The 71,933-nt window shown below is 44.5% G+C and overlaps 2 long non-coding RNA genes across 2 annotated transcripts in view; both read right to left on the bottom strand.

Annotated features, from left to right (window-relative positions):
• LOC148125941 (uncharacterized) overlaps nt 1-7,740 on the bottom strand; it is a 10,066-nt gene extending 2,326 nt beyond the window's left edge. The window contains exons 1-2 of the long non-coding RNA XR_015743385.1: nt 7,614-7,740; nt 2,902-2,954 (exon numbers count right to left, since the gene is read on the bottom strand). This is a non-coding gene — a long non-coding RNA (uncharacterized LOC148125941). The remainder of the gene's footprint in view (nt 1-2,901; nt 2,955-7,613) is intronic.
• An 18,931-nt stretch (nt 7,741-26,671) lies between these two features.
• Nucleotides 26,672-57,576, bottom strand: LOC148125940 (uncharacterized). The gene is made up of 3 exons (XR_015743655.1): nt 56,359-57,576; nt 30,534-30,584; nt 26,672-28,800 (listed from the first exon to the last, which is right to left on the bottom strand). It is a non-coding gene; the product is annotated as an uncharacterized LOC148125940 (long non-coding RNA).
• Between the last annotated feature and the right edge of the window lie 14,357 nt (nt 57,577-71,933).

Below are 71,933 nucleotides of genomic sequence, written 5' to 3'. Positions count from 1 at the left end.
CCCACTCTGTTATTCTATATTCTTAAGCGTGCCATGCGATGGTTTTGCACTGGTCTTTTCTCTCTTTTAAATATGCTTTTACAGGTTCGTCCTCCGCTTACAACCATTTGTTTAGTGACCGTTCGAAGTTACAACGCAGCAAAAAGTGACTGATGGCCGTTTTTCAATCGTTGCAGCATCCCCAGGGTCATGAAATTAAAATTCAGCCGCTTGGCAACTGACTCGTAGTTATGACGGTCTTGGGGGTCACACGATCCCCTTTCGCGACCCTCTGATAAGCAAAGTCAATGCCGGAAGCCAGATTCGCAAAAGTCGCAAAATGGAGCAAAACTCACTTCACAAATGTGTCATTTAACAACAACAATTTGAGGCTCAATTTTGGGCTGAAATAATGAGGTCTAACCTGCAGTTGGTGTTCACATAACATACTACAGGTAGACCTGGACTTACAACAGTCCATTTAGTGACCGTTTTAAAGTTCCAACGTACCTTATGCGACCTGCTGATGTGCGAAGCCAATGGGGAAGTCAGATTCACTTAATAACAACCTTGTGTCACTAACGGAGCAAATGCAGAGAAAGCTTGTAAAGTTTCGGAATGGCGTCAGTGTTCCAGAGTTCATTCCATTCCAGCCAGTAACTCCCAAGACAAACATAATCTCAAAGTACTTTTATTAGAATAGAAACTTGGTACCCCTGTGGAATCCAAAACTAAAGTGTCCCCCCGGACTTCCCACAAACAGATAACAGATAATCAGAGTTGGAAGGGACCTTGTAGGTCATCTAGTCCAACCCCCCGCACAAGCAGGAAACCCTACACCATTTCTGACAAATGGCAGTCCAATCTCTTCTTGAAAGTCTCAAGTGATGGTGCTCCCACAACCTCCGAGGGCAACTTCCGTTCCATGGGTTGATTGTTCTCCCTGTCAGAAAGTTTCTCCTTATTTCCAGGTTGAATTTCTCCTTGTTCAGTTTCCATCCATGATTCCTTGTCTGGCCTTCAGGTGCTTTGGAAAATAGCTTGACCCCTTCCTCCTCTCTGTGGCAGCCCCTCAAATACTGGAAGATGCTCTCCTGCCTCCCCTGGTCCTCCTCTTTCCTAGACTAGCCAGTCCCAGTTCCTGCAACCGTTCATTGTATGTTTCAGCCTCCAGTCCCCTAATCATCCTGGTTGCTCTTCTCTGTACTTTTTCTAGAGTCTCAACATCTTTTTTATAATGTGGTGAGCAAAACTGGATGCAGTACTCTAGGTGTGGCCTTACTAAGGATTTATAGAGTGGTATTAGTACTTCCCTTGATCTTGATTGTATCCCTCTGTTAATACAATTTAGGATTGCATTAGCTTTTTTGACGGCTGCTGCACACTGCTGGCTCCTATTTAGCTGGTTGTCCACTAAGACTCCAAGATCCCTCTCCCAGTTCCTGCATATTGACCCTGGTTTCACCTAGTCTATATGTGTACTTTTGGTTTTTCTTGCCTAAGTGTAGGACTTTATTTTTCTTTACATTGAATTCCATTTTATAAGATATGGCCCAGTGTTCTTGTCTGTCAAGATCCATCTGGATCTTGAGCCTATCTTCTTGGGTGTTGGCTATTCCTGCCAGCTTAGTATCATCTTAGTAAATTTGATAAGTTCCCCTTCTATTCCCTCATCTATGTCGTTAATGAAGATATTGAAGAGTCCTGGGTCTAAGACGGAACCTTGTGGCACCCCACTGCTTCCTTCCCTCCATGTAGACTTAGACCCATTAAGGACGACTCGTTGAGTACGGTTTGCTAGCCAGTTGCGAGTCCATCTAGTGATGGTGCTATCTATTCCACTTTTTTCTAGCGTACTAAGAAGTAGGTTGTGGTCTACTTTGTCAAATGCTTTGCTGAAATCTAAATACATGTATATTATGTCCACAGTATTTTTCTGGTCTACTAACTCAGTCACTGTGTTGAAGAATGAAATAAGATTGGTTTGGCACGATCTGTTCTTAACAAACCGGTGCTGACTGCTAGTTATTACTTTACTTGTTTCTAGATGTTGGCAGATTGGTTTTTTATATCATCTTTTCCAGTACCTTCCCGGGTATTAATCTTAGGCTGATTGGTCTATAGTTTCCTGGTTCTGTTTTTTTTTTCCTTTTTTGAAGATGGGAACCACATCAGCTCTTTTCCGGTCCTCTGGTAGTTCCCTGGTGCTCCAGGATTTTTGAAAGATATGGTGCAGTGGTTCTGAGATGACCTCTGCCAGCTCCTTTAAAACTCTGGGATGTAATCCATCAGGTCCCGGTGATTTGTTTTCATCAAGATCAGACAGGTGTTCTCTTACTATTTTTTTTTTGCTTATTTTAACTTTTATTTCTGGTCTGTTTTTTACAGTTATGTTTTTGGTAGTGTGGAAAGGGAACTTCACGAAGACAGTAGTGTCACAAAAACAGGAAAAGCCCAAGGGGAACATCAGGTCAGCCATAAAACAAACTTACATAGGAAAAGGAATCAAATAAAAAAGGTATTAAAGAATCCCTATAGACAAAAGCCTAAGTAATTAAGAAAACTACATAAATAAGAAAAGGAAACAAAAAGATAATTTAGAAAACCCTTACAAACACAGGACATACCAAATAAGCAAAACAAACAGACAAAAGACACAAAATATAAATTACAAAAGGGACAGACAGGAGATTGCCACAGAACGAACATGAAAAACTATCTTAAAGCTAAAAGAGATTAGAGAAAACCGATAATACAATCTAGCCACCCCGCGGAGTTTGCCTTCCGCACACCGCGGAGTTTGCCCTTCGGCGGGAATAAAGACAAACTCAAACAGGATTTGAAACATTAAGCACAAATACAAACGTTCACACAAAATCAACTTACAAAGGGAGAAAAGGGTATAAAAAACCAGGGACTTACCATAAGAAGCTAGTTAGCCCAGGAACGCAGACTTCTCGCTGTTCCCCGCCTTCCTGAAAAATAAAAAGATCCAGCTTTCAAGCAGTTGTCCGTATCCTGCCGCCGGAGCAGGAGGTTTTCATCTTTGGTTTCATGCATTTCTGTAGAAATATAGTAGTCCTTTACATACAGTACAACTCCACCTCCTCTTTTATGGGGTCTGGTGTTTTTTTTTTTGAATAGTTTGTATCCTTCTACCAGTATGTTCCAGTCATGGGTTTCATCCCACCAAGTTTCTGTTATTCCAACTATATCATATTTATCTTCATGTATTCTTAGTTCGAGTTCACCCTGTTTGTTCCCCAGACTTTGTGCATTTGTATATAGGCACTCGAGATCTTTATGTCTGACACTGTTTTTCCTGTCTCCATAACCTGTGTTGTGCCTGCCTGCCCCTATTTTCTTGCCACCTGTTTGATTAATGCACTTGGTATGGCACTCACTATTAAATGCTTGGTTTTGGTTGGCATCAAGGTTGATAATCTTACCTGCACAAACATCTATTTTGCATGCACTGGTATCCTTATTAGTTTTAGGTTGCTGGGGACAGAAATGTTCTGAATCCACTAATTCTCTGTCCCCGCTGTTCAGTTTAAATATTTATCCAGGAAATCTGTGAATTTAATGCCAAGTAACTCAGTCCCTTTCTTTGATGGATGCAAACCATCTCTTTTGTACAGTTTTTCATTGGACCAGCTCCAGACATCATGACTAATAAAACCAAAGTATCCAAGTTTGAAAAGAGTACTGTGAAAGACAGCTGTAAAACAAGTATTACACTGAACTAAGCCGGTCATTTTGAAATAAAATAAAATCACAATCTCAAGCACACTTACCCTAAATGTATTATTGGTATTCTTGGTTTATAGTTATATGATTCACGCGCCGTTAGGTACGCGGGCCGCTATCTTGCCCCTTTTTGCTCACCCTCTGCTTCCTTCACAAGCAGCCAGCAGCTCCTCCCACAACCTCTGAGAATTTGAAATGCAATAGAAGCAAATCAAACTGCCTCTCTCCTTTTTACTCACCCTCTGCTTCCTTCACAATCAGCCAGCAGCTCCTCCCACAACCTCTGGGAATTTGAAGTGCAAGGACCCAACCTACAAACCATCCCCCTTTTCCCCACGTTATACATCGCATGAACCAATCCCCCTTCAGTCCCAATTCTTCCTGCGCCATTCACAGTGACCTTGAATTACTAAAGAATTTATTTTGTCTACTGAGAGCTACTAGAACAATATCAGCCACCTCCAATCCTCCGCAGCTTGTGTGGCAGCTTTTAATAATGATTCCAAAGCTGAACAGAGCAAAATTCAGTTAACAACTGTCTCGCTTAGTAAGAGAAATTTTGGGCTCAACCGTGATTGAGGACTACCTGTATAATTGGTTCGTTGAATGACAGTGGAGGTTTTTTTTAACAACCACTGCTAAAAGGGTCCTAAAATTAGGAGAGGTTTTGTGGTGACCTGTTTAATGACCACCAGTACAGTACACAACTGTACTGACAGGGCAAAATTATGGTCATAGTTTGAGAACTATTCGTACTGACTTGGAAATGAGGGTTAAGTTGGCCCACTTCAGTGATGTGGGATGTCTGCAGATCGTGATCAAATAAAGTCAAGATAATGGCCTCAACCAGACAATTGAAACGCTGCCTGTTTTTTTTCACTGTATCCTGTAGATTTTCCCCCTCTGGAACAGTCAAGCAGAAATACACTTGATCTAAAATTCAAGAGTTGCCTTGATCCATGAGATGGCCAGGAAATAAATGTGATTAACACCCCAGAATAAACAATTGTGGGTAAGAAAGATGACAAAATCTGGATAGTGGATGTGGCAGTGCCTGGAGACTGCAGAAGAGAAGAGAAAGAATTGGAGAAAAATCACAAAAGGCACAAACTTGCAAAGAGAACGATTGTGTCAAAAGTGCTTTTTCAAAAGGCAACTGGTTTTGGCTTTGTTTTGTTTGCCCTTGGAAACGTTTTGCTTCTCATTCAAAAATTCTTCTCATTCTTGGATGAGAAGTGAAACATTTTCAAGCAAAAAAAAACAAAGGAAGTCCAGCTGCTTTTTGGAAAAAACATACGGACTACACAACTCGATCAGGGCAAAGCAATAGACGCAATCTACATAGACTTCTGTGAAGCCTTTGATTCAGTGGTATACGACAAACTACTCCTAAAACTAAAATCTTATGGTATCTCTGGACACCTGCATTACTGGATAGAAGCATTCCTGTCAAACCGACAACAAATGGTCAAAATTGGGAGCGTCCTATCAAATTCTGTACCTGTCAACAGTGGTGTCCCCCAAGGCAGCGTTCTAGGACCAACTCTCTTTATACTCTACATAAATGGCCTCTGTGATCATTTTAAGAGCAACTGCGTTCTCTTCGCTGATGATGTAAAGCTGTTCAATACCACAGACAATACTGCTACCTTTTAAAAAGACCTCAACTATGCATCAGAATGGTCAAACAAATGGCAACTTCAAATCTCAACAAATAAATTCTCTGTCCTACATATTGGCAAAAAAAATCAGAAAATAATATACAGAAAATAAAATAGTCAAGACCTTGTTGATGATCCAAACTCTGTCAAGGATATTGGAGTCTAATGATCTAAGTGCTAGAGCCTACTGTAACTACATAGCCAAAAAGGCATTAAGAGTTGTTAATTTAATCTTACGTAGCTTTTTCTCTGGTAATATTACACAACGAGAGCATACAAAACATTTGCTAGACCAATACTCGAATACAGCTCATCAGTCTGGAACCCACATCATGTATCTGATATTAGCACAGTTGAGAAAGTCCAGAAATATTTCACAAAAAGAGTTCTCCACTCCTCTACTCGTTGCAGAATACCTTATGCCAACAGACTTGAAATTCTAGACCTAGAAAATCTAGAACTACGCCACCTTCGGTCCGATCTAAATATGGTATATAAAATCATACATTGCAATGTCCTACCTATCAATGAATACTTCAGCTTCAACCATAACAATACAAGAGCACACAACAGATATAAACTCAAGGTTACTCGCACCAAACTTGATTGCAGGAAATACGACTTCAGCAACAGAGTGGTCAATGTCTGGAATACTCTACCTGACTCTGTGGTTTCTTCCCCAAACCCCAAAAACTTTAACCTTAGACTGTCTACTATTGACCTCACCCCTTTCCTAAGAGGTTTGTTGGTGGCGTGCATTCTTTTATTTTTTATTTTTCTTATATGTACCCATGTATTCATAACTATGTTTTTTACTTATACCTATTATCTTGTAAGCAATTGACAAATAAAAATAAATAAATAAAAATAAAAAAAAGATTGAGTGGATGATTGAGTAGAACGACTGTGGCAAAAGAAAGCAAAGGTAGCACTAATAGGTTCTGTGGGTGCAATCCCAGAACAATTGGAGCATCCCTTGAACAGCATTGACAAAAATCCCCATCGGTCAATTGCGAAAGGCAGCTGGACTCGGAACATCTTATATCCTGCAACGAGACCTTTTGACGGTCACTTTAAAAAAAAAACATAACTTTTACCCTTTAGGTAAAGGTAAACATACGTGCTAGTCGTTTCTGGCTTTAGGGGGCGCTGCTCATCTCCATTACAAAGCCGAAGAAGAGCCAGCACTATCCAAAGACGTCTCCGTGGTCATGTGGCCAGCAGGACTAAACACCCGAAGGCGCATGGAGCGCTGTTTCCTTCCCACCAAAGGGCTCCCTATTTTTCTACTTACATTTTTAACATGCTTTCGAACTGCTAGGTTGGCAGAAGCTGGGACAAGTCACGGGAGCTCACTCCATCACGCGGCGCTAGGGATTCAAACCACTGAACTGCCGATCTTTCCGATCGACAAGCTCAGCGTCTTAGCCACTGAGCCACCGCGTCCCTATTCCAGAACCATAGAGGTGCTCTAATGATAAAAGATGATATGACATGGAAACGTCCTGGAAAGCCAAAGGCCACTAGGGTCAAACAGAGCATGTGATGCAAAATTGCGTTGAGACAACTGTGAAAATACTAATGAACCTACTCCTAGAAGGACTGTTGATAGGAGGCTGGATAGCAACACCTTATCTGCTCCAGCCTCAATTTTTATGTGCTCATTATAAGAATCTCACCAGAATTTAATGTGAGCCGCCAGAGTTGTTGCCGTCATCCATCACAAACTAATCTGCACACCTCAGTTGTGTAGGGAAGGAACCAAGGTCATCCCGTAATTCATGTTAGAGCAAAAGTAGACAAACTCGTCGGTATTTGTGATCCGTTTCTTTTAATTAAAAAAAAAAAGAATAAAACAAGATACAGGTAGTCCTTGACTTACAACCGTTCATTTAATGACCATTCAAAGTTACAATGGCACTGAAAAAAAAGTGAATTTATGACCCTTTTACACATTTACGACCGTTCTGGCATCCCCGTGGTCGCGGGATCAAAATCCAGACCTTTGACAACTGGCTCGTATTTATGACGGTTGCACTGTCCTGGAGTCATCCCGTTCTGGCAAGCCAAGTCCATGGGGAAGCCAGATTCACTTAACAACCGGGTGACCAGCTTAACAACGGCAGTGATTCACTTCACAGCTGAAGCAAGAAAGGTCTTAAAATGGGGCAAAGTCTATTGAAGAAATGTCTCAGCAGCAGAAATTTTGGGCTCAAAGATTACCTGTATTCGTCCTGTTTTTATTGACAGAAGGAGGTAGGGAGTCAGGATCAACATGCATCAGAGCACTATCAGACACACAAAAAAAGAAACCAGCAGATAAGACGTGTTCCGGATACAGGTAGTCCTCCACTTACAACGGTTCATTTAGTTACTGCGTCAGAATGCTTGCAGCGTGACTGCTATTATGAGACAACTTAGGAGCAAAACACAGCACACAGACACTTAGACATTTAACAGTGGTTTATCTACAACGGTTATACACAGAAATATATGTGGTAGGCAAATACCTTAGAAGTAATCAATCTTCTTAACTCTACGTAGAGAATTCTGCAATGAATAATGGACACAAGGAGAGAGAACAACACCCTCTAATGGCTTCCTTATATAAACACCTCTTAAAGGGATAGAACCCATCTCTAGTCTTAAAGGGTCAGTGCTAATGCCGATTCATCTTCATTGCATCAACCTAATATTGTATCAGCTTCACTGCTGGTCGGCTCTTAATCCCAAGGCCTTAATAGACTGTTCTGTCATGCCCCTGTTGGAATCTGATTCCGAGGGGGAGGCCGAGCAGGTGACAGGGAATGGGAGGGTGGCTTCCTTGGCTGTGGAGGTAACTGGGGAAGGGCAAAGCCTGGCTGGGCATTCAGAGGAAGACCCAGGCCCACCCCCTCTTCTTCCTAAGGCATGCAGGGAGAAACGGAGAAGGGAGCAACGTGGGCTACAGGGGAGAAAAGGGCCCTGATTCCCTTCATTAGCTGCAGCAGGGAAAACAGGATGTGGAAGCAAAGTGTGCATTATCTTTGTTTGTCAAGTCCTATCTGGGTTCTGGCATCCTCCCAACTGTGTGTGTTTTGTTATCTTTTGGAAATCTGCAATCCCTTATCCTGCCCTGTCTCGTTAATAGCTGCAGTGTGGTTTGTGTTGGTTTTTATTTATAATTTATATGTACTTTGGGTTCGGACTGAATTTCTTTCCTTTAAAAACTGTTCTTGGGACAGTTTTTCTCCAGCTGATGGTAACTGGAGATTGGGGGCCAAGTTGGAGGTATTAAAGGGACTTTACCCACTTTTGTGACTTGGTTGCTTTTGTACCACGCCCCTTTGGGTCATTACACTGTTCAAAGTTACAACGGCACTGCAAAAAGTGACTTACGACCGTTTTTCACTGTTACGACCTTTCCAGCATTCCCACAGTCACAGAAGCTTGGCAAGTAGTTCATATTTATGATGGTTACAATGTCCTGGGGTCATTGTGATCCCCTTTTGCGACCTCCTGACAAGGAAAGTCAATGGGGGGAAGCCCGATTCACTTAACAACCGGGTTACCCAACTTATCAACTGCAGTGATTCACTTAAAGCTGAAGCAAGAATGGTCGTAAACACGGGACAAAATTCACTTAACAAATGTCTCACTTCTCAACAGAAGTTTTGGGCTCAATTGTGGTCGTAGGTTGAGGACTACTTGTACGTACAGATCCTTCCCCACCGACACCAACCATAGAAAAACCATTCGTTTATCAAATGTTAGAAGTTGTAAGGGCGCTGGGAAAAAAACTCTCTTGCAACCGGTTCTCACAGTTATGACCGTTGTAGCCTTCCCATAGTCACACGATCAAAATTGAGGCGCTTAGCAATTGGGATGCGTGAGGACCCAAAGGGGCGTGGCACAACAGCCACTCGATTCACTTAACAACTGATTTGTTTAACAACAGGGGGCAAGGAAGGTCATAACACTGGGTGCAACTCCTTTGCTTAGCAAGGGAAATTGTCTTCCTGACTGCGGCCGTTAAGTTGAGGACTAGTTTGCAATCCTCACCATTTGCTCGTTGTTGTTTTTTTTCTTTTCGTCCCTGGTCTTGACGGAGATGTCCTGAACAGCCCCCACCATCTTCAAAAAAAGCAACTTTTGCCCTCTTCGTCTTTATCATCCAAAAGAGCTTTGAGTTTGTCATGCTTAAGCTTGGAGGGACCTCTGGTGACCGGGAGCGAGGCAACACGAAGTTTATGTCTAAGAGCAAAATAGTAACGACACCTATAAAGACGAAGAGCAGAGGAGTCACTAGTGGCAACACAGATTACCTAATTCTAACTACCTGACTCTGTGGTTTCTTCCCCAAACCCCAAAAACTTTAACCTTGGACTGTCTACTGTTGACCTCACCCCTTTCCTAAGAGGTCTGTAGGGGGCCTGCATAAGCACACAAACGTGCCTACCGTCCCTGTCCAATGGTTTCTTTTTATTTTTTATTTTTCTTATATGCATCCATGTATTCATAACTATGTTTTTTACTTATACCTATTATCTTGTAAGCAATTGACAATAAATAAATAAATAATAAAATAAATTCCCTTTTGGAACACGTTGCCACAGAGGTACAGGTAATCCTCAACTTATGACCATAATAGCATTGAGCAATAGCACTTGGATTAATATACCGTTTCCCGGTGCTTTCACAGGCCCTCTTTGAGCAGTTGCAGAGTCAGCCTCTTGCCCCCAACCATCCGGGTCCTCATTTTACCGACCTCGTAAGGATGGAAGGCTGAGTCAACTTTGAGCTGGTCAGGATCGAACTCCTGGCTGTGGGCAGAACCAGCCGGAAATCCTGCATTCTAACTGCCACCACAGAAGAAAGGGAGGGAGGGAAAGAGGGAGGGAGGGAGGGAGGGAGGGAGGAAGAAAGGAAGGAAGGAAGGAAGGAAGGAAGGAAGGAAGGAAGGAAGGAAGGAAGAGAGAGAAGGAAGGAAGGGAAGGAAGGAGGAGAAGGAAGGAAGGAACGGAAGGAAGGGAAGGAAGAGAGAGAAGGAAAGAAGGAAGGAAGGAAGGGAAGGAAGAGAGAGAAGGAAGGGAAGGAAGGAGGAGAAGGAAGGAAGGAAGGGAAGGAAGGGAAGGAAGAGAGAGAAGGAAGGAAGGAAGGAAGGAAGGAAGGAAGGAAGGAAGGAAGGAAGGAAGGAAGGAAGGAAGGAAGAGCAATAGCACTTAGACTGATATACAACTTCACAGTTCTTTCCAGCCCTCTCTAAGTGGTTTACAGAGTCACCCTGTTGACCCCAACTATCTGGGTCCTCATTTTACCAACCTCGGAAGGACGGAAGGCTGAGTCAACCTTGAAACCGGTGAGGATCAAACTCCTGGCCATTGGCAGAGTTAACCTGCAATATTCCATTCTAACCACTGGGTCACCATGGCTCTTAATATAGCCATAAGTCATAAGGCATGATGGTCTTAAAACGGGTAAGTCACTTTTCTGACCTGATTTTAAGATCTTTTTGGGGGGTGGTCGTTAAGCAGGCATCACAGGTATAAACTAGCCACTGCAGTTGTTCCAGTTTTCATCAAAAAACTTCCAGATTTTGGCAAAACCGGGCCCATGAATAAAACATCGATTTGCTTAACTTAAACTGGAAGTAAGTGTTATTAAAATATTACCGTAATAATCAGCATTAAAAAAAAAAACAATAGAGGTAAGTTCTCAACTTATAAACGTGGTCATGTTGAGGACTACCTGTATGTTAAGGTGGAAAATCTCTTTTTAAAGCTTTTTTTCTGCAGAATCGAGAACATTTGTAACTTAGATCCCATAAACATAAACATAAACAGTTAAAAACTGTTCTTGGGGGAGTTTTTTCTCCAGCCAATGATAACTGGAGATTGGGGGCCAAGTTGGAGGAATTAAAGGGACTTTACCTACTTTTGTGACTTTGTTGCTTTTGTGCCACGCCCCTTTGGGTCGTCACAGCAGCCCACGAAAGAAAATGAATTCAGAATAACCAAGTTGGAAGGGACCTTGGAGGTGGTCTAGTCCAACCCCCTTGTTTGAGCAGGAGACTCAAGTCTACACCATTCCAGACAACTGATGGTCCGATCTCTTCTTGAAATCCTTAATAGCTGCAGCGTTCACAAAATGGACTGTTCACCACCACCCAAAAAAAGGAAAGATAGTAAAATTGGGCACCCTGCCTTGGTGACCTGGTTAATGACCGGTGTGACTTACAACCATAGTTCCGGGCTCCGTTATGATGGTAAGTCCAGGTCTTCCCAAACTAATGGAAACTAATCAAGGACAGAAGCAACCTAGGAGGAGAAATTTCCTGACAGCTGGAACAATTAATCAGTGCAATGGCTTCTTTAAGAAGAGACTGGATAGCCATTTACCTGGAATGATATAGGGTCCTCTGACTGAGCAGGGGGTTGGACTAGAAGACCTCCAAGGGTCCCTTCCAACTCTGTTATTCTGTTCTGTTACTACCTGTATCTTTCCACGTGATAATTTCAAACGTTTGAATCAGGCTTTGAATGACTTCCTACCTTTTTTTTTGCAAGCCCAACATTAACATCAGGGGAAACAGGAGACGGGCTAAAAGAGGAGAAATAGACTTAAGAGAATTGTCTGAATGCAAACCCCGTGGAGAAGGCAGCAAAAAAAGATAAAAAAAAATAGAAATCTGATAGCGGCTTTTCCGACTAATAAATTTTATTTGGATGCATGGTCTTTTATAATATTGTTCGAGGTCAAGGGATAAGTGGAATATTAATACTACCTTTAAAATGAATAAGGAATTGGTGAAACATGTTCTCGGAAAGGTACGCCTACTAATGAGAGTTTTATTCAATGACTTTGATGGTATCTATACCTTATGCCACCAGACTTGAAATTCTAGACCTAGAAAACCTAGAACTACACCGCCTTCGGTCCAATCTAAGTATAGTACATAGAATTATATACTGCAATGTCCTACCTGTCGATGAATACTTCAGCTTCAACCATAACAACACAAGAGCAAACAATAGATACAAACTCAAGGTTAATCGCACCAAACTTGATGGCAGGAAATACGACTTCAGCCACAGAGGGGTCAATGTCTGGAATCCTCTACCTGACTCTGTGATTTCTTCCCCAAACCCCCAAAACTTTAACCTTAGACTGTCTACTATTGACCTCACCCCTTTCCTAAGAGGTCTGTAGGGGGCTATGCATAAGCGCACCAACGTGCCTACCGTCCCTGTCCTATTGTTTCTTTTTATTTTCCTTATATGTATCCATTTTATGTATTCATAATTATGTTTATACCTATACCTGTTATCTTATAATTGCTTGACAAAATAAAATAAATAAATAAAATAAATAAATACCCATTCAGTCATGTCCAACTTTTGGCAATTCTATGGGCCGCATCTCCCGCAACCAAACAAGACAGACACAGACTCCAAAAGATAGTTAGGACTGCAGGAAAAAACAACAATTGCAACCAGCCTGCCTTCCATTGAGGGTCAGAAGGAGGGCAGAAAAAATATCTACAGATCCCTGACATCCTGGACATAAATTTCTTCCCTCTGGATGCTGCTATAGGGCATTGCATGCCAAAACAACCAGACCCAAAGAAAGTTCTTTCCCCCATGTTATCCCTCTGCTAAACAATTAATTTCCACGGTCAAACTACCTAGTAGGGCTGAATTACTATTATCCTTCTCATCTTTCCTAATATCTACTTCCTTAGCTTCTTATGACTATAACTTTGTTGTTTGTATCTCGTGATGTATGTTAATGGCTTTTATTTAGCAACCGATTATGATTTGTTCGCTTTCGTATCCTATGAGTATCACTGAGTGTTGTATCTGATGATTTTACGATGATTGCGTTTTATGATTATGATTTTACCACTTGTTGCACGTATGTGCTTATGCACCGGAGACAAATTCTTTGTGCGTCCAAATCACACTTGGCAATAAAGGATTTCATTCTAAATGCGGGATTTTCTTCTTCTGATCTTGCACTGCTACTTTGAGTTGTTCTATGGTGCCAGGGTTTCAAGTAAAACATTTCTTGTGAGCAAAAACTCCGAGGCAGGTAGATTCCTCAAAGAATAACTTTATTGGAAGTATCATATTGGCATGCATCTGGTGAAAACCGACTCTGAAGGGTCCCATGGTTTTCATCTAATTAAAAGTGGAAGTTTCCCTCACCCCAATTCCAAACAATCAGCCACGTGGCGCAATCAATGCAGCATCCGTTGGTCAGGTGACATCGTTCGTCCTTCCTCCGGCCAGGTGTGAGAATGTCCTTGGTTCTCAAGAGAAAGTATTCTGTTTTGACCACATTGCCCCAACTATCTCTAATCCCCCCTCCCTATCCTTCAGCTCCAATGTGGCAGCACTGAAGCTCCAAGATGGCTCCAGCCAGGCCAGCTTGTGTCAGCTTTGATGGTTTCCAGCCACCATGTTCTTTGGTGGCTTGGTTTTCTTTTACTGCCAATTCTTTCCCAATATAATTGCTTTCTCCGGGGAATTCTCCAGCATGACAGGACCAAAGTAAATAAGATGCTGTCCTGCCCTTGGTGGAGACTGACTCCGAGGGAGAGGAGGAACAGCCGACAGGGAGTGGAAGTGTGGCTCCGGAGGTTGTGGAGGAGGCTGGGGAAGGGCAGAGGCCGGCTGCAGAGATGGTACTCAGCAGATTCTGACCAGTTCTGGAGAACCGGTAGCGAAAATTTTGAGTAGTTCAGAGAACCAGCAAATCCCACCTCCGACTGGAGATTTTACAGTATCCTTCCCCTGCCACGCCCACCAAGCCACACCCACAGAACCGGTTGTAAAAATTTTTGAATCCCACCATTGGTCAGCTGGGCAGTCAGAGGAGAGCCCAGGCCCATCCCCTCTCCATCCTAGGGCACGCAGGGAGGAGAGGATAAGGGAGAGATGTGGTCTACTGGGGAGGAGAGGGCCTTGATTCTCTTCATGGGCTGCAGCTGTGACAACTGGATAAGAGGACAGACATGCGTACGGGCCAGTGCTGGAAACAAAGCATGGAAATATCTCTAGTTTATGGTTCCTCTCTTAAGTTTGGCATCCTTCCCAGTGTGTGTTCTGATATCTGTGGACATCTTCAAGCCCTTATCTTGCCTGGTTTGTGTTGTTTTTTACTCTTTGTCATTTATAGGCATTTTAAGTTTAAACGGCATTTCCTCCTTCTTGTAACTACTTGTGTGGGAGTTTTTTGTTTCCAGTCAAGAATATTTGGAACTTGGAAGCAAAGTGTAGGATAAAAGAGGCTTTACCTGTTTTTTTGTGACTGTGTTTATTCTGTATGCCACCCTGGGTCATCATGGATGCAGTTTTGTGACGTTTGCCTTCCAGTATTGTGTCTGGTGTTATGTGCTCCAGGAATTGCTTGTTGGTCACCTTTGCTACCCAAGAAATATGCAGGAGCCTTCTCCAGCACCACAGTTCAAATGAGTCCAATTTTTTCCTGTTTTGCTTTTTTAACATCTAACTTTCACAACTACAGGTAGTCCCCGACTTTCAACAGTTCGTTTAGTGAGCGAAGTTACGACGGCACTGGAAAAAGTGACTGATGACCATTTTTCACACTTATGACTGTTGGAGCATGTGGTTGACATTCCGATGTTTGACAACGGGCTCATATTTATGACCGTTGCAGTGTCCCGGAGTCATGCAATCCCTTTGTGTGACCTTCTGAAAACCAAATCAATGGGAACGCCAGATTCACTTAACAACGGTGTCACTAGTTTAACAACCGCAGTGATTCACTTGGCGAATGTGGCAAGAAAAGTTGTAAAATGGGGCAAAACTCACTTAACCAATTTCTCACTCAACAACATCAATTTGGAGCTCAATTGTGATCGTAACTCGAGGACTACCTGTATAGATAGCTACAGGGAACACAATAGAGCAAACTGACTTACATTTGGTTGCCATTAATCCAAGAGGATCAGTGCAACAGGGAAGTGCATTTATTTTACAGTATTTTACAGAAAGGAGAGAAATGCTTGGGAAGAAAAGCAGTTTGGGGCAGCATTCATGCATTAAAAAAAAAAAGATCGAAGTTTTCTTCTAAGTTTTCTTTTTTTAAGGGAAGCTGGCTTGTCACAAAAAGTAACGGATTCCAATATCTTTATTTACAACGCTGTTTCTTTTCTTTTTTCTTTTCTCAAAAGGTTCTTTATTTTTATTTTAAAAAAACCAAAACAAATCCATCTTTCATGCATACAGTGTGTCAACTGGGTACATACATCTTGTGCACATATTGATATTTGTATACATTTTTACTAAGTTTACATTCATATTACAACTTATTCAACATTATATAATCATTATAACAATATAATTTGATGTCTTAGTTACTTACATGCAACACTGTTTTTTAATGCTGAGGATTTTGAGACGTGTGGCTTTTCAGAATTCCCATGGACGGCTGGGGAATTTTGGGAGTTGAAATCCACACATGTTAAATTCCCCAAGGTTGAGAAACACTGATTCATACGAATAACTTGGAGCCTTGGAGCCCAGAAGCAGCTAGAAAATAAACATTATGGGCAACCAAAGTTCAGCAAGTTGTGGGCATCATTCGAAGACTTGAAAGACCAAGTTTGGGACAGATCGTCATTGAGAAATTTTACTTATGAAGTCATTAACAGTCAAAAGAACCAATTAGTTGTCCTCAAAGGGAGCAGAGATAAACTAGATCTACATCAGCCTCCTGACAGCTGAGATTTTCTTAGTTGGAAAATCCACAAATGACTTTTTAGTCAAGCATAATAGGATCTCTCCTATCTTTGTAATTAAATGATTTTAATTAAATAAGGGCCGCATCTTCCTGACTGGGGTCAATGGTCTTCTTGATTCTCATGGAAAGGAATTGTCTTGTGGGAAATCTCTCTGCAGTTAGCTAGATTCACGGCTTATTTTCACAGGAAGAGGACTAGGTTTGGTGTTGGTTTTTGACAGATTAGCGATCAAAAAGCAAAATTCAACTTCCTTTTTTTTTGCATATGTCCAAATCTCGGGGCGCCCCCTTTGAAAGCCTGTATTCCTCTTCTGAGCTGAGTATTCCAGTGCAACGTGAACATCTAATACAGTGTTTCTCGTAGGCATAATTGCATCCTTCTGTGATTATGGAGGAACAGAGCCAGATCAGTCTGTGTTAGTCACAAATCACAAAGGCGTCTGCTTTTAAACATATTTGCTCGCTTGAAAAGCTGCTTCCAGGCGCCTTCTGATTGTACACTTCTGTAATTTAATTCCTCTCTAGGAATTCCTCTCTTCTTCTCTAGGTAAGTCCAATCAATTAGAATAGAGCTGGAAGGGACCTTGGAGGTCTTCTAGCCCAACCCCCTGCTCGATCAGGAGACCCTCTAAAAAGGATGCAAATGACCAGCTTTTCTGCAAGGCGTGCAAATCCTTCCATTCCCCCACCATCCGGTCAGAGCTGAAGAAGCTTCTTGGATGAGAAGCGAAACGTCTTCAAAGAAAAAGCAGAAAGTCCAGTTGACGCTCGAAAAAAACAACCTTTCAGATCTCAAGTCTGTTTGGAGTCAAAAGGCACTTTTACTGAAAAGATGCTGGTTACAGGAGAGTCAAGGTTACGAGGCGCTGAAAAAGGTGACTGATGAGAGTGTTTCAGAGTTACAACTTTTGCCAGCATCCCCATGGTCATGTGTTCGAAATTCAGATACTTGGCCACTGGTTCATACTTATGTATATCCCTGTTTCTTTACCTGCCGAAGGAGATCCACCTACCTCCTAGCCATCAAACGTGATGGCGTCTTTTGAGACCCAATCTCTCTCTTCCCCTTCTCTTTGAAGGCAGCCATTCGGGTCACCTCATTTGGACTTCACGCATTCCAACCTGGCATAATTTCCCCCTAGAGTGACACCTGTGTTTCTCCATTATCATCCTTTGCTGAACGTGCCACCGTCAGCTAACAGCTGCGAGAAGAAACTTACATGCCCAAAGATGGAAGGATGCAGGTAAGTGTGTCAACTCATAAAATATTTCCCTGGTCTTTTTAGAGTTGCGAACGGAAAGGGAGGGGGGACAGAACAGTGTGGCAGCTTGCAAACCGAAAGTGCATTCCAGAAATGTTTTCAAAGATAGTAACTAGGCGACCGAAGTTTCTGCTGCGTACAAAATTCTAACTGGAGAGCATGATTGATGACTCTGGGCTATGGATGTGTCCCATTGGAGAATATGAATTAGCATACACCCAGGGGGTGGGGGGAAATCCAGGCTCAAGGGTGACAAGGAATGGTGTGTCTCAGGGTCGGCTATACCCAGGCAGTACTGGACATGTTAACTCCCAATAAATCTTCTTTAAGCTTTGAAAATCTGGCTCGAGACTCATAATTTAAATGGGGGTAACTTTCAGAGCCCCGACAGCCAGGTCACATGATCCCCTGTGGTGACCTTCTGACAAAGTCAATGGGGAAGCCAGATTCACTGACCGGGTTACTAACTTATCAACTGCAGTGATTCGCTTAACAACGGGGGCAAGAAATGTTGCATTTCTCACTTCACAAATTCTCCCTTAACAACATAGATTTGGTGCTCAATTGGGGTCGTAAGTCAAGGACTACCTGTACAGCCAACTGCCTGTTTGTTCCCCATCTCCCTTCTGCAATTGATGACAGAACGCTGGCAAGGCACCAAGTCGAAGCTAGTGGTTTTCACAAGCTGCAAAGCAGTCAGTTGTAACTTGAGACACTAAGGTTTTAAACAGATTAATCAGAGTTGGAAGGGACCTTGTAGGTCATCCAGTCCAACCCCCTGCCCAAGCAGGAGACCCTACACCATTTCTGACAGAGGGGAGTCCAGTCTCTTCTTGAAAGCCTCCAGGGATGACGCTCCCACAACTTCTGTTCCATGGGTTGATTGTTCTCACAGTCAGAAAGTTTCTCCTTATTTCCAGGTTAAATCTCTCCTTGTTCAGTTTCCATCCATTATTCCTTGTCTGGTCTTCGGGCGCTTTGGAGAAAAGCTTGACCCGCTTCCTCCTCCTCTCTGTGGCAGCTCCTCAAATATTGGAAGGCTGCTCTCCTGTCTCCCCTGGTCCTTCTCTTCCCTAGACTAGCCAAACCCAGTTCCTGCAACCGTTCTTCATATGTTTTTGCCTCCAGTCCCCTAATCTTCCTGGTTGCTCTTCTCTGTACTTTTTCTAGAGTCTCAACATCTTTTTTTTATAGTGTGGTGATCAAAACTGGATGCAGTACTCTAAGTGTGGCTTTACTCAAGCTTTATGTGGTCTTACTAGGGCTTTATAGAGTGGTATTAGTACCTCACTTGAGGTAGAGAAAGGAGTGCGACAAGATAGCATTCTCTCTCATTTCTTGAATAACCTGTGTGCTGAAATGATTGTGAGGAAGCTAGATCTTAGAAAAAATAAAAATCCGGGTTGGAGGAAGAAATGTCAATGATCTTTGATATACTGACAATACAACTCTCTTCTCAGAAACCAAACAAGGCCTGAAACATCTGATCAAAAAAATCAAAGAAGTAGTGAGAACGTTGGTCTCTTTCTGAGCATCAAAAAGGCCAAGTTCGTGACCACTGCGAGGAATGTAAATATCAAAATAAAAATGGGTGGTGAAGAGGTAGAATGCACGGGAAAAATCCACTTTCCTAGACTACAGATTGCTCAAAGCAGTGAATGCAACCAAGAAACAAAACGTTGGATTGCACAAGGTCACACAGCAATGAAGAAGTGAATGGAAAAACAAGGACATCAGGCTAGCAACAAAATGTAGGTTAGTCCACTCTATTGCGTTCTCCAAGAGCCACCTACAGTTCTGAAAATTGAATTCTAAAAAAGCAAAACAGGAAGAAAATTGACTCGTTTGAGCTGTGGTGCTGGAGAAGGCTCCTGCGCATTCCTTGGATAGCAAAGGTGACCAGCAAGCAAATCCTGGGGCGTATAACACCCGACATGTTGCTGGAAGTCAAAAATCACAAAACCGTGTCTCACTTTCTTTGGCCATGTCACGAGGGGATGTTCACTGGAGAAAGCGATTATGCTGGGATGAGTTAGCGGTAAAAGGAAATCGGGCTGGCGAAGAACACGGTGGCTGGACACCATCAATGCTGACGGCAGTCAGAGCATAGAAAAATTCAAAGTAGTATTGCAAGATTGGAAGAGACGTGGACCAGAGAATCGCCAAGTCAGACACGACTGAATGGAAAACATCAACAATATTTTATTCTTTTTGTTAGTTTTTATTGTTATTTTAAATATGGTTTTACATTCTCTAAGCCGCCTCGAGTCGCCAGGGGCGAACAGGCAACAATATAAATTCAGTAAATAAACAAACAACCAAACACCCTAAATCAAGGATTATCCTGTATTGTTTCCCCGCTGTTTTTCATGTTCACTTCCCCCTGTCCCACTTCTTTCCTTTTCCTCCAGGCTTGTTTTTATATAATTCGTTCGTTTTGCTGGGCTTGTAAGCTGGCTCAGCTGTGTCTCTCAGCAGCGTGTATCCTCTCTATCTATAAATCAGGTTGTCCATGAACATCAACAGGATTATAGCATGTTGCAGCCGACTTGAGATTTATGCTTAATCGTGCATTCAAAACTCATGTTTTTCTAAGCAGATGCTCACCAGATACTTTCTGTTCTCAACTCAATCTTTTTTCCCCCTCCGGTATTCCCTCTTGGTCTCACTTGCCTGCTCATGCCACTTGACACAATAAATAAACCCACGGAGTATATATCCCCCTGAATTTTATTCATTTCCTCACATCTGCTCACATCACCAAACAGAATATATATTTTATCTATTTCCTGGAATCTTTTTGGTCTACCCACGATTCATCGCCGGTTCTTTCGTTATCTCCTTCCCTGGAGTAGAACAAAATCAATTGGCTGACTTTGGGCCGGACATTTTCTCTCAGTCTCAGGAAAGAAACAATGGCAAACTAACTTTGGAAATCTTGCCAAGAAAACAGCAGGATTTTTCTTTTTTTTTTTCCTTTTTTTTTTGAAAATTTTTTTGATTTTTAAAACCAACATAAACAAACAAAGACATAAAAACATAAAGCATCTTTTTTGAAAGCAGCCTGATCCCGGGTTACATCTCTTCGTACAGACACAAATTCAAATTCATGCTCATTGTTATATACCATTCCATATCTTATTACCATTCTACATTTTCAATATAGCTTCTCCCCTCTTTTAACTTTCTTAATTTTATTTATTTCATCTCAATTCAGATCATTATACTTATATCCTTTGTCTGTTCTGTTTCAGCTAAAACAGCAGGGTTTTTCTGTGCAGATGCCAGGAGCCACGCGTGACCTGAAGGTGAAAAATCCGGGGTAAATTAGATAGTGTCCGAGGGCAGGAATATTTTTCTGCACCCCTGGTAGTTTCCACCAGCATCAATAGCACTCTTCAGGTTGGCTGTGATCGGAGTCAAAAGAACCCACAGAGAAACAGAAGAGGCACAAGAGGGGAGTAACACATTTATACCGTGCAATCAGAAGGAAGAATTCCATAATTGGTTGCAAATGAGACTCGAAAACGCCTATGGAGCAGCGCTTCTCCTCCTGGCAACACTAAGAGAGATGGACTGTGCTGGCTAGGGAATTCTGGAAGTTGAAGTCCCCTCCTTTTAAATTTGCTCAGGTTGAGAAACACCGAGCCTATAGTTTTAAACCTCATAGTATCAAAAGTGGACGTTACCTTAGAGGTTGTCTAGGCCAACCTTCTACTCGCGGCAGGATCCCCTCAAAAGCTCACCAACCTGCTTGAAGCCTTCCAGAATAAGAATAAATCACCATTTCAGGTCGCAGCCTGTTCCGCTGGCCAGTGAGGAAGTTTCTCGTGGTGCTTGGTCTAATAGTCGTGTAGTTTTAATCCTTTGGTTCTGTGCTCCTACCCATGAGAACAACAGATAGTAAGTTCCTATTCTTCTGAGTCAGCTCTATTTTCTTTTCCTTCCTTCCTTCCTTCCCTTCCTCCCTCCCTCCAATCTATTGATCGATCCATCTATCAGAATGGGATATGGATAAGAATACAGAATAGCTTTATTTGACCAAGTGTCTGGTGCAGAAGCTCTCAAAGTACATGTAAAGAAACAGAGTAATAACTATTAATGAAGTTATTAATAATAACTATTAATAAAGGAGATAGTAGAGAATATATTCTCTCTCTCCTATCTATTTTCTATCACCTTAGATCTATCTATCTTCAGATGGCTATTTCAATTCCTTTTTGTGGAAGTGCAGAGTGAAAAATCATCCATTGGGAATATGATGCATGAATTTGGTTTGGGTTGTCCTGTCAAATGTACAGAATTGTCTGGGCACATCCCAAGAATTGTCTAAAAGTTTAACCAAAGGCAGAAGTCAGAAAAAAGTGCTACCTACAAGACTCTTCCTGATTCACTGCCACCTTTCTCTCCAACCATTCCACATTAATTTGCAATGGCAACCAGAAAACATCAAAACTGGGGAAAGTTACAGGCAGGGCACTGTATCTAATAATCTGATAAATTACTCCCGTTGGAGAAGTTCTGCTTTAAACAATGTGGGCCCAAAAACGAAGAGGTAACAAGCCAGCTAGTGGTGAAGGCACCAGGGCTAGAAACTGGGAGACGGTGAGTTGTAGTCCTGCCTTAGGCATGACTCAACTGGGTGACTTTGGGCCAGGAGACTGGGAGTTCTAGTCCTGCTTTAGGCATGAGATGACTTTGAGCCTCTCTCTCAGCCCAACCCACCTTAAAGGGTTATTGTGGAGAAAATAAGAGGAATACATGTACACTACCTTGAATTATTTATAAAAATACACGTAGGATTAAAAAAAAACTAAACTGATAAAAGAAAAAGGCTGAAATATCTTCTAGTGCGTGGGTGTCAAACTTGATTGTGTCATGTGACGTATTGTAATTATTTTTTGCCTTTGAGGAGCCAGGAGGGGCAGAGCCTTTGCATGATGTATCCGGGCCGCCAGTTGGACACCCTTGATCTAGTGCATCAGCTCTCAAAAGGAAAGTCAGCCTTGATCCCCTCTTGAGAAAGAGCATGATGTAATTAAAATATCTCATCCAGTCATCTATGTCTTGAAAATAATTAGTTAGCAGAGGTCACGGTGCATCTGCCAGAAATATTTTTTAGAGGACTGAAGGTGAGAGGGTCCTTTTCTGCATTTCTTTTGTGCTTTGATGTTTTCATCTGTACCTTCAAAGGATGCACTTGCTAATGTCTTCTAGTCCAACATAATTTTCAAAGATTCTTGAAAACTTGAAACACCTCAAGTGTTTCTTCCAGACTCTCTGTCTTACATCAATATCTGTTGTGAAATGAAAATTGCTGCAAATTTTACTCTGGGCTGAATTTGATTCCCAGACTTCCAGTGATGGTATAAAGTTGATTGAGGAGCTGCGTACCAGGCAAATTTGCATTCCAGAGAACATATCCAGAAGCCCTTTAAATAAAGATGAATACGAGATAACTGCATCTCTAATTGGCTGGGGATACATCTAAGAAATGGGTTAATCCGGTAATTTAACCAATTCAATTCTAGAGTTAAGTGTGACGTGAAAGTCCAATTATTGTAGGGGGCAAATTTATCCTTTTATACAAGTTTTTATGCATCCTTCCAGAATCTGGCCATTTCTTGCCCCCTTGAAAAGTAATTTTTTCTAAGCCAAACTGCATTGACAAATCATACAGAGTTCAGAATGGATGAGATGGAATGCTTCTTTTTAATATAGCAATAGCACTTAGACTTATATACCACTTCATAATGCTTTACAGTCCTCTCTAAGAAGTTTACAGAGTCGGCCTCTTGCCGCCAACAATCTGGGTCTTCATTTTACCGCGGTGGGAAGGATGGAAGGCTGAGTCAACCTTGAGCCTGGTGGGATTTGAACTGCAAATTGCAGGCAGCCGGCAAACAGCAGATGTAACCTGCAGTACTAAACTCTAACCATTGCACCACCAGAGCTCATATGTTTAAAAACAAACTGGGAAATGGGTTTGAATCCTCAGGCATACAAACCAGCTAGGGGACTTTGAGCCCCTCCATCTCCTCCTAACCCTCTTCACAGGGTTGTTGTGGAGAAAAATGGTGGAGGTGAGACCATGATGTAGATCAAGAGTCCCCAACCTTGGCAACTTTTAAGACTTGAGGACTTTTAACTCCCCGGCTGAGGAATTCTGGGAGTTGACGTCCAAAAGTCTTAAATTTTCCAAGGTTGGAAACCTGGAGGTCACACAAAATAAAGGCAGGGTATAGAGATGGACCTGGACAGAAAGATTAACTTGAGACAGCAGTTGAAACATGTTGCCTGAAGGGCTTTATTAGAAGCATCGCACTGAAGAGAAATCATTTTTCCTCTCCACTCAGGGCCGGTGAGACCACAGCTGACCTACTGTGTACAAGTCTTAGCCCCAGGTTTTCAGGAGGATATTGACAAGTTAGAATAGGTTCAGGGAAGGGTAAGAAACATGAAATTTCAGGATATGCCTTTGAAGGCCAGCTAAAAAAAAAAAAAGGCCAGTTCATACAAGTAGTCCTTGACTTGCAAGTTTGTTTACTGACGGTTCAAAGGTGTAACAGCACTGAAGAATGTGACTTATGACCATTTTTCAGATACCTCTGCAACATCCCCATGGTCATGTGATCAAAATTCAGGTGCTTGGCAACTGGTACATATTTACAACGGTTGCTGGGCCCCCTGTCATGCGACCTTCTGATAAACAAAATCAATGGGGAAGCCAAGATTCACTTAACAACTGGGTTACTAATTTAGCAACCACAGTGATTCATTTAACAACTGTGGCAAAGTCGTAAAATGAGGCAAAAGTCACTTAACGAATGTCTCACTTGACAACATAAATTTTAGGGTCAACTGTGGTCATAAGTCAAGGACTACCTGTATTTCTGACCATGCCCTTCTGAATGATTCTTAAACTGCTCGGCCCAATTTCCCATTAATGTCATTACTCCATAAGAAGACATTTTTCACAAGCAGACCCAAACCGAATCCTCAACACCTATACAAGCAAACGAGGGTGACTGGGAGGGAGGGGAAGGAGATACTGTCAGGTTCCAATGTAATATGAGGAAAAAAAACCCTCAAAAAGACAGTTCTGAATTGTAGTTGTTTTTTCCTCGCACACAAACACCGGCATGACTGACATCTATCAACTGGAAATTCGAAGTCAGGACTAACCTCCCAGTAACTGTCCCACCATTTAAAATTGTTCCCTAGCCGCACCCATCCATCCACCCACACACGCGCCCCACCCTCCATTCTTCCCTGAGTCAGTGGACATTAAGCAGGGAAGCCAGCAGAGTTCCATTGCCAGCCAGACTCCGTGCACATGTGCGCAAGTGTCCGCTTTTGTTTCAGCCGTGTGGCCGCCTAACAGCTGTTCAGTGTTGATGTCTGGTGTGGGCTATCCAAGTCGGCTGGCTGTCAAGGGTCCAACATGCATCCCCATTCAAATCATAAGTCTCTAGCCGCATCCCTGAGAACAGGGGTCTCAAACTCGCGGCCCGCATGATGATATCCTGTGGCCCCCACCGTGATATGAAAGTATAATATTAGTGCGGCCCACAGGGGGAACGGACCTCTGAAGGAAGTCCCGCCCGCCGTTCCTCGTCGTGGCTTCTTCTCCGCCCTGAACTTTAACCAGTCCAAGTACAGGTCCAGACTTACTGATGACCATCTTCAAGCCATACTGAGGGTCTCAAGTGGCCTCCTCTCTCAAGCCAAATGTGGCTCAGATATGTGAGAGGAAGCGTTGTCAAGTCTCTGGCAGCAAGGACTAAGCTGGAGAAGCCACGTTCTGAGGAACCGTTCATGACCTTCATTCAATGTTGTTCCACTCATGTGTTCAGGACTGTTCATGTATTGGAGAAATCATTAACTGTTGATGACATTTGAGGATATTTTTTTTAACAACGTTTTTTTTGTGGAATCCCTTATGCGGCCCAGCCTCACCCAGCCTCTGCCTCCAGCGGCCCCCAGGTAAATTGAGTTTGAGACCCCTGCCTCAGAATTTAAAAAAATGATTTATTAGGAGTGGCCATGTTGGCTTTAGCTGGGTGCAGCCGACACTAAAATACACCATTCATTTCCCCCTTGACCCTGGTCTTCCTCCCACTCCCTGGATGTATATTCTCCAATGGGACACATCCATAGTCAAGACACGCTCTCCAGTAATAATTTTTCACGCCAACAGCTTCGGCTGCCAAGGCGATTATCTGAAGCATTTAAGGAATGCACTGCTTTCCCCCCACTCCCTTTCTGCTGGCAACTAAAAAGTCCAAAGGAGTATTTTTTAGTTGACATGGGCTCTGTGGTCTGATGGGTTTAGCGTCATGGTGGCCATGTTGTTCTTGATTCCCCGCGGAAAAAGGAATCCCACCTTCTCTGTTCCCCACCAGAATGGCAGCCTCAGGCACACCAGGGCTGACAAATACCACTTTTAAAATAAAAATAAAACATCTATCCATTTGCCCTTCGAGCAGAGGCAAGCTTTCCAATCCAAACAGAAGAGAAAGGGAATCATCCTACAGACCCTTAGCACCAAGCTTCCCAGAGGATTCTCCCAAAGGATCCACCCCAAAGGAAGATTCACCCCCTTAAAGGCACTCCCCTCCTTTGGGGTGGATCCTCCCCTGTGGGAGGGCAGGTGGTTCTCTTCGGCAGCGGGGTCTGTCTCACCGCTGTTGTTGGAGACGGCGCTGGCGAGAGGCGCCAGTACTGGCGGGAAACATGGAAGCTACGGCTTCCCCACCCGAGAAGCGGCTGAAACGTTGCCGGTGGAGGAATGTGCAGCACTCCAAGTGCAGCAATGCACTGGCAGAAGGAAAAGCAACAGCAGCGGAGGAAGCAACAGTGGCGGGTGCGATGAAAAGTGCCCCACCGCCACTGAGGCCAACATCCACGCCGCCACCGCCACCTGCCCGCTGACCCGGCCTGCACCCAGCACCATACCTGGGTCTGCAGCAAAGGCGCTTGGCAGGGGTAGGGAGCGCTCCGCCATGATCGGCCATTAGGAGTGGCTGGTAGCGAGGCGTGGCTGCCCACGGGGCGCTCTAGGTGAGGGTGGGGGGGAGAAATTAAGTCACCCCCGAAAAGACGGCCTAGCCGTTTTTCGGGGGTCAAAAGAAAATAAGGCTTGGCCTTATTTTTTGAGAAACACGGTATTTATGTAAATATTGATTTTTTTATATAAAAAGAGTAACTTTTACCACAAATCAGGCAAAGCAGGCAGGCAGATTGAGTTGCTCACGGATTCACTTAGAGATCTACCTTTCTGCAATCTGCTACCTGAGTCTGCCCTGAAAAATAGAAGCTTCAATCCTAAGGAAGGCTCAGCTCTGCTTTTAGATTAGCTAGAAAGCAAGAAATCCAACGATTTCCTGCTTTCTAGCTAATCTAAATTTCTCTGCACAGCAGAACAGCTGATGGTCGGGGGGAAAAACTGAAAAAAAAAAAACTTACCAAACGCAGGCAAGTTGGATGGTGCGTATGCCAGGTAAGGAGTGAGTGGGTGGGGAGAGGCCAGCCAGTGGCGCGATTTGCCAGTTCTCCGAAGTGCGCAGAATCTTAACAACTGGTTCTATAGAACCAGTCTGACCAGGTAGAATCCCACCCCTGGATGGACCAAATATACACTGGAAATATAAGTGCAAGTGATACAAATCACTTTGGTTGGCAGAAGAATAAATGTCTGGGGAGGACTGTATTCGATCCTGTCCATTTCCCATTGTCCAGCAGCCATGCATGCAATGTCAGGCTCCTGTAATATAAATTCTGAGAAGCTGTTCTCCAAAAGACTATCATAAACATTTTCCTTTTCCCTTCTGGGAACTCAGTAACTCTTTTATCTTTGGACGGAGAGGGGATGACTCCATGCACGTGGTGGGCAAGCACACATGTCCGCAGCTCCATTTGCACAAGCAGCAGGCACACGCTCCCACCACTTGTGCAAATGGAGCGCACATGCATGCCCGCTGCTCATGCAAGTGGAGATGAACATGTATGCTCACCTCTTCCACAGTCCGGTTCCAAAAAGTTCAGTAGGTTGAGGAAGGGAGTGCTTAAACCCAATAGGCTCAAGTGGGTGGGGGGTTGCTGGCAAAGAACACGCTATGTGAATGTGGGAGACGCAGAGTCTGACCATTTGTTGGTCTGTCTATTACTACCAGTAGAATACACCTAAAGGCGATTGTTTCTGGCCAACAATAAAGCCAAAAAGGTAGCCTCATTTTGGCAGTTTAAAGTTTGACTTGGACACAAAATAAAATAAAAACCCTGCCAGAATCTGGCACCATATTAATCTGAACAAGATCTCACTTAACTCAGTCAGGGTCTACTATAGCTGGTTTTATTGCCTGCCAGTTTTTCAGCTACCCGGTCAGCCCTTCATCTTCAACTTTAACCCAAAGAATTCAAACAAAGTCAAACAACTTCACATTATGCCCTAGGTAGGCATCCCATATAATGGATAAATGTAACCCAGGTTAGGATCATTTCTGAGATGTATGGCGTGTCTTGCGAACACCATCCCTAAGTTTGTGAAAGGTTACCCTCCTGTGTGCATTATTTAGGGGTGATATAGGACTGTTTTATTTGCTCCCACTAATAGCTGAATGAAAATGATTGCTGATACTCTGGCTCCCTCAAGTGGGACTATTCCAACAGTAGCTTTGGAAAATGGTTTCCGTGAGTTAATTCCCAGAGCAATTTCAGCTTTTCCAAATCTCCAAGTGGCATTGACCAGAGGAAAAGAGGAATTCAGTAAATTGTGTGTTCTAATCTGAGGGGTCTTTAGATGAGAGGCAACCACTCATGGGGTTATTTTCAATTACGCTAAACATATCGGTAAAGTTGTTCTGTATGTTGACCACTTCCATATGTTGACCGCTTTCCTTCAGTCCCTTGGGTGGTCAACTTTTAGAGGTTTTACTGAATGTACCAAATATAAACTAAGTGAATTACTAGAATAAAAGCCACCAAAGTACATAAATGGCAAGGAGGTGGAGAGGGTTGGTAGTTTTAAATTTCTGCACACTTATATTTCGGAGGACCTCTCATGGACTACGAATGCTAACGTGCTTGTGAAGAAGGCACAGAAGAGGCTGCACTTCCTGAGAATGCTCAGGAAGATAAACCTATCTCAGTCTCTATTTCTGTCCTACTACTGCAGCACCATTGAGAGTGTCCTGACATACGGCATATGCTTGATATGGGAACAGATTTTGTCTGTAGTGGACAAAAAAGCCCTACAGAGAATCATTAAAATTGCCCAGAATATCACCGGCTCCAATTACCAGCCCCGAACGACATCTTCGCATCTCGCTGTTTGAACAAGTTGCACAACATTCTCAGAGACTCCTCCCATCCTGCTCACAATTTTGGTGAACTGTTGCCTTCTGCCAGAAGATACAGAACAATTAAAACTCGGACCGCAGGTTTTCCGAACACTTAACAATGAACTTAAGGACCACCATTAGTAAGCTGTTGGACAGTATTACTTAGTCTATTGTGTGGATGCTTGTGTGTTTTTAGAGGGTGGGGAACCTTACCAGGTGTGTGTGTGTTTGGGGATTGTCATGTGTGTTTCGGTGCTAGGTCTGATCTCTAGGTGTTACGTGAATTTTGTTGTATGTGTATACTGTGTATACTTGTAGGATGACAATAACGTATTCTATTCTATTCTGAAACTGAACCTACATTTTTTCCAGAAAAAAATTGGAACTGATGTTGTATATGCTAATAGCAACAAGAATAACAAGGATTCTGGGAAATTATTCTCCAAAGGATATCATAACCATTTTCCTTTTTCCCTTCTGGGAACCAGGAACTTACTACTCTGACTTTGCATGCAGACCTTATTTCCTCACAGACAGGAAATGGACATCACTTTAAATGGCCTCGGTGCAACATGGGATGCTTCTCTCAGGGGAATGACATATACAGATGAGTTAAGATGTATAGTTCAGGTTTGCAATGCTGAGAACACCAGGATCCCATATTTCAGGGGTCACCGATCATGCCCTCAAATGACATGGAGTAATCTGTGGACGCTTCCAATTTGTATAAATTGATGGTGCTTTGATCTGGCCCTAAGGAGTGTCTCCCAGCTTTGCTACATGCTTTAAACTTGGATGACTGACTAGCTGAGGGTGATTTGGAGCAAAGAAATGGCATAAAGGGAAAAGTTAAATATCCTTGCACTCGGTTTTCCCTGATTTCAGTCGTTCTGTCTGCCTTTTACAGTGTTCACCCTGACAAATGACTTGTGCAAATTGTTGGAGATGCCGTTTGAATGTTGCCTTAATTGTCCTTTAATGCAGTATTTCTCAACCTTGGCAACTTTAAGATGAGAGAACTTCAACTGCCAGAATTCTCTAGCCAACAGACTGGCTGGGGAATTTTAAGAGTTAGACTCCAAACGTGCTGGCAGGGTGATTTTGGGAAGCAGTTTATACTCATCTATGATTTAAAATTACAAAAACATGATTGGCCACTAGATGTCAGCAGCTGCATTGCTATTCAAAAGAACTCCCCTTACTTTGAAACAGTGATTTCAATTAACCTCGAATACATGGCAGAAATCTGCAAGGAAGAAAATTGTTCATTCTCCAATCGGCTTTTTTCAATCTAGCACCCTCTAGAGGGGCTAGGACCAGAAGGGTCAATTGCTCGTCTGATTGTGCCCTACAACAGGAGTTTTTAAATTGTATTTGATGAGAACTTGATGGATTCCATGAGAAACTAAGAGAAAAAAGCCCTTAAGTTCACTTAAGCACAGCCAATTTTCTAGCACTTGAGCTCTGCCTCTAATTCAGGCTTCCAGGGATTTTTTTAAACACTTCTGCAGCCTGAAAAAGTCTGAAAACACCTGCCCTAGAAGAATTCCTAAGAGGAACTCTTAGGCATCAATGCCACAACTAGAAGCACCAGAAAGGCCTTGTTCCTGTTTGTACCTATCAATCAATCATCTGTAGCATAAACTGCATATGAAAATCCTTGCTGGTTCATTACTTTCATGTTTGACCAGGCTGTGCTATATGAAGCAAGCCATGGGACCTAGGAAGAGTTGGGCTAATGGGTAAAATGGAACAAAATTAGCAATTCTTTGGAAAGGATATGTTCACATTACCTTCTCTCTTCTGTGTGCTTTTTTCTTCCTGTTGTGGATTTCTGGAAAACCCTGTAAGGAAGAGAGGATGGAGGGCAATTAGTTAATAGGAACAGGTTCCTTTCCCCCCCCCAGCCCCATTATAGATATGGATTCTAGATAGATCCGGCATCTCCTCTTATCAAAGGCCACTTAGACAGCTAGCAGAATGGACCACATGTAAGTCTACTAAATGAATAAATTTTATCTAGATCATTTTTCAGGACTCAAGAGCTCACCCTGGTCTTCTCAGATGGGTACACAAAGAAATGGCCACAAGCTTTTCAGAAATTTATAGATTTAGAGAGATCATGAAGTCCTTGTGCCTTGCTCTCATCGGTGCTCCCTTTTTCATTTTTTAATAATGTCATTTATACAAACGACTTATATAAAAGAAAATATATTAATACTTCCTTAATACTATATAGTTTGTCATAACTGTAGAACTGTTTTGATCCCCTTAGACCAGGGCTGTCAAACTCACAGCCCGGATGCATCACACGCTGGCTATGCCCATGCCTGGTTTAGCAAAGGAGAAAAAAGTCCCAATATATCATGTGATGCCACTGTGGCAATGAGTTTGACACCCTGCCTTAAGACACTCTCTTTTTAATCACTATCTTTTTAGTTTTCTCAACTTTACACATTTCTGTTTTTCCAATAATTGGAGCTCAAGTGATAACAATAGGGTGGTGCAGCCGGAGAGGAGTTGAGATGTAGGAGTTTGAGGATTCTGCATAGTATCTTAGTTGTTCTTAATCCTGTATTCTTCTGGAGAGAAAGCTGTAATGTTGTTCCTAGGATCTGTTGGAGTCACTTTCCCAGCTTAGGAGTCACTGCTCCAAATGCTCCCTACCTCCATTGGGATCATTTTGGCCTTTATTTCAACATCTGCTCTAATTCCTCCTTCAGGCCTTGATAATTTTCCAGCTTCTCAGGCTGCTTCATGATGTTGCTGTCACTTGGCTCTGCTGTATCCATGACCACCGTTGCCTTCTGTTCTTGTCAACTATCATGTCTGGTTGATTAGCCAGTACCTGCACGTCCTTCTGGATTTGAAAGTCCCACGAGATCTTTAAGTCTTCATAATTAGTGGTCTCCATAATTCTGTGGAATCTGCTATCTGAACTTCAAAGGATGTAGTACACATATGCTTATACAAAATGCCAGGTACTTGATTGTGGAGCTCAGTGTATGCTGTTTCTGCCTACACCTTACATCCTGCCTAACACAGTAGACCCCTGCATCTATGGACCTGGGGCTAAGTGCCTGTTTTGGTGCTGTTACAACCAGTGTTTCAGTGCTCTTTAGTTCAGCCTTTTCCAGCCCCTAGTACAATTTTCCAATGTCTGCCACCTCAGCTGTCTGTCAATGGTATACCCCATGCACCATCTTGTCTTGCCACGGCAGTTCCTTTGCTTGATCTTCCTCGTCCGCTGCTGCCTCAAGCATTCTCTCCACAACACAACTTTAGGTGCCATCATAGCTATCTATTCCTGGATGTTCTGGGTTTCATCAAGCACAATAGCTTTGATACCCCACCTTCCTCTCTTTCCAGATGGTACAGTTTCTGGATGTTAGGCGGAAACCTCCATATATTGTGAGGTGGTTCTGGGTCTTCACATTGGTGGTTTCTATGTCCTTCATTGGCTGTGGTAGCTGATAATGGGCACACAGGTTGATGGTGTGGATCTTGTTCTTCCCATTGAGCAGGGTAGCTAATGACTGGAAGGATGAATAGAACAGAACAGAACAGAACAGAACAAACAGAAGAGAAGAGAAGAGAAATTCTTTATTGTCCAAGTGTGATTGGACACACAAGGAATTTGTCTTGGTGTAAATACTCAGTATGCATAAAAGATACATTTGTTAATCAAGAATCATAACGTACAACACTTAATAATAGTCATAGGGTACAATCAGCAATCAAATCATACTAGGAAACAGTCAATATAAATAGTAAGGATACAAGCAACAAAGTTACAGTCCTACAATCACAATCAATATGTGTTGTGTGGTTCTTGTTCTTCCATTAGATCTGACTCTTCAGGACCAGTCTGTTCCTTTGGTAGGCCTTTCACACGCTTTGTGACATTTGTTAGCCCTTGCTTCCTCACAGTAGTTCCCAATCAACCGTGAGATACCAAGGTACTTGGAGTCCTCAACTTACAATTTGTTTAGTGACTGTTTGAAATTACAACGGCATTGAAATGACCATTTTTCACACTTATGACCATTGTAGCATCCCCACAGTCGTGTTTGCATTCAAATGCTTGACAAGTGACTCACATTTATGACAGCTGCAATATCCCAGACTCATGTGATCCCCTTTTGCGACCTTCTGATAAAACAAAATCAATGGGGAAGACAGATTTACTTAACTACATTAACAACTGCAGTGATTCACTTGACAAATGTGGCAAAAAAAGTTGTAAGATAGGGCAAAACTCACTTAAATTTCTCAATGTAAATTTTGGGCTCAGTTGTGGTCATAAGTTAAGGACTACCTGTAGCTGATCTATCTCTACTATGTGGCCCCATTGGTACAGTACTTCCACCTCATCAATCTTAATTACCTGCCACAGCTGTTGGCAGGTGTGGCCTGAATCTTCTGCCTTTCCTCCTCAGCCTACTATCCCTAAGTGCCTTTTCAAGAGACAACTGGACTTTCTGGTTTTTCTTTGAGGATGTTTCTCCTCTCATCCAAGAAGCTTCTTTAGCTCTGACTGGATGGTAGGGAATAGAAGCATTGGAAGAAATATCCTTCTGGGTTCAGTTCCAAGTGGGGAAGACAGACTCTAGAAACATGGTGACTGCTTGGAAAGATGGTTTATTGATAAACAGGATCATATGCCTTGGGTGAAGAAAAAGGGAAGAGATGCTGAGAATCCCTGGGTTTTATACCCTCTGTTGGGATTTGCATTTGAGCTTGTATTCTGATTGGTTGTCAGACTGGGCCATGCAAGGGCAACTTGTAGGCTGTCCTAAGTCCCAGGCTTGGTTAAGCCTTGCTGGATGATAATGTAATGAAAGGGCTTTGGGCAATTCCTATTATGGCTCTACCTGGAGATCTTTGTTATGTAAAACAGGCTGGCCCAGGCCATTACTATTTTACATAACAAAGACCTTCTCCAGGTACAGTCATAATAGGAATTGCTCAAAGCAAAAGTGTGTGTTGGGGGGGGGGGGGTTGAGTTTCTGCCTCTCCGAGTTTCCTTGTAGGGGAAATATTCTGCCTTTTTGGTATATCCTAAAATATTTCATCTTCCTAGGAGAGGGGTGGGTTTTAACTTCCAACAGAAATTTCTCTAATCAGAGCAGAAGAAGCTTCTTGGATGAGAAGTGAAAAGCAGAAAGTTCAGTTGCCTCTTGGGAAAAAAACACCTTTGGGATAATTATGACGTGAATGACAAGTAGACCTTCAGCTACTAAAACGGCCCAAAACGATCTTTGGCCTGCAAACTTCCTGCCTATTTCTCTCAGTCGGAGCCTTCCAAACGTTTGTCGCTCTGTAAGGAATATGAACAGTCCCCAAATTTGATATATAAATAAAAATTGTGCGGGCCACCCTGGCGAAGGGCTTCTGAACCGATTCTGAGGAGCCAGATTCGGCCACAGGCCAAACGCCCCGCTTTCTCGTTTGCCGCGTCGTGCGAAGCGGCCAACACGCCAACTCGAAGAAGAAACGTGCGCATCCCGGGCAGCCGGAGACGCTCTTTCCGTCTCTATTTTTCCCTCATTTCAGCTGCTGCCTCGAAGGAACGGCTCTGTCAGCGGGCAACGAAACCCATCAGAGACGAGTCCGCTCGGCCACACGCCTACCCAACACCCGCCGAGGCGCCATTTCTGCTCGCTGTGGTTCAGGCGGGAAAACGAGGCGGTTCGCGCAGCTGTTGCTGGGTGAAATCTGCCGCCCCGGACCAATAGGATCCTCTCTAGGTGACGTCATGCGCCCCCAATGGCTGTCCTTGCAAACCTTCCAGCCAATCCCACAGGGGGAGGCAATTTCCCTCAGAGAGAGGCCCCGGGAAGGGGAAAGAGAAGTCGGGTAGAATTTCAAAAGGAGCCGCCATCGAGGGATGCCCTCTCCCACAACCGCCCTCAGCGCCTTTGTACCGCGGGCTTAGCCGTTGTTGTGTTTTTTTTAATTCCCCCGGGCTGGAGTCATAAATAAAGTCCCTGGCGAAAGAGAGGCCGCGCCGGGAAACGGTGGGGGAGGGCGTGCGCAAACGCTTGCAAATGGCGGCTCTGCCTTGGCAACGGCTCCCCCTCAGGGCTGCTCCCAGCAAGGGTCTCTGCCTCTGGTTGATTTCTCTTCTTTGGCCAGGGAAAGGATGGAGAAAAGGAAAAATCCATCAATAAGGATGAGTAAATTGATGGTTTACAACAGTTTGTCAACCTTGGCCCCTTGAAACTGTGGACTTCAATTCCCAGAATTCCACAGCCAGCACAGGGAATTCTGGGAGGTGAAGTCCAGCTATTTTCAGTTATCCCAGGTTGAGAAACTCTGGATTACAACAACAAACTACACTGTCCTTCAGAAGTATTAGATCCCTTCTGCCCTTTGTCAGAAATGGTGTAGGATCCCCCGCTTGGGGTGGGGGGGTTGGACTAGATGACCTATAAAGTCCCTTCCAACTCTGATTATCTGTTATTGTAAATCGAAGATAATCTTCAATCATCTATAAATTCTACAAAAATTTATAATAAAATAAGATTTTAATAATACAAAAGTATTAAATAAAATCCCTTTGAAATCTGGGAACTTCTTCCAGATAGGTGGACTTCAATTCCCAGAATTCTCAGCAATGGTAATGCTGGCTAGGGAACTCTGGGAGTTGAAGTCCATATATCTTATAGTTGCCAAGTTTGAGAAAAAATGTGCTTGATCTTATCCAAACCACTTCTCCTCCTCCCCCACCCCAAGCAAAAATGTAGTAAGCCTAATGAAGTTCCCTCAAGCCATTATTTGAACCATCATGGGTAGGAAGGAAGACATCTTTCTCTACCTCTCTTAATGGTTCTGCTCAGATAACCAACTATGTTTAGTATATTCCTGCATTCATCCATCATTCTTATCCCAATGTCTGAATTAACCTCTTTTCTGGATCCACACCATACGTGGCATCTAATAGGCCTTTTATCTTCCCCTCTCAAAGATGTTGTCAGCTGCCTTGATCCAGCAAGCCACAACTGTCAAGAATAAAGATATCAGAAAATTCTTAGATGGTATCTATCTATGTCTCTGAGAAGGGAACAGTACAACAGGTGGATGAATAAAACCTGATAAGAAGTAAGTGACATCCTTTTTTTGTTGTTGCATAAATCCATGTGCGCTACACGTACAATACAAATAAATATCCTGGATTTTTTTTAAAAAAAGATGTGTAAACTGAACCAATCATGATTGCCTTACTAAGACGAGTAGAGAAAACCCACTGCACTCCACTTGTGAGTAACAGGTGGTGTTATTTCGAGACAGGCCAGCAGATGGTGCTCTTGAATCACACACAGCGCACCCATCTCCTGAGTTCCTGGCAGCCAAAGGGAAGGTGTGAGCTTGGCAACTGTCTGGATGCTTGCCAGATCACTTGAAGCTTTGCTCCTGTGAAAGGCTCTCCTGGTCTCCAAGGGAAGGAGCTGCTGTTTTGTACACACGGGCTGCTTCTCTCCAACTCTTTGTAAGGCAGCCGTTGCTAGGTGGAGTATGGCAACAGCAGGATGACAGCCCCACAAGAGCAGCAGAAAACAAGCACCCTGGCATTGAACCCAGAAGCTGACAGTTGCATTCAAACAACCCATTTCCAAGATTTGCATGAGATAGAGAACCTTACATTATTTCAACAGGCTGGGTTCACATGACACACTAAGCCACCACAACCACCAAAGGAAGATAAGCCAAGCCTAGCATGTCGTGTGAACATGTCTCTTTAAGTCTTTTCCTGATGTGACTAAGTGTGTTGATCAAACACAGCCCCAAAGTCAGCCTGGAGCTCGGAGGTTTCGAATTGAACATCACTTTTGTTGTCAGCCAGATTTCACCAATCATTGTAGTCTGACTGAAGTATCTCCTCAGGCATCAGGCCAGTGCCTTTTGGAGTTTGCTCTAATATTATAATATAATTTTCTATATCTATAAAAGCAAAATACCGCTCATGCATCATCACAAAATCTCCAGAACTGTCAAGACTACAAACTTGAAATTTGCCCCGTATGTTCCTCTTGGCTTCTAGGTGCTCACTAAGAAAGGATTTTTTCCAAATGACCATCGGATCATTAGTATTTCCTATATTATTATTATTATTAACCCGTTCTGATGCTAAGGAGTTCTACTCCCACTCTCCACCTGAAAAGAAATCTCTTCCAAATGCAAAACACAAGCAAGGAGAGGAGTTTCCGTTTCAGTTTCACAGCAGCAAGAAGCTTTAGTACAGAAGAGTTGAGCTAAGCCACGCTCAGGCTCCTTGCTGTCTCCTTGCTCGCACAGCAAATACTGTTTCAGTTTCCAAACAGCCCTCCACTCTCTCACCCACTGACAGGACACTAGATAGATAAATACAGATGGATGCTGTAGGCAGAGGCTGATTTTTCCCCCCTTATTTTCCTCCCCCAAAACTAAGCCCGACCACACAGTTTCATAGCAAAGCACAGGTATCGAGCTAGTGTGCTAATATACTAGAGGTAGTCCTCAAACTACGACCACAATTAAGCCCAAAATTTATGTTGCTAAGTGAGAAACTTGTTAAGTGAGTTTTGTCCCATTTTACGACTTTTCTTGCCACGTTTGTTAAGTGAATTGCAGCAGTTTTTAAATAAGTAACATGGCTGTTAAGTGAAACTGGTTTCGCCATTGACTTGGCTTGTCGGAAGGTCGCAGAAGGGGATCACATGACCCTGGGACCCTGCAACCATCATAAATGTGAGTCAGTTGTCAAGCATCCGAATGTAAATCACGTGACCATGGGGATATTGCAACGGTCATAAGGGTTAACAAGTCACTTTTTTCGGTACTGTTTTGTAACTTCGGATGATCACTATGCAAATTGTGTAAGTCAAGGACCACCTGTAAAATATTATTAATAGAGAGGGAGGCGTCCTTGGAAGTTTTCAGATTTCATTAGAAGAAGCCAGCAAGGCTGAAATAAATACCTCCAACATGTGTTTGATTCAGGGCAACAAATTCTGACTCATCATCACACCGGCTGCTGTTTTAAAAGTTAACTATTTTTAAAATATTCAAATTAAAGGCATCGAAAGTTGTATCAGTGAAGGGCTACTTCAACTAAAACAGAGCAGCTGCCAAGGATAGGATAGGACTGGAATAGAAACAGAAACAAACATTGAAATAGAATAGGGCCGGCCTGGAGTGGAGTAGAGTATAATAGAATAGAACAATAGAATTAGAATAGAATAAAATAGATATTGGAATATAGAATAGAAATGAATAGAATAGATATTGGAATAGAGAATAGAATAGAAGTGAATAGAAAAGAATGGAATGCAATAGAATAGAAATAGAATTAGAATAGAAATAGAAATAGAATAGAAATAGAATAGACAGAACAGAACAGAATAGAATAGAATAAAATAGAGAATATGGGAATAGAATAGAATGGAATGGAATTAGAATGGAATGGAATTAGAATGGAATGGAATTAGAATGGAATGGAATTAGAATGGAATGGAATGGAATTAGAATAGAATGGAATTAGAATAGAATAGAATAGAATAGAATAGAATAGAACAGAACAGAATAGGAGGTCCCCAATCCCAGCATTATGGACTGGCACCAGGCTGCAGCATGCCAGCAACTGGGCTGCCCAAACAAGGAAAGCCCCAAGATTCAGGCAGCACACAACGCCCCCTCGCCCCCCCTGGTCTGTGGAAATATCTCTTTCTCCGCGGAACCGGTCCCTGGTGCCCCAAAGGTTGGGGGCTGCTCTGGAACGGACTACAGGGGGCTTCTAGCCCAACCCACTGCCTAGTAGTCCGGCCCTCACTAGGAAGGTGTGCTTGTCGGCCAGCTTAAATAATTCAGTAAGCACTGTGCAGCCGCAGTGTGGCAGAAGCCTCCCCGCAAGGCCCGAGATGATTGCTGAATCCTGAGTGTGGCAGATCATCAGTTTCCCCAGCAACAAAACTGCAGGGAACATGAAACGCACCGATAATCCAGAATCCTCGCCCCCAAAATATAGTAGGGCAATGTAACATTTTGTTAGCATGACATTCCCACCAGGTGGCAGCACAGAGCCAACTTCAACATGGCCCGGGCTTGGATCATAGAGTGCAAAAATTGGGGAAAGCCCTTTATGGGACAGGTGGTCCTCCCGTTCGTTTAGTGACCGTTGTTCAGAGTTACGGCGATGCTAAAAAAAATGACTCAGGGCTGTTTTCCACACTTACGACAGTTGAAGCACGGTCATTTGTTTAAAATTCAGGCGCTTGGCATCTGACTCACATTTACGACGGTTGCGGTGTTCTGAGGTCATGTGATCAGCTTCTGTGACCGTTGGACAAAGTCACTGAGGGAGCCGGATTCACTTAACAACCGTGTTACTAACTTAACCGCTACAGTGATTCACGTAACGATGGTGGCAAGAACAATTCGTAAAACGGGACAAAACTCACGTAAACTCACTGTCTCGCTTAGCAACATAAATTTTGGACTCAACTGTGGTCATAAGTCAAGGAATACCTGTAGTTCGTTTTTTTTTCTCCCTTTTTAACACAAAAGCCAGCTTTTTCTTCTTCCACATTTCTGGCCTTGTGGCTGAGCCCTCTTCTTCTCCCCCCCAAAAAACAGAATTCCTCTGGAAAAAAAAAAAAACCCACCAAGTGCTGTGGATGTGCCCCTAGCCTCCCTTGCAAGAAGAAAATACTAGGTCAAAAGTTCAAATACCAGTTCTGCCCATGCCTGTATCTGTCTGGGTTGCTGGGAGGATCAAATAAAAACAAGCCCAGGATCAACTTCCCTTCGCAGTGCAATTCGTGTGTTTTTTCTCTCCCCCTTTAGTACCACTTAGGCCACACCTGGAATGCTGCATCCAGTTTTGTTTGCTATCATATAAAAAAGATGTTGAGACTCTGGAAAGAGAGCAGAGGGGAGCAACCAGGATGATGAGGGCACTGGAGGCTCTAACACCTATGAAGAGCAGAGGCTACAATTGGGTATGTCCAGTTTAATGAAGGGAAGGACTAGGGGTGACATGATAGCATCTTCCAATATTTGAGGGGCTGCCCAGAAGAAGGAGGAGAAGGAGAAGGAGAAGGAGAAGGAGGAGAAGGGGAAGAGGAAGAGGAAGAGGAAGAGGAAGAAGAAGAAGAAGAAGAAGAAGAAGAAGAAGAAGAAGAAGAAGAAGAAGAAGAAGAAGAAGAAGAAGAAGAAGAAGAAGTCGTCCACTTATTTTCCAAAGCATTTGAAGGCAGGACAAGAAGCAACGGATGGAAACGCATCCAGGAGAGAAGCAACCTGGGAACTAAGGAGAAGCAGGAAGTGAAGACAATTAATCAGAGGAACAGCTTGCCTCCAGAAGTTCTAAATGCTCCGACACTGCAAGTTTTTAAGAAGAGACTGGACAGCCATTTGTCTGAAATGGTTTAGGGTCTCCTCCTTGAGCAGGGGTTGGACTAGAAGACCTCCAAGGTCCCTCTCTGTGATTCTGTTTCCCAAGTATTTCATTCTGCCCCGAACCTCCTTCAGCCATGAAGCGGAAGAGGAATGATCTCCTGGCAGGAAATCTCCCCTGGTGCAGGGAAGCGGGGGACACACACAGAAGGCTCCAGATTCCCCCACCCCCAATGCAAAGAAAGGCTGAATAGCAGCCGCCTTCTCTGGGGAGGGAACCGCTAAGGGGTGCAGATGGATTTATTACAGGGGGGCAGGGCAAATGGCCAACAAAGCCTCCCCCCCACCTCCCAGGCCTTCGCAAATGGCAGGGCCTCCCCCTCCTCCCTTCTTCCCCCCTGGTTTTATAGGGCATCTGTGTCCTTTGAAGGCTGGCAAGAAACAGAGGCAGTAAAATGTCACCATCTGGGCCATCCAAGGCCCCAGAAAGGCAGCCTTTGTTCCTGCCTGGGCTGCACAAAAGACCCCCGTTTTGGGGGAGCTCTGCACCCCGCTAAATTCTAGAGGCTTTGTTCTCCTTGGTTTGACTCCACACATTAGGCACGATAGGAAGAATGTGCGTGATGCTCCAACAGCAAGGAAGGAGAAACAGCTTTCCCAGAATTCTGTCCTGCCAAAGTTTTAAACCAGGGGTCTCCAACCTTGGCCACTTTAAGCCTGGCGGACTTCAACTCCCAGAATCCCCAGGCAGCTTTGCTAGCTGGGGATTCTGGGAGTTGAAGTCCGCCAGGCTTAAAGTGGCCAAGGTTGAGACCCCTGGTTTTATTTTTTTATTTTTTTAAATAAATTTTTATTGGTTTTTAAAAACAAACATAAACAAACAAAACATAAAAACATCAAGCTATCTTCCATATGTGTACATACAGTGTGCCGGTTGGTTTACAAATTGTTTTGTGCTTCCATTTTGTAGTCTTCAATTACAATTACATTGCATATAATCTCGTATTTTCAGTCAAAAATTAAATACCTTAGTATCATTATTAATCAATCATTTGACTATACTTTTAATCATTCATGTTTTACAAGATAACCATAGTTTATTTAGTTTGTTTTATAACACTTCATATTATCATCCCAAATCTATCCTAAAATCATTTTGTAGATATAATAAGAAAGAAATACATCTTTATATGTTTATTATTTTCTAAGAGTCTACATATTTCATTACTGTATTTTATTGTCTAAGAATTGATAGAATAGATCCCAAATTTTATAAAATTGTTTATCCTCTTGTTCTCTAATTTCAAATGCCAATCTACTCATTTCAGCACATTCCAATATTTTCTTAATGATTTCCTCCTGTGATGGTATTTTCTCATTTTTCCAGTTTTTATCAAATACAATCCTAGCCGCTGTTAATACATTTACAATCAGGTATTTCAAGTCTTTACTATATATTTCAGGTAAAATTCCCAATAAAAATATCTCTGGTTTCAAGTCTATATGTTTTTTTGTTATTTTCCCAACTACATGTGGATTTTAGTCCAGTATTTTTTAGCATCCGCACAAGTCCTCCACATATGGTAATATGAGCCGGGTGTCTGATGACATTTCCAAAATTTTTCAGATTTATTCTTGAACATTCTTGCTATTCTTGTCGGGGGAAATGCCACCTGTAAAACATCTTATACAAATTTTCTTTATATGCTGTTGACATTGTCATTTTATAATTTTGAGACCACAATTTTTGCCATTTCTCTAAATCGATCCCATATCCAAAATTCTTCCCCCAAGCAATCATAGTTTCTTTAACTTGTTCTTCTTCTAGTTTAATTTCTAATAAATATCCATACAGTTTTTTAATCACCTTTTCATCAGTACCTGTCAAAATCTTATCTAAATCAGTCAGTTTATCATAGAAACCTTCCATTTTAGAATCTTTATCATACCTTCAATGTATTTGCGCATATGAAAACCAATTCATCTTTATACCTTGTTCCTCTAGTTTTTGTATAGATTTGAGTTCACCCTTTTCATTCAATATTTCACCATATCTAACTGTTTGTTCCTTTTTGTATATTATAGGATAAGAAAATGCTTCAATAGTCGATAGCCAGACTGGAATTTTCAAATAACCTTGTCTTTTAATCTTCTCCCAGTTTAACCACAGAGACTCCTGTATATAATGTCTTCTAAAATACCCCTGTGTTTTAGTTCCTTCATACTATAAAAAAGCATGCCACCCCAACAACAAATCATGTCCTTCTAATGTCAACAATCTAGTATTTCTTAATGTTATCCATTCCTTAACCCACATCAGATTTGTAGCTTGATAGTACAACTCCCAATTAGGCAAGCCAAATCCTCCTCTAATTCTAGCATCTTGCAAAAGTTTTAACTTTATTCTCGCTTTCTTACCTTGCCATATATATTTCAACACAATTTTATTTAAATCTTCAAAGTAATCTTTTCCGAGCCTAATTGGAATTGTTTGAAACAAATATAAAATTCTGGGTAATATATTCATCTTGATTGTTGAAATTCTCCCTATTAGTGACAGTTGTAAATTTTCCCATTTCGCCAGATCTAGCGCTATCTGCTGTTTAAGTTTGATATAATTATTTTCTTTTAGTGTACTACATCTTGCTGTCAAATATATCCCCAAGTACTTGATCTTATTCGTGACCTGAATTTTCAATAGGTCTGCCAGTTCTTCCTTTTGTCTTAATAGCATATTCTTTGTCAAGATCTTTGTCTTATCTTTATTTATTTTCAAACCAGCCACCTTTCCATATGTCTCTATCTTTTCTATCAATTTTGGTGCTGTTTCTAGAGGGTCTTCTAAGATGAAAACCAGATCATCCATAAGATGAAAACCAGATCATCCATAAATGCTTGCAGCTTAAATTCTTCCTTTTTGATTTTCATTCCTTTTATATTCTTTTCATCTCTAATATTTCTGTTTAGCACTTCCAAAGTTAAAACAAACAACAAAGGTGATAGTGGGCACCCTTGTCTTGTTCCTTTTCTTATATTGATAGAGTCTGTCAGTTCTCCCTCTATCATTACCTTTGCCGTTTGCTTATGATATATAGCTTCTATTGCTTGAATAAATTTTCTAGCAAAACCCATCCGTTCCAACAGTAATAACATGAATCACCAATTCACATTATCAAATGCCTTCTGTGCATCTAGAAATATCAGAGCCATTTGTTTTTCAGGATGTGCCTCGTAGTATTCCAAGGTGTCCAAGATTACTCTCATCTTTAATTTGTCTCTTTGGCAGAAATCCATTTTGATCAGGATAAATAAAATTATTTAGATATTTTTTAAGTCTTTCTGCCAATATTGAAGCAAAGATTTTATAATCTGCATTTAGTAGAGAAATAGGTCTATAGTTCTTAATTTGTAATGGGTCGGCCTTCTCTTTTGGAATAAGTGTAATATAGGCTTCTGACCATGATTTAGGTATCTTCTTCTTTAACATAACTTCATTCATAACTTCTAGCAATGGAAGATTCAACAATTCTTGTAATGTTTTGTAAAATTCTGCCGGAAGTCCATCTGGGCCTGGTGCCTTTCCATTATTTTGCTTCTTGAGTGCTTCAGTTAACTCCATCATCTAACATTGTTTCAATTTCTTTAGGTATCTGAGGTAAATTAGCATTCTGTAAGTAGTGTTTAATTCTTTCCTCATCAATATTCTCTTGCATATATAATTTCCCATAGAAGTCTCGAATGATTTCCTTCTTCTCTTTACTACCATATCAAACTTGGCCTTGGTCATCTATTAATTGCAATATTTTCCTTGATTCTTTCTCCTTTCTCAGTTTATATGCTAACCATCTACCTGGTTTGTTTGCGTCTTCAAAGTAATTCTGTTTAGCACCTCTGATTTTCTGTGCTAATTCTTCTTTTTCTATTTGACCCATTTTATGTTTAACTATATCCATTTTTAGCTTGATGTCCTTTTTCTGTGGCATTTTCTGTAGCTCTTTTTCAAGTCTTTTATACTCATCCTCTAATGCCTTAGAGGCTAATCTTTTCATAGTATTCCTTTTCCTTGTATAGTCTATTATCAAGCCTCTAACATATGCCTTCATTGTATCCCATACGTTCTGAATTGATGTATCTTCTTTTTTGTTTTCTCTAAAGAAAAAAGTCAATTCTTTCTCCATCCACTCTGTGAAGTCTTCTTCCTTTAAAAGAGCATTATTTAATGTCCATCTAGATCTTTTTTTTTGTCCTTTCCATTTAATTGTCATTGGATTGTGATCTGCCCAAGTACCCTTGTTTCAATATTTATTTCTTGAATATTAGTTATTAATTCTGTTGACATCCATATCATATCTATTCTGGACCATGATAAGTGTCTATTTGAATAGAAGGTGTATTGTTTAGTTTTAGCATTTCTTTCTCTCCATGTATCTTTTAAGTTTATTTCATCTACCATTTTTAAAAAAGATTTAGGGAGAGTCTTTCTGTTTTGCTTTATTGTTTTCTGTGCTGTATAGTCCAATTTATTGTCTACAATTCCATTAAAATCTCCCATCATAACTATATTAGCATAGTCCAGTTCAATTATTCTCATATGTAATTTTTTGTAGAATTCTTCTTGTTTGTCATTCGGAGCACAGATTGCAATCAGGAGTGTTTTCGTATTATTGTCCATGATTTCCACCATTAGTATTCTTCCATCATCATCAGTATAGATCAGTTTTGCTGGGATGGTCTCTTTCATATATAAAACCACTCCTCTTTTCTTACATTGGGTCAAGGAAGTAAATATTTTCCCTAGTTTTGGCTGTATCAACAATTGTTCATATTGTTTTTTAATATGTACTTCTTGTAGACAAATTATATCAAATTTTAATTTCTCTAATTTATGAAAGGTTTTCCTTAACAGCTGAGTTAAGTCCATTTATATTAATTGTAATCAGTTTTTTTCTTCCATGGTTATATTTTGTAATTAGGTTTAGCAGCTCTCATAGATCTTAGTTCACGTTGTTCTTTGGCTTCCACATTTCCACCTACTGCACCTTCTTCTTTTTCAATCACCATTTGGCAGTCCTCTTGGAATTCAATTAGTGAGATCTCTTTTTCTGCCTCTTCCTCTTTCCCTCCAAAAAATTCTGTATAAAATAATGCCGCTTTCTCAATTGAGTCAATTCTGTATCTCTGTTCTTGCCATGTGAACATTAAACCTTCTGGAATCAGCCATCTATAATTCACCTCTTTTTTAAGTAGCATTTTAGTCAGGAATCGGTATTCTCTTCTCATCTCTCTCACTCTTCTGGGTATTTGTTTCAAGACCACAATCTCCTTGTCTTTATATTTCAATGTTTTCTCTTTTGCCCCTTGCAATATTTGCGTTTTAATGGCTTTCTTTGTAAATCTAATGTGAACTTCTCTTGGTAAGCTATTTCTCATCGCGTATCTTGTGAAAACTCGATAAACCTCATCTATTCCATCCATCATCTTCTCTTGAGTCATTTCCAAAGCTTCAGCCAGTATTTCTATCAGACCCCTGTTTTTAGACAGCAACTCCTAGGATGCCTGGTGGCCCTAGGCAACAAAGCTTGGAATTCTGGGCGGTGTAGTCCAGGGCATCCGGAGAGAAACCAGGCAGGATGGTCCTCACTCTGCGACATAAGGGGAGGGTCAGGTTTGCAGAACGAAGGCACCTTTCCAGCACCACCTGGGCAGACTTTGCAGGAGGGAAAGGGGGCCGGGTGTCCAAGGAAGCCTTATAATAATTGCCCTGGGATTGTTCAGGTGTGCAACACGAATGAGGTCACCTGTCTTCTCCAAAGAGTCAAAGAATATCTCAGCCCGAAGTCTGTGTGATATTCCGCAGCGGTTTTTTTATTCTTTCCAAGCGGAGAGAAAAAGTTTTGGAATTTTTTTAAAAAAAGGTGGAGATAAAGGGAGGGAAGGAGGAAGGCAGGAAGGAAAAGGGAGGGAGAGCAAGAAAAGGAAGAAAAGAAGGGAGGGAAGGAGGAGAAGGAAGGAAGGAAGGGAAGGAAGGAAGAAAGGAAGGGAAAAAGAAGAGAAGATAGGAATGGAAAGAAAGAAAGGGGAGGAAGGAAGGTAGGAAAAAAGGGAAGAGGGAGGGAGGGAGGAAGGGAAAGAAAAGAGAGAGAAGGGGAAGGAAGGAAGGAAGAAAAAGAAAAAGAAGGGAAGATAGGAATGGAAAGGAAGAAAAGGGAGGAAAAGAAAAGGGAAGAGGGAGGGAGGAAGGAAAGAATGGAAAGAAGGCGAGAAGGAGGGAGGAGGAAAGAAGGAAAAAAGAAGGGAAGAGGAAAGAAAGAATGGAAAGGAAGGAAGGAAGGAAAAGGAAAAAGGAAAGGGAGGGAAGGAGAGAGAGAGAGAATTCTGCTCCATCCTTCAACAAGGGACTGTAAGGTCGTCTGGGACCAGATCTGTGGCATTGGGAGAAGCCAGCGAAAGAAAACCTGGCTTCAGAAGCGAGTTGGATCTCATCAGGTGCTACAGAAAAGAGAAAAGGCCATACCTTTTTCCCCCTCCAACGCATCCCCCGCCCCCCAGGAACAGCCATGGAGCAGCAGCCAAGACTGAGCCCCCTGACCCAGAGCACGCTCTCCCCTGAAAGGCTGGGGAAACTCCCCCAGTTCTCCTTGGACAGGTTTCAAATACAGCGGCACCAAGGTGGTTTTATTTTTATTTTATTTTTTGGCAGGCCTCGCTTGAGTCTCTGCCCTGGGTCCGAGACTCAACCCAAAGTTGCCACGATTTTAAAAAGATGTTGAGACTCTAGATACAGGGAGGTCTTCCAACCGGACAGCTTTACGGCTTGTGGACTTCCAGAATTCCTCCTCCGGTCATGTTAGCTCAGGAATTCTGGGAAGTTGAAAAAAATCCACAAGTCTGAAACTTGCCATGTTTGAAAACCCTTGCTCTGGAAAGACTCTAAAAGAGCAACAAAGATAATGGAAGGGCTGGAAGTTAAGCGTACGAAGAAGAACGGTTGCTGGAATTGAGTATGTCTCGTTTAATGAAAAGAAGGACATGACCGCAGCCTTCCAATATCTCAGGGGCTGCCCCAAAGAAGAGGAAGGGGTCAAGCTATTCTCCAAAGCACCTGAAGGCAGGATAAGAAGCAACGGATGGAAACTAATCCAGGACAGAAGCAACCTGGAATTAAGGGGAAACTTCCTGACAGTTAGAATGATTAATCAGATAGATACAGATACAGATTAACAGAGTTGGAAGGGACCTTGTAGGTCATCTAGTCCAACCCGCCACCCAAGCAGGAGGCCCTAACACCATTTCGGACAGAGGGCAGCCCAGTCTCTTCTTGAAAGCCTCCAGGGATGAAGCTCCCACAACTTCATCCCTCCTTATCACCAATCTCCCTCCCACTTGTGACTGTATGATTGTAACTTTGTTGCTTGTATCCTTACGATTTATATGGACTGTTTCCTAGTATGATTTGATTGCTTACTGTACCCTATGACTATTATTAAGTGTTGTAACTGATGATTCTTGACTCTTTGACGAATTTATCTTTTCTTTTATGTACACGGGGAGTCTTTGCACCAAGACAAATTCCTTGTGTGCCTAACCACACTTGGCGAATAAAGAATTCTATTCTATTCTATTCTATTCTATTCTATTTCTATTTCTATTTCTATTTCTATTTTATTCTTCATCCAATATCTATTCTGTTCTGTTCTATTCTGTTCTGTTCTGTTCTATTCTATTCTGTTCTATTTCTATTCTATTCTTCATCCAATATTTATTCTATTCTATTCTTCATCCAATATTCTATTCTATTCTATTCTATTCTATTTCTATTCTATTCTTCATCCAATATTTATTCTATTCTATTTCTATTCTATTTCCATTCCATTTCCATTCCATTTCCATTCCAATTCTATTCTATTCTATTCTATTCTATTCTATTCTATTCTATTCTATTCTATTCTGAAGGCAACTTCTGTTCCATGGGTTGATTGTTCTCGCTATCAGAAAATGTTCTCCTTATTTCCAGGCTGGATCTCAGTGGAGCCCCTTCTCCCCAGAAGTTGTGGGGCTCCACCGATGGACGTACGCAGGAAAAGACCGAGCAGCCATTTGTCTGGTAGGGGACTCTAGGCTCTCCCACGTGACCAGGGGCCCGGACTAGAAGACCTCCAAGGTCCCTTCCCGTTAAAGGATCCCAGCAAGGCCAGGCCTCTCTCCCTTCCGTCCTGCCCCCAGCCGTGCTGGGCCCGAGGCAGCGAGAGCGTTGCCCGGTGCACGGAGAAAGGAATCTGCTAGCGAGTTGGCTGTGTATCTGGCGGGAAGGAATCTTGGCTTGCAAAGCGGGGGGAGCTGCGGCGGCCAAACAACACCCCCGTCCCCCGTCCTCTTGAACAACAAACGACCGGCTGGCTCCACTTCACTGAAGGATAAAGAACGGGAAAAAAATCCAAGACCTGCTTTGCTACCTCTTGGCAGGTTATTGGTATGGGGTTCCCAGCCTCCATTCCCACAAGCCCCTTTATTCCACTTGGATCCTAAACCGGGGGGGGGGGGGTCCCCAAACTTGGCTACTTTTAAGATTTGTGGACTTCCAACTCCCAGAATTCCCCAGCCAGCCGGCCGTGTCTGTTCCTTTTTTTCTCTTAACCTCCTAAAGTGGAGAGAGAGATTGCAGAGGAAGGGATCGCAAGAGAGCAAGCTCTGCTGGCTGGGGAGGATTCTGGGAGTTGAAGTCCACAAGTCTTAAAAAGCGGCCAAGTTTGGAGACCTCTGTCCTAAACTAACCAGCTGCCCCGGGTCCACAGGTTCCCCTCAACAAGGTTTATGTTTACTTGGAGGTGGGTGGACTTCAATTCCCAGAATCCCCCACCCAGCTATTGCCCCAAGTCATCCGTTGGCTGCTGGGCCACTTCCTGTCATTTGCCAGGGTGATTATTATTAATTTTTTGTTGCATTTTCCCGGATTATTTTTTGTTTTTGTTGTTTTTTTAAGGGGGCATTCTCCAGGATGCTGATGATGATGATTTAATCTTTAGTGAGATTCACTGCCTTTGGGGCTGGTTTGTATCTCAACGGCTCTAGTCCTCACCAAGGACCTGGGAACTCTTCAGGCGTTCAAGCTGTTGCAAGCAGGGTAGTTTTTTGTAGAATCAGGGTATTCAAGTCTGATAAATTCAGGATTTCCAAATAACGAGGCAGCCCTTTAGGTATTGCTATTATTATTATTATTGTTGTTGCTGTTGTTGTTGTTGTTGTTGTTGTTGTTGTTGCATTTCCCAGGACTATTGTTTGGTTTTGCATTTTCCAGTTTTGTTTTGTTTTCGCATTTTCCAGGTCTTCTTCTTCTTCTTCCTCTTCTTCCTCTTCTTCTTCTTCTTCTTGCATTTCCCAGGACTATTGTTTGGTTTTGCATTTTCCAGTTTTGTTTTCGCATTTTCCAGGTCTATTTTATTATTATTATTATTATTATTATTATTATTATTATTATTATTATTATTATTATTATTATTATTATTTTGCATGTTTTGGCATCTTACACACTCCTAGAGTTTCCCGGTGGTGCCCCATCCAAACGCGCCCCCACCCAACGGAACAAAAGGCGTTGCTCGGCATGTCCGACGACTCTGGAGGTTGGGACCCCTATCCAACACCTGCCAGCCTATTCCCGCGCCTCCCCCCACCTTGGCAGGTGTTGGGAGGAACGAACGCCTGCAAAAGCGGCGGCCAGCCCGACACGGCTCGCCTTCCGACGGTTGCACAGCGAGGTGGCCGGAAAAGCAGGGAACAGCCGGCGGGGTCGCCTGCTTTGCAAGCCCCGAGAGCCGGGAGGGGAGGGGTGTGTGTGGATGCATGGGGAGGGGAGGGGAGGGGGGGGCCGTGCAATCCGGACCCCGGCCCGGGAAGGCTTCTGCTCTCCCGCGGGCGCCCGGTTGGCGAGCCTGCCCGGGAGACGGGCTCGTCTGCAGAGGCGGCTGCCTCTCCCCCTCCCTCCGCGATCCAAAGGCCGCTCCTCATTCCGGAGCTTGCCCAGCCCTTCCCCCCACCCCCGGTTCCTGCGGGGGGAGGGGGAGAGGCTGAGTCCCGCCAGGCCGTCCTCCGGCCAGAGGATTGCCATAAAAGGTCCGGCCGAAGCAGCAGCGGCGCCGGCGGCGGGCGGAGACTCTCCGGAGGGAGGGGAGGCCGGAGGCGGACGCGCCATGGGGGCAGGCAGGGGGATGGTGGGGAGGGGGAGGGCTGCGTGTGAGGAGCTTCATCCCTGGAAGCTTTCGAGAAGAGACTGGGCTGCCCTCTTGTCAGAAATGGTGTTAGGGTCTCCTGCTTGGGCAGGGGGTTGGACTAGATGACCTCCAAGGTCCCTTCCAACTCTGTTAATCTATATTCAGCGGAATAAAAAGTTGCCTTCGGAAGTTGTGGGAGCTTCATCCCTGGAAGCTTTCAAGAAGAGACTGGAGTGCCCTCTGTCAGAAAAGGCGAAGGGCAGGGGCTCCTGCTTGGGTAGCGGGGTTAGACTAGATGACCTGCAAGGTCCCTTCCAACTCTGTTATTCTATGTTCAGTGGAACGACTTGCCTTCAGGAGTTGTGGGAGCTTTCAAGAAGAGAGTGGACTGTGCCATCTGTCAGAAATGGTGTTAGGGCCTCCTGCTTGGGCGGAGGGTTGGACTAGATGACCTACAAGGTCCCTTCCAACTCTGTTATTCTATATTCAATGGAACGAACTTGCCTTCCGGAGTTGTGGGAGCTTCATCCCTGGAAGCTTTCAAGAAAAGAAGAGGCTGGACTGCCCTCTGTCAGAAATGGCCTAGGCAGGGTCTCCTGCTTGGGTAGTGGGGTTAGACTAGATGACCTGCAAGGTCCTTTCCAACTCTGTGAGTCCTCTGTAACTCCCCTCCCTGGAGGCCAGTGCTGCTGGAGGAGGATGCCAGCCCCGGGCAAAAGCTATGCTAAAGCCAAAGGATACCCAAAGAGAGCAGAGGGGTTGCCCCTGTGCTCCATATCCCATCATCCCCTTCCTGGAGGCCAATGCTGTTGGAGGAGGATGTGCCCACCCAGCAAAGGCTACGCAGCTAAAAGCCAAAGGACAGCCGGGTTCCAATGAAGGAGAATATTTGAAGCTCAGGGTTGAAATGAGGGGTCTTTGGTGCTCTCTGACCTTGTGGTTTTCTTGCAGACGTTTCATGACCCAACTAGGTAACATCACCAGTGGTGGAAGAGAGTGGGGTGTGCAGGGGGGGAGGAGGAGGAGGAGGAGGAGGAGGAGGAGGAAGAAGAGGAGGAGGAGGAGGAGCAGAAAAAATGGTGGGGTCCTTGGTGCTCTCTGAGCTTGATGGTTTTCTTGCGGATGTTTCATTACCCAACTAGGTAATACCATCAGTGCTAGAAGGGAGTTGGTTTGCGGGGTGGGGTGGGGGGGAGGAAGAGGAGGAGCAGGAGTACAACAACTAGGGAGTTGTTTTGACAAGGGACTCCTCCAAGTTCTCTGAACTGGATTGCTTTCTTGAAGACTTACTTCCGTTACCCAAGCTACCCACTAGCCTTGACAACGTTCCCTAGTTTGGTTATCGAAAACGTCTGCAAGAAAACCACCCAGCTCAGAGGAGCACCAAATATACACCCAGGTTGCACGCCGGTGGAGCGGTTTCAAGACGATGCGCATTTATGACTTTCCGGTGGGCGCAAACCACCTCCGGGATGAAGTTTGCAACCCCTCTCCACCTTTCAACTCTCTGCCTGTACCGCCAATCGATTCTCCAGCCCACCCGGGCCGATCCCAAAGCCCTGTTGATCAGACCTGTTGAGAATTGGATGGGAGACCACAGGGAGAGGAAAGGTCCGGCGCCTAGATTCCAAACGGCATAGCAAACAACCAGAGACACTCTTGCCCCCCAAAATAATTTGTTGATTGGTTGATTGGATTTATATTGCTGCTTATTCACCTATGGTGACAATATAATAATGATAATGATAATGATAATAATAATAATAATAATAATAATAATAATAATAATAATAATAATAATAATATTTCTGCTGCTTCTGAGGTTGTTCAGCTTCCAGTAGCCCTGCAGGCCTATACCCTGGTTGCTCACCTATGGGACCCGTGAACTGTAGCCCACTTGTCGACAGATGCCCAGGTTCCCCAGCACCCGACGCGGACCTTGTTAACGATTGAGACGGTATAGGCTTCGTTCGGTTGTGTTTCACCATGATTCATTGTATGGGTTGTTGGGTGCACTCAGTTCTGTTCCTCGGCCTAGACCTCTCTGACATGGTTGGATCTGCTGGTAGTTTGCAATACCTCTCCGAAGCGGAGAGATTAAAAAATTGGTGGATTTTCAGCTTCATTGGAGCAGTTAAGCCCCCGCCGCCAAGCCAAGGCGGCATCTGCCTGTAGCAAAGAACTGGTGGGATCATCAGCCTGAGAAAGTGGTCGGAAACGAGCATGCAAAACGACTGTGGGGACTTCCGAATACAGACTGACAAAGCTTTGGAACACAACACCCCGGATATCACGATTGTGGAGAAGAAAAAAGCGTGGATCGTTGAAATTGCCATACCTGGTGACAGCAGAATCGATGAGAAACAACTTGAAAAAGTCACCAGATATCAGGACTTGAGAATCGAACTGCAGAGACTCCGGGATAAACCAGTGCAGGTGGTTCCAGGGGTACTGGGCACACTGGGTGCTGCTGTGCCTAAAGACCTAGGCAAGCACTTAAAAACAATTGGTGCTGACAAGATCACCCTTGGTCAGCTGCAGAAGGCCACCTTACTGGGACCTGCTCGCATAATCCGCCGATACATCACGCAGTCCTAAACGCTTGGGAAGTGTTCGACTAGTGATTTGTGATACGAAACCCAGCATAGTCATCTCGTTTGCTGTGTTCCCTGTCTTTTTTGTGTATTATTATTATTATTATTATTATTATTATTATTATTATTATTATTATTATTATTATTATTATTATTATTATTAATGGGCAGCATTGTGAAATAACCCCAGAGTTGAGCATCAGTGTAAGATTCAATCTTTCAGCCTAGCCTGGTGTGTTTTGGACAGGAGACCACCAGGAAATCTCAGTTAGCCTGGTTGTTGGTTAAAAAAAGAATTTTCTAGAAGGGTTGGGAAGATTATTTTGCATTAGTCAGGTCTCTCTTTTGTGCCAGGGGGACAATTCCCCAGATTTTTTAGTGCACAACGATACTATATCTCTATATCTCTGTCTCTGTCTGTCTATCTATATCTATCTATCTATCTATCTATCTATCTATCTATCTATCTATCTATCTATCTATCTATCTACCTACCTACCTACCTACCTACCTACCTATCTCTATCTCTATCTGTCTGTCTATCTATCTATCTATCTATCTATCTATCTATCTACCTACCTACCTACCTATCTCGTTGTGCACTATATATATATTATTACACCTCTCCATGTTTCCCCTTCCCGCTCCTTCGCTCTTTCCCAGCCGTTTCCACAGGGGGAAATCACTGAAAAGGAAAAAGTAGGTCAAATGCCAACATTTATTGGGTCAACCTGGTTTGATATGCTAGAGAAAGTGAGGCTGGGCGCATTTACAACCGCGCAGGCACCAGAACACATGCGTGCCGCTCGCTTCTTTGGCAAGCTCTTTGCAAGAAAAAAAAAAAAAGGACTTTTATTTTCAAGCGGGGAAATAAAAATTGCAAGAAGGGGAAGGAGTAAAAAATAGAAATGCCCCAGATTCGTTCCCTGGATGTTTTCACTCATTTGCAGCAGGTGAAACCCCAAAGCACCTGGAATGGGATTCAGTTTGTGCCAGCTGGCAAAGCTTTAGAAGAAGGGAGTCCCGACAATGGCTGCTGTAAGACAAAGCTGCCTGGGGAATTCTGGGAGTTGAAGTCCACCCGTCTTAAAGCAGCCAAGATTGGGCCCACCTCCTGCTGCAAAAACGCAAAAGGATTCAGCGCGAACAGAAGGAGCAATTCCAGAAGTCATCCGGAGTCATCTTTGCCCTCCGCTTCTTGGCGTGCAAGGACAACCCAGGCGTCTTCACACGTGCTCTCAAAACGGAGCAGCGCCTGAGTCGAAGCAGCCAGGCCTCCTTGTAAGAAGGTCGGGAGCTTTTGAGACAAACCCGGTTTGCAGAACCGGAACGAACAAGGACGGGCGATCCGGGACCAAGATGGAAAGTGCCCCTTGCAAACTTGGGGTCCTGCGGATCGCGGTGAAGGTGGCATTTTGGCCTGTGGTGACACATTTTTAAAAAATAAATAAATTATGTACTGCATTGCTTACGCCCGGCTTCCTTCAGTAAACCTCCAGATAAGGCAGAACTCGAGCTCGTAGCAAGGCTGGGCCAGCTGCCTTATATCTCATAAGAAGTTGACTTGTAGACTTGTAGCTGATAAGAAGTTGGGTTTTGGTTTTTGAATTCTGTTGGCCTGCGCCCCACATTTTTTTTCTGTGCAACGGATTCCAAAACTATTGAACTGTTGTCCAGTTTAACCAGTGATTAAGACATCCGGCTAGAAACTGGGAGGCCTTGTGTTCTAGTCCTGATTTAGCCAGCTGGGTGACTTTGAGCCAATCACCAGGAGACAGGGAGTTCTAGTCCCGCCTTAGGCATGAAAGACAGCTGGGTGAGCTTGGGCCAATCACCAGGAGATGGTGAGTTCTAGTCCCGCCTTAGGCAGGAAAGCCATCTGGGTGACTTCGAACCTGTCTCTCTCAGCCCAACCCACCTCGCAGGGTTGCTGTTGTGGAGAAACAGAAGTACTAAGGTATGCTGGGTACTTTCTCCACCTTGCATTATTTGTAAAAACACAGGTGGCCCTCGCCTTACGACCGCAACTGCGACCAAGATTTCCGCGAAAAAGGTGATATTTTGCCCCATTGGATGACCGTTCTGGCCACGGCCGTTGAGCGAACCCGCGCAGTTGCTAAATGAGGAACCCGGCCATTCAGTGAATCCGGCTTCCCCGTTGACTTCGATTGTCACAAAAGCAACCCGTCACAAATAAGAATCGGTGTTCCCATTTCCATTGGCGGGGGGGGGGAATGCCGCAACGGTTATAAGTGCGAAAAACGGTCCTAAGTCGCTTTTTTTTTTTTCCCCCAGCGCCCGTTGTCACTCTTGAGCGGTCACTACACAAACTGCTGTAAGTCGAGGACGAGCTGTAATAAAACTCAGGGTATCAATAAAGAAAACCCAGGTGTGCAAGCCAACCTCCGGAAGGAGGTCGTTTCTTGCACCCTGGACCTTTAATTCCCTTCCCGGATGCCTTGGGCAGCCCAATCCTCAATTATCTCCTTCCTTCTCGACTTGCAGCCCTGCTGCAAACAATACGGGGGGGCAGCCCCCATTTCTTAAGCCGGATTCCCCCTCCCTTTCTACGCCTCGGAGGGCGCCAGGCTCCTCCTAACAGCCTTGCCCTAGAGGCCCACCCGCGTGTGTAGTTTTCCATTACACCATCTTGGCTTCTTTTGTCTCCGTCGTGCAGCAATGGAGTTGATGCCCTCGCTCTCGTGTCCCACATTGTTGCCTCCCCCGCCCGCATGCCTTGCAAAATCCCCGTCCCCTAACAACGCGAGGGACACGACTCTGGGATGCCTATTTTTTTTTTACCATCCCACCCACCCCTTGGAAAGAGCTGCAAATATCTTGAAAATCCAAACTGGGGGGAAACGCCAAATCAAATCGAGGATTTTCGATTCTTTCCTGGATGCAGGAAAATCCCCACAGACAAGTGAGAAGGGATGGAGAGAGGGAGGGAAGAAGAGGTGGTAAAAAAAAAAAACTTCCTTGTTTGTTTGTTTTTTTGTTTGTTTTTTTGAGATTTCCACCCAAAATTCACTTTCTCTCAAATCAGAGAAGCGAACGATGCAGGAATTACCGGCTTGATTTGAGCCGGTTTTCCAAGATCTCTCTTTCCATTTCTCCGGTTAAAACTGTTACCGGATCCTAGCCATCTAAAGAACTCGCTGCCTTCCTTTTAATTCCAATCCTGGCTTTCTGGAAGTTTTTTCCCCTCTTGTTCAGGTGGACCCTTATATTTTTACAAGACCTGACTGCGTCAGGTTTTTTGCGAAATTCTTAATTGGGGTGACTGGTTTTCCTAAAGGAAGTGTCAGTCTCATCCTCTTCTCCCTTCACCTTCGAAATACAAAACAACTGATTTTTTTAATGCAATTCTTTCTGTTCTGCGAGAATTATTATCATTTTTTGGTCTAAGAAGGGGTTTTTGCAGCAAGCCAATTTTTCTTAACCTTGCTTAGGAAAACACAACCATCCCAGAATTTTTTTTTTGTACTGCCTTTCAAAACACTCCAGCCATCAAATGGCGGCATTCACACAATATCCTTGTTTTGATGCTAGAAATCCCCCGTTTTCCGGACTGTCCCATAACGGGAACCCCAAAACTGACCTGCCTGCTCTGCTTTTGCACAGCAGGCCGAAGCGGAGAGATTAAAAAAAAAAGTTGGTGGATTTTCACAAATGTTCAGAGCTGTGACCCACAATACGATCAGCAGATTAATTTGATGACTGCTACGAAGAGGTAGACGTTTCCTTAAACAAACATCATTTGGTGGGAAAGAGGAAGTGAACAGGAAACGAAGATTAAAGATAAATAAAAATAAAGAAGACAGTTGTATTAGTCTATGTGGCCAAAAAAAAACCCCAACAGATGAAGTTTACTCCATCAAATAAATGCACAATCAACCATTCATAACTCAAGAAAACATATTACTAAACTTTTCCTAAAGTTATTTGGAAAAAGTGCATCAGATTCTTTGATTTAAAGGGAGGAAACAGAGTCACATTTTCCTACCATTAAGTTTTGGGGTTTTTTTTACTAAGGTTTTAAAGAAAAGATTGGACAACCGTTTGTCTGGAATGGGATAGGATCTTCTGCTTGAGAAGGGGGTTGGACTAGATGACCTCCAAGGTCCCTTCCAACTCTACTATTCTGTTTAAGATGACAATCTGGAGGGAGTCTCTTCAGCCCAAATTGTGAAAGTTGATCTCAGAAAACGCTGAGGCTCAAAAACAACAAGCCCAAACAGGCTACGAAATTATTGCCAAAAGGTTTGGCCTCCGTCAGTCCATCAGACACATCGGGGGTTCTCTTCTCAAGAGTCACTCAATCCAAATCCCCCGAAAATAAGGCACTGTAATTCTCCAGAAGTTCTCCAAAAATGGAGTCCAACCCACATTTCTGCACTCTCTTAGGTTTGAATGTTTCAGCACCGTTGAGTCAGCCCTAAAGAAAACACTCGGCAAATAGGTTTTATGATCAGCCTGATAAAGTCTCAAAGATGTTACTTTCCGTTTCTTGGTTTGGGCGGAGGCAGCCTAGCCTTTCTCTCGTGGGGGGTGGGTGGGATTGAACCCACAAATTCTGCAGAATGCTGGGATGAAGATCAAAGGAAAAGTGGGTCATGCCAGACGGTGCAAAACTCAGCAGTATTAATGCCCAGCCAGAAGGGCCGATGGAGAAAAATATTTCGCATTTAGCAAAATATTTCGCATTTAACAACGGCCAAGTCTATACATAGCGAATTGCAAGCTTGTGGGACAGTCTTAAAAAAAAGAAAGAAAGAAAGAAAAACCCAGTTGTGCAAGACATTCTCCCCCACCCTCTCAATGTTGAATGAATGGGCCCAAATGCCTCCAGGCCTGCTGGAAGTTCAACAGGTGTAGAAAAAAACTCTTTTGACATACTTCTTTTCCACGCCAGGTAGAAAACGCTGGCTGTGCGCATTTCGTACAATTACAGGACGCCATTTCCTCTGCAAGCCACTTAAAGCCAAGATCGGTTTCTATTATTAATCAGGACTTAAAGGAAGCTCAGTTCAATGCAGGTGACATCACTGCAAGGTGAAAGCGGCGTTTTAAAGGGCAGCTTCGGTTTCTCCATTTTGGGTGTTAAAAAAAGAAGGATCGTTCGCGCGTTTTCCAGCTAACGAAAGCACAGCTCCTCGCCCTGATGTGTAATTTGTAAAAATTTCCCAGGTTGGGCAAAATTTTCGGCTAGATTTCCTTAGATCTGGGGATCTGCTGGGTGAAGGTTATATATTTTTAAGAGGCGCCTCTTTTCAGGAACCGAGAAAAAAAGGATGTAATGCAAGGGGTTTTTCTTGCAAGGAAAGAACGCGGAAACGGGCTGCTTAGCTGGAGTTCAAGCTGGCTTGCCACATGCAGTGCTGCCTCCCCCACCAATTCGGCTGACATTTTAACAGCCTGGCTGTTCTCCCACGCATCCACGCATCCACGCACACTCACACACTTTTTCTGTGACATCGCCAGACGTTTTTTTGTTCTTTGTTTAAGGAAGCCAAAGCAATAAAAAGAGGAAAAAAACTGGGGAAATGAGCATTTTATTCAATAAAGTCCAGTGCGGCAGAAGGGGAAAAGGAAAACGAACCAGGAAGACCAAAGGGAGCGAGATTGAAAAAGGGGTGAGTGGGAGAGAGAGAGGGAGGGAGGGAGGGAGGGAGAGGGAGAGAGAGAGGAATAAAGAGACAGAGAAAAAGAGGGAGAGAGAAAAAAGAAAGGGGGAAAGAGGGAGGGAGAGAGAATTAGAGAGAAGAGAGAAAAGGAGAGAAAAGAAAGGGACAGGAACATAAAGAGGGAGAGAGCGAGGGAGAAAAAGAAAGGGAGAAACAAGAGGGAGAAAGAAAGAAAGAAAGAAAGAAAGGGAAAAGAAAGAATGAAAGAAAGGGCAGAGGGAGAGAGAATGAGGGATAAAGAGACAGAAAAACGGAGAGAGAGAAAAGAGAAGGGGAGAGAGGGAGGGAGAAAGAAAGAGGGAGAAATGAGAGGGAGAAAGAAAGAAAGGGAAAAGAAAGAATGAAAGAAAGGACAGAGGAAGAGAGAATGAGGGATAAAGAGAAAAAAACGGAGAGAGAGAAAAGAGAAGGGAAAAGAGGGAGGGAGAAAAAGAAGTAGAAGAGAGAGAAAGGGAGAAACAAGAAAGAGGGAGAAAGGAGAAAGAAGAGAGGGAGAAAGAATTAGAGAGGGGAAAAAGAGAGAGAAGGGGAGAAAGAAATAAAGAGAGAAAGAGTGAGAGAAAGAAAGAGACGGAGGAGACAAGGAGAAAGAATTAGAGAGAAAGAGAGAGAGAAGAAAAAAGAGAGATGACAAATTTAGACTAAGGAAGATCTTCTTCACCCGAAACTGAGCCGGAGACAGGGCGCAGAGGGATCCTCTGCGGAAGCGAGGGCGAGGATACCGGCGGGAGACAAAGGATCGCCTCGGGAGCCTCTCCCCCACCCCCCCCCCCCAAAAAATACTTACCGGAGAAAATCCTGCCGGCGCAAAAAGAGACGCGGGGACATCCTGAAGCTGCGTTGGATCGGGCCAAAAAGAGAAAGAAAGCGGCCGGGGGGGGAAACGGGGAGGGGCGGATTTCGGGGTTCGGAGCCTCGTTTGGCCTGGTCTTTCCACCCCTCCCACTCCCCAAATTCCACGCAGCCAGGCCCCCCCCACGCCCCAAATTTCCCTGTCTGGATCGGGACGCAAATGGCTCTTGGCTTCTTCCAGGGTTGGGGCTCCGGGGCTGCTGCGGCTGCGGCTGCTCCGACCGCCGTTCAGCCTGAGCCGGACTCCGCCCGCGGACTCTCGGCTGCCTCCACCGCAAGCCGCGCGGCTCTCCCGCTTACCCAGCGCCCCGCGGAAGGGGGGTTTTTGAAGCCCCGTCGCCGCCGCCCCACCCCGCCCGCGTCTCTCCCCCCCACAACCAGCCAAACTCGAGGTGAGGGGGAGGATGGACGGGACGGGCCTGGGGGCGCCCCCCACCGCCCCCCCACCGGGCAGACCCGGGCAGCGGTCGACTCGGCGCAGCCGGCTGCTGCCATTCACACCAAGCGCTCGGCTGCAAGGCTTGGCTTCGACCGGGCTGGCTCGGCCCGGCCCGGCCCATCCTGGGGTGGTTCGGTTCCGTAGACCCATAAACTCCCCACCCCAAGCCACGAACCGGAGATGCAGGCCCAGGTGTGGATCGCGCGCAAGGCTGCGCCTCTTTGAAGGGCCGACCCGAAAGATGCGGGTTCCAAAGAGGCAAATGGGGAATTGGGGACCAGGAGGCGCGGGTGTGTGTGTGTGTGTGTGTGTGTGTGTGTGTAAAGGTGCGTATCCACCAGCTGATAGGATCTGGAGGATCCTTTGCCACGGCCGCCCTCTCTCTGGATCGCCGCCGCCGCCGCCTTGCCCAACAACCTGATACACTCCCGAACCCATCATCCACGCCCCCCCAGATCCCCCAGCCTAGAAGCGGCTCTAAGTCCGCGGAATCCGAGCCGGCCTGTTTCGGATCCCCGAGCGTCCTCGAGCGCAAGTCCGTCCATCACCGCCTGGCTCGGTGGTCCCGGAGAGGCTGTGGATCGCACCCGATCCTGTCCCGCAGCCGTCTTAGGAACCAAGAACGGGGGGGGGCGGTCTGGAGGGGGTTGATGGGGGGGAAGGGGGACACTTTCCTCCCACGCCCAAAGAGGTTTGGGGGGCGTTGCCCACTCCCCCCCATGCACGAATGCAAGTTTTCCTCTTGCGCCCCAATGTCCAAGGGGAGAGGCTTCCCCCCCCCCCAACCTCCGTGGATGCCCCCGGAATCGCGCGCATCGCAGCCAAAGGAGGGAAGAGCAACCCCGCGCGTGTGTTTTGTGTGCATATGTGTGTGTGTGTGTGTGTGTGTGCTGTGTGCGTGTGTGTGTGCGTGTGACGGCTCTGACCCTCTTCCGCATCCCCCCCCCCTCGGCCGAGCCATCCATCCGCTGCTATTAATACCCGGCACGTTTCGGACGTGCAGTCCGCCGGCGCCTTTGCAGAGTAGCGGGGTTGGCAGTTGCGCAGCGCTTCTGCAGAGGGACGTTTCCGCCGCTGCGCAGGGTGCAGCCGAGATGCGCTCGGATCCTAGCCAGGGCTGGGGCTGAAAACTGGCCTGCTGGACGGAACCACCTGGTCTGGCAGAGTTTTGGGTTCTGCCTTCTACTGGGTTCTACTCCTACTCCTACTCCTATTACAACCATTGGTACTCCCCGGTTTATAACCGTCATTGAATGCCAATATTTCCTTTACTAAGAGGACAATTAACCAATGGAACGACTTAATAACAGATAATCAGAGTTGGAAGGGACCTTGCAGGTCATCCAGTCCAACCCCCTAACAGATAAACAGATAATCAGAGTTGGAAGCAACCTTGCAGGTCATCCAGTCCAACCCCCTAACAGATAAACAGATAATCAGAGTTGGAAGGGACCTTGCAGGTCATCCAGTCCAACCCCCTAACAGATAAACAGATAATCAGAGTTGGAAGGGACCTTATAGGTCATCCAGTCCAACCCCCTAACAGATAAACAGATAATCAGAGTTGGAAGGGACCATGTAGGTCATCTAGTCCAACCCCCCGCCCAAGCGGGAGACCCTACACCATTTCTGACAAATGACTTGTGGTGGCGGCTCCATCACTGGGGAAGGGGTCTAAAAGAAGAGACTGGACAGTCCCTTATCTCAAATGGTATAACGTCTCCTGCTTGAGAGGGGGTGGGGGGGTTGGACTAGATGACCTCACAGGTCCCTTCCCAGCTTTATTCTGATGGATTGACTAAGTGAGATATCAGAACGTTTCTCTTTTTTAAATAGGGTTTTTATTGAAACCAGAACAACAAAGGTTTAAAAAACAACTAAAGGAAGTGAAAAGGTTAACAGTTACGAAGTAAGTTTTGCTCCCGTTTTACAACCTTTCTTGCCATCGTTGTTAAGTGAATCCCCGTGGTCCTTAAATTAGTCACAGGGTGGTTAAGTGAATCTGACTTGCCGGAGGGATCGTGTGAGCCTGGGGACACCGCAAGCGTCGTAAATGTGGGTCAGTTGCCACACGTCTGAATTTGGATCGCGTGACCGTAGGGAGGCTGCAACGGTCACTGAGTGTGAAAAATAGTCATAAGTCCTCTTTTCCCATGCCGATGTAACTTTGAACAATCGCTAAAGGAATGGCTGCAACGCGAGCGTTACCTGTAGAGAATGTTTAGAGTGGAGGCCACAAGGAGATCCCAAGTGTGGGAAATTGAGAAAACCTCTGATGGACCTCTTAGCGTTGGCACAGATGCTACCCAGCCGAGTCCAGATGTTGCCAAGAATTGAGTTTTGCTGCCCACCGGGGGGGGGGGAGATTTTCAACTTTATAATCTGTGTTTTAGGGCAGGGGTCGCTAACCGGTTTGCGAGAAAATCTGGGTGATCCACAGAGAAATGTCACCCCCAAAGCAATTAATCCAGGCTGCGTGGGAACACAAGGCTGCGCCAGCCACATGGACCGTGGGAACACAAGGCTTGTGTCACTTGCATTGCGACCAACACAAGGTAGGGAGAGGGGGAAGGGCGGGGGGGGGGACTTGCCCCACTCACCCCACGCACCTGGCCTGGCCATCAAGCTGCTTCCTTCCGCTTCTTTCTTCTTCTGCTTCTGGCTGCATGCAAGGAAAGCAGCAAAGTCTTTCTTTCTCTCCCCAAACTCTGCCAGAAATGAGTCTTTGGGACCCCGCAAGGCCTCCTGCTCCAAGAGGCTGCGCCGGCAAAGACTCGTTTCTGGCAGAGTTTAGGGGAGAGAAAGAAAGACTTCTGCGGCTTCTGCTGCTTTCCTTGCACGAAGCCAAAAGTCTCTCCTCTCTCTCCCTCTGAGAACGGAGCTGGAGACGGTATCCTGCGATCCCAAATAAAGAACGATCGTTCGGTAGGAAAATGGAGCGGGGAATTTTCCTGCAGACTTTTTTGGGGGATTTTCCCAGGGTCTCTGGTCCGCGGGATTTTAAATGATGAGTTTGGTGGTCCCTGAAGTCCAAAATTTTGGGGATCCCTGTTTTAGGGGATGAGTGGAGTGCAGGGATTGCAGTTGAATGGGTGGAAATTTCCTTCCTGAGACCCAGCTGGAATCTGGGGTGCCAGGAGCAGAGGAGCCAACCGGCTGAGTAACTCCTGACTCACTAACCCCATGACGGGGGTTTTCCCAGCAGTCGGGGAGAGTTTTTCCTCCCACCTGAGTGAAACTCCCGCGGCTGTGAGTCAGGGCTGGCTCCTGAACCTCTTCCAAAACTGAGAGAGACTGTGTAAACTAGGAAACGATAGGATTGGAAAGGAACTTAAGAGGTCTTCTAGTCCAACCCTCTGGTCAAACAGGAGATCCTATACCACAGGGGTCTCCAACCTTGGTAACCTTAAGCCTGGAGGACTTCAACTCCCAGAATTCCCAGCCAGCTGGCTGGGAATTCTGGGAGTTGAAGTCCTCCAGGCTTAAGGTTGCCAAGGTTGGAGACCCCTGCTATACCAGGTAGACTATGGGTGGACTTGCAACAATTTGTTTAGTGACCGTTCAAAGTTACAATGGCGCTGAAAAAAAGTGACCTAGGGCTGCTTTTTCACACTTTAGCCAGAGGTCTCCAAACTTGGCCACTTTAAGACTTGTGGACTTCAACTCCCAGAATTCCCCAGCCAGCCAGCCGTGTCTGTTTCTTTTTTCTCTTACCAGCTAAAGTGCAGAGATTGCAGAGGAAAGGATTACAAGAGAATAAGTTACGCTGGCTGGGGAATTCTGGGAGTTGAAGTCCACAAAGTCTTTAGTCTAACAGTTAAGGCAGAGGTCTGCAAACTTGGCCACTTTAAGACTTGTGGACTTCAACTCCCAGAATTCCCCAGCCAGCCAGCCATGTTTGTTTCTTTTTTTCTCTTAACCTCCTAAAGTGGAGAGAGATTGCAGAGGAAGGGATTACAAGAGAATATGGCTGGGAGTTTCCGGAAGTTGAAGTCCACAAGTCTTAAAAGTGGCCAAGTTTGGAGACCTCTGCCCTAAACTAACCAGCTGCCCTGGGTTCAGAGGTTCCCATCAACAAGGTTTATATTTACTTGGAGATAGGTGGAGTTCAACTTCCAGAATTATCCAGCCAGCTGTGAAACAACTATTTCAGACTGTTCTAGTTCCCAAAGTGAGTTGTACTCATTGCCTTCACCGGTGATTTGTTTCAGCTGTCTCTTTAATCTGGGATTTAGCACTGCAAGGAAGCCAAAAAACATGGCATCCTATTTTGGTCAGTATATTTTTTTTCCCAAGCACTCCCCTGCTGCAAAGACGACACTTCCTCTCTGGCTTCCTTCAAGACACAAAGCTTGACAAAACAGGAACGGGAGTTGTTTACATGAACTCTACTCCACGAAAGAACTTACTGTCGCAACAACGATTTTAAGGTTTTAAGAAGAGATTAGACAGCCGAGCGTTTCCTGCCTGAGCAGAGGCTTGGACTAGAACAGGGGTCTCCAACCTTTTGGATCTCAGGGACCACCAAAGTCATAATTTTAAATCCCGCGGACCAGAGACCCTGGGAAAATCCCCCCAAAAGTCTGCAGGAAAATTCCCCACTCCATTTTCCTACTGATCAATTGTTCTTTATTTGGGATCACAGGATACAGTCTCCAGCTCCGTTCTCAGGGGGAGAGAGAGAGAGAGAGAGGAGAGACTTTTGGCTACGTGCAAGGAAAGCTGCAGAAGCTGCAGAAGTCTTTCTTTCTCTTCCCACAAACTCCGCCAGAAACGAGTCTTTGCCAGCACAGCCTCTTGGAGCAGGAGGCCTTGCAGGGTCCCAAAGACTCATTTCTGGTGGAGTTTGGGGGAGAGAAAGAAAGACTTTGGCTGCTTTCCTTGCGTGCAGCCAAAAGCAGAAGCAGAAAGAAGCAGAAAGAAGCAGTCCGGTGGCCAGGCCAGGTGCGTGGGGCGAGTGGGACAAGTCCCCCCCCTCCACCCTTTCCCCCCTCCCCTCACTTCCTTGTGTGGTTCACAATGCAAGCAACGCAAGCCTTGTGTTCCCATAGGCCATGTGGGTGGCGCAGCCGTATTCCTGCGCAGCCTGGATTAATTGCTTTTGGGGGAACATTTCTCTGCGGACCACCAAAATTTTCCTGCGGACCACCAGTGGTCCCCACTAGTTGGCGACCACTGGACTAGAAGACCTCCAAGCCTGCTATAAATGAATCCCATGAATCAAGTGGATTTATTTATTTAGTTTATTTATACCCCAACTTTATTATAAAGAACTCTAGGTGGCGAATATGTCTAATACCTTTTCCTCCTGGTATTTTTTCCCATAAAACAACCCTGTGAGGTGGGTTGGACTAAGAGAGGCCCAAGGTCACCCAGCCATCTTTCATGCCTAAAGCGGAACTAGAACTCAGAGTCCCTTGGTGATTGGTCCAAAGTCACCCAGCCAAGCTTTCATGCCTAAGGCAGGACTAGAACTCACCGTCTCCTAGGGATGGGCTCAAAGACGCCCAGCTGGCTTTTGTGCCGAAGGTAGAACCGGAACTCGGAGTCTCCTGATGATTGGTCCAAAGTCACCTAGCCGGCTTTCATGCCTAAATCGGGACTACAACTCACCATCTCCTGGTAGTCTGGGCTAGTAACTTTAACCAGGGTTGGACTTCAAAAATTTTAGCAACTGGTTCTCTGCCTGGTTGCTGGGGTGGGTGTGGCCTAGTCAGCCTCCTGAACCACGGTGATGGTGGGGGGTGTTGAAAGGCTGGAAAATGCCTTTCTTCTGAGGATTCGATTTTCCTGCTGGGAGAGCTCCGGTGCAAGGACACAGACAACTGCTTGGAAGCTGGTTCTTTTTATTTTCAGGAAGGCAAGAGATAGCAAGAAGTCTGCGTTCCTGGGGCTAGCCATCTTTGTATAATAAACCCCTGATTTTTATACCTTTTCTCCTTTTGTGTGTGAGTGCTTGTGTTTGTATTTCTTAATGTTTTAAATCCTGTCAGGGTTGTCTTCATTTCCGCCAGAGGGTAAACTCTGCGGGGGTGGTTTGATTAGATTATCAGTTTCATCCTAATGTTTTCTTATATTAGTTTGGTGGCAATCTCCTGTCTGTCTCCTTTGCAATATATTTTGTGTCTATTTGTTTTGCTGATTTGGCATGACCTGTTGTTTGTAAGGGATTTCTTTTTCTTGTTTCCCTAGCTTTCTTAATTACTTGGCTTTTGTCTAGGGGGCTTCTTTCAATACCTTTTATTAAATCTCTTTTCCTATGCAAGTTTGTTTTATGGCTGGCCTGATGTTCCCTTTGGGCTTTTCCTGCTTGGGTGTCACCACTGTCCTCATGAAGTTCCCTTTCCACAGGGGGAGAGTGTTTTTGCTCTCCCCAGACTCCTGAGGTTTCCCCCGGGCTCCTGAGGCTATCTGGAAACCGGAAACAGGCCCATTTCCGGCCTTCTCGAACTTCCGGGAGGCCAGTTTTCCACCCTCCGTGAGTCTCCCCTCGCACCCTGCACTTACCTGCATCCAAAACAGGATGCGTGGGGGACCACTGAGGGGTGGGGCGGGTGAGGCCAGCCCAGGAGTGAGATTTGGGGGTTCTTTGAACTGCACAGAATCTTAGCTTGGGGGCTCTTCCGAACCCCCAGGAACCGACCCCTGACTTTAACCCCCTGACCCAAACGGGCTGTGAATTCCATCCCTTTCCTGGGTTCGCCAAATCCGCCGAGCCGTAAATGAAACCAGGTTTTGCTTGGCACCCAAAGGGCAAAACCACAGGAAGGAAAAGCGCAAACCCCAATCAATCCAAATTTAGCATCCGGGTTTCAAGACAAACCACGGATCCTTCCACTCACCCGGTGACACGCGTTCGGCAAACACAGCTCAAAGCTAGCTTGTTTTCTTTTGGGAAAAGCAACCCCGGGTTCGGAAAACAAAACAACAACAAAATAATATTTATTTGGGGTTCGGGTGAGGTGTTGCCATGCCAAAGGCCTTTTTTTCCAGCTGGCAAAGTCCAAGGAGGGCCGGGAGTTGGCACAGCCCTAAGAGGGGTGGGGGGTGGGGAAGTACACAACAAAGGAAGGTTTGATTGGAAACACACAAGCGGCTTTGTGTTTGCATCACCGGTTTCCTGGCGCCACCGAAGACATTTGCCCAGAAAGGCTGCCTTGCACCCGAACGGGGAGGGAGTCAGTCCCCAGATCCCTCCCACCTACCCGCTAACGGGGTCTTCCACTTTTTTTTAGCCAGGCTTCCTTTAATTAATGGGGTGGGTGGTCTTCGGGGTCAGTTTTGCAGGAGAAGAAACCAGGAACGAAATGACAACCCAATAAACCTTTCTCTTCCTCCGGCTCAGCTTCCAACTGCCCCTTTGTTTCCCTTACACAATAGTTGGGATATTTTTAACCTGCATTGTTAAAATAGGAGCGAGACCCTCCCTCCTAAAGAGGGGAGGAGGAAGGGGAGGGGGGAAATCCACACACACATCCCCAGGGCACAATCACTCTGGAAACCATAAGGCTTGGAGATGAAACCAGCGTTTTGAATCTTTTCTTTCTCTTTAAAGATCCTCCCTTTTGACTCACCCAATTTCTCATTTTTTCCTGGCTGGGATTCTGGCTTTTCAATCCACACCTCTTTTCCATATATATATAAATATATTTATTTTTAATCTATGCTTCTAAGCGGTATTTCTGTCTCCAGTGGGAAGCGGGGTGGCCCTGTATACCAGGATCTTAAACCCAGCTTGGAAAAGTTCCAGTGGTTGCGTTCACACAACCTGCTAGACTTGGTTCAGGCAAAGCCATGTCGTTGAGGTAGCTCTCTACAGGCGGTCCTCAACTTACGACTGCAACTGGGGCAGAATTTCCACTGCTGTGCAAGGGGGTTGTTAAGAGCAGGGGTCTCCAACCTTGGCCACTTTAAGACAAGTGGACTTCAACTCCCAGAATTCCCCAGCCAGGCGTGTCTGTTTCTTTTTCTCTTTAACCTCCTAAAGTGGAGAGAGATTGCAGAGGAAGGGATTACAAGAGAGTAAGACTATGCTGAGTGGGGAGAATTCTGGGAGTTGAAGTCTACAAGTCTCAAAAGTTGGCAAGTTTGGAGACCTCTGCCTTAACCGTTAGACTAAAGACTTTGTGGACTTCAACTCCCAGAATCCCCCAGCCAGCCGTGTCTGTTTCTTTTTCTCTTTAACCTCCTAAAGTGGAGAGAGATTGCAGAGGAAGGGATTACAAGAGAGTAAGACTATGCTGGCTGGGGAATTCTGGGAGTCCACAGGTCTTAAAGTGGCCACGGTTGGAGACCCTTGGTTAAGGGGGTCATGCCCGATTTTACGAGCTTATTTGCCACGGTTGTGCTAAGCAAATCACTGCAGTTGTTAAGTGAATTGTGTGGTCATTAAGCGATGATTTTGCTTGTCAGAAGCCAACTAGGTAGGTCGCAAATGGTAACCACATGAATGCAACCGTGGTAAATATACATTCCAGTTGGGCACGTGCCTTTTGATCACGTGATCATGAGGATGCTGTGATGGTCATAAGAGCGAAGATGGTCATCAGTCACTTAGGAAAAAAAGATATTTTTCCACTCTTTTAGCTGAAAAGATGCAGTCCTGCAGGTAACCAGGTGCGTTGCTATAATTTATAGCATGCTGTAATTTATACAGGTAGTCCTCAACTTACAAGAGTTCGTTTAGTGACCATTCGAAGCTACAACGGAACTGAAAAAAAGTGACTTGTAACTATTTTTCCACATCCCCGGGGTCACGTGATCGAAATTGGAGACTGACTCATATTTATGACGGTTGCAATGTCCCGGGATCACAGGATCCCCATTTATAACCTTCTGACAAGCCAAGTCCACGAAGAAAGCCGGATTCACTTAATAACCGGATTACTAGCATATCCACTGCAGGGATTCATTTAACAACTGTGGCAAGAAAGATCATCAAATGCGGCAAAGTTCACTTAACCCATGTTTCCCTTAGCAATTTTGGGCTCCATTGTGGTCGTAAGTTGAGAACTACCTGTACTGCACAGTGTCCAGGGTTTCTCAAACTTGCCTACTTGAACCCAGATGAGCTTCAATATTCTGGGAGCTGAATTTCCCCTTTTCTTCAGTTTACCAAGTTTAAGTTAAACCCAGCACTTTGGACTGCACCTAGAAATAAATCTATCGGCGAAACTAATACAGGTAAGTCCTTTACTTATGGTCATAATTGAGCCCAACATTTCTGTTGTTAATCGAAATGTCTGCTAAGTTTCACTGAACAACTTAAGGCAAGTTATTTAGTTTTGGCCCATTTTAGCCCTTTTCTTGCCACCGTTGTTAAGTGAATCACTTGCAGTTGTTCAGTTCGTCCCACGGTTGTTAAGTGGATCTGGCTTCCCCATTGACTCTGCTTTGTCAGAAGGATGCAAAAGGGGATCCCGTGACCCTGGGACATCGCAACCGTCATAAATATGAGTTGTGTTGATATAAATAAGCATATTCTAACATCTATATCTGTGATGGTGAACTTATGGCATGCGTGCCACAGGTGTCACGCTAGAGTCTTTTGTGCGGGAAGGTGAGCCCCAGCCAAATTTACCTGCACTGCACATGTGCGGGCCTCCCAGCTGATTTTTGGCCCGTTTGAGGCAGTTTTCGCCCTCCGGAGGCCCGAGGAAAGCCTCTGCAGCCTTGGGAGGCTGAAAAACGGGCCTTCTGGAAATACTCGAAGTGCCGAAACCAGCCTGTTTTCAGCCTCCTGAGGCTGTAGTAGCTTCCCCTGAGCCCCTGGGTGGGCGAAAATGGCCTCCTATGGGCTCCAGGGGCCCTCTGTAGGATGGAGGTAGTCCTCGACTTAAGACTATCATTGAGTCCCAAATTTCAGTTGTTAAGCAAGGCAGTTAAATGAATTTTAACCCATTTTGCAACCTTTCTTGCCACTGTTATTAAGTGAACCCCTGCAGTTGTTCAGTTAACACCGTCGTTAAGTGAATCAGGTTTCCCTATTGACTTTGCTTGTCAAAAGGTCGTAAAAGGGGATCGCCACGGTCATAAGTGTGAAAAACAGTCATAAGTTCCCCCTTTTTCGGTGCCATTGTAACTTTGGTCACTAAACGAACTGTTGTAAGTCAAGGACTGCCTGTAGATGCCCACCCCTGCTTTGTGCTAAGTTAGGTTTGGTCTCTTTGCGGTGTAGCCAGCTTGGCGAATGCAGGCCTGGGATTAGCTGACGGTTGAAACAAAAAAACGGGTTAATTTAGTAATCAGGTTAAAATGCCGGCAAAGCATCTCCTGTGTCCATAAGCAGGGATTAAGGGTCATGTTAGTTAAACCTTAACCCGATCTGGGTTCCCAATTTAGGACATGTTACGGATCCACATCAGGACCAGTTCAGCTTCCCTGCACCGCACAGTCAGGCACACAAACACTGCACACACACAGACACACAACCGTAAGAACAGCCTGAAAGTGCACAATGAAGACCCCCAAAACTGCCCACAGATAGTACGTGTTGGAAGCCCATCCCTTTGATGTAGGTAGTCCTTGACTTGCAACCCTAACAGATTAACATAGTTGGAAGGGACCTGGTAGGTCATCTAGTCCAACCCCCTGCCCAAGCAGGAGACCCTACACCATTTCTGACAAATGACAGTCCAGTCTCTTCTTCAAAGTCTCAAGTGATGGCGCTCCCACAACTTCCGAGGACAACTTCTGTTCCATGGGTTGATTGTTTTCCCTGTCAGAAAGTTTCTCCTTATTTCCAGGTTTAAATCTCTCCCTGTTCAGTCTCCATTATTCCTTGTCTGGCCTTCGGGTGCTTTTTGGAGAATAGCTTGACTCCTTCGTCCTCTGGCCCCACTCAAATATTGGAAGGCTGCTCTCCTGTCTCCCCTGGTCCTTCTCTTCCCTAGATTAGCCAGGCCCGGTTCCTGCAACCGTTCTTCATATGTTTGAGCCTCCAGTCCCCTCATCATCCTGGTTGCTCTTCTCAGCACTTTTTCTAGAGTCTCAACATCTTTTTTATAGTGTGGTGACCAAAACTGGATGCAGTACTCTTGGTGTGGCCTTACTAAGGCTTTACAGTGTGGTATTAGTACCTCCCTTGATTTTGACTGTATCCCTCTGTTAATACAATTTAGGATTGCGTTGGCTTTTTTGGCTGCTGCTGCACATGGCTGGCTCCTATTTAGCTGGTTGTCCACAAAGACTCCAAGATCCCTCTCACAGTTCCTGCTATTGAGCCTGGTTTCACCCAGTCTGTATGGGTCCTTTTGGGTTTTCTTGCCTGAGTGTAGGGCTTTCCTTTGGAGTCCCTAATGGAGTCTGTCCATCTGGATCATAAATCATGACAGTCGTAAATCTGAACACCCAATTTTGTGACACCTTTGGGCAGGGGTGGCTAAATAAAGGCCATGGTCATAATGCGAATGCCATGGTCATTAAGTGAAATCAATGGTTTGTAGGAGTCAGGTTTGCTGAAATGTGCCGGTTTTCAAACTTAATGGGCAGTGGGGGGGGGGGGGGGGGGGGGGGGGGTGTGGGTGTGGGGGGGGGGGGGTGGGAAGGTTTGCACAGGGTAGTAAGTACCCAGATTAAAAAACTCAGAAAATGCACCTTTCAATTTGTGGGAGTGCTTGTTGAAAGGGGGCAGTCCTTGACTTACAACCACACGAGCCCCAAAACATTGTTAAAAGGGACATGGGGGGGGGGGGGGGTGGGGGGGGGTTTTTTTTTTTTTTTTTTTTTTTTTTTTTTTTTTGTTGGTTTTTTTTTTTTTGGGTTAAGTGACCTTAGGATCCTAGAAACAGTCATAAGTGTGTGTGTGTGTGTGTGTGTGTGTGTGTGTGTGTCAGTGTTGAAACTTTGCAACTTTGCTTATCTTTGGGATAAGGCTTATATTGCGAGCATCTTGACAAAAATCGTGCTAGGGCTTATTTTCCAGTTAGGTCTTATTTACAGGGAAACAGGATATATTCCAGTTGCCAAGTATCTGAAATCTGATCCCGTAACCTTGGAGATGCTGCAACAGTCGTAAATGTGAAATATGGTCATAAACCCA

The sequence above is a fragment of the Pseudonaja textilis genome, chromosome 4 (genome assembly GCF_049901715.1).
Source record: "Pseudonaja textilis isolate UNSWEBS1 chromosome 4, rPseTex1.2, whole genome shotgun sequence".
Classification (NCBI taxonomy): domain Eukaryota; kingdom Metazoa; phylum Chordata; class Lepidosauria; order Squamata; family Elapidae; genus Pseudonaja; species Pseudonaja textilis.
This window is presented reverse-complemented; position numbering and strand designations above follow the sequence as displayed.